At 40.9% G+C, this 69,031-nt stretch overlaps 1 protein-coding gene and 1 non-coding gene across 2 annotated transcripts; both read right to left on the reverse strand.

Moving 5' to 3' along the window:
* Positions 1 to 11,239: 11,239 nt before the first annotated feature.
* Positions 11,240 to 48,448, reverse strand: LOC129031764 (POTE ankyrin domain family member B3-like). The gene is given in 12 exon segments (XM_063647259.1): positions 11,240 to 16,527; positions 16,530 to 16,585; positions 16,587 to 16,867; positions 16,869 to 17,042; positions 20,991 to 21,021; positions 27,345 to 27,462; positions 35,764 to 35,834; positions 39,753 to 39,859; positions 42,633 to 42,722; positions 42,724 to 42,807; positions 42,968 to 43,082; positions 47,814 to 48,448. Coding segments are annotated over 12 exon segments (2,454 nt in total). The 5' UTR covers positions 48,335 to 48,448; the 3' UTR covers positions 11,240 to 15,721.
* LOC129032221 (U6 spliceosomal RNA) lies at positions 36,954 to 37,060 on the reverse strand. Its single transcript, XR_008501243.1, has one exon. It is a non-coding gene; the product is annotated as a U6 spliceosomal RNA (small nuclear RNA).
* Positions 48,449 to 69,031: the final 20,583 nt, after the last annotated feature.

Consider the following 69,031-nt stretch of genomic DNA (forward strand, 5'->3'; position numbering starts at 1 on the left):
AAGAAAAATTTGAAAAAGTTGACTAAGGAGACCAAATAACCTCAAAAAGATCCAAGAAAGATTAATACAAAATTTAAAGAACACTAGAATAATCACACTAGTCAAACTGCTGAAAACCAACGATTAGCAAAAATCTTGAATTCAGTCACAGAAAAATAGGAACACTGTGTAGAGAGATAAACAGAAACAGACATTACAGTGAACTGCTTGTCAGCAACTCTACAAATCAGAAACAAATGATACAAAATTTTTAAATAACTGAAAAAAAGTCAACCCCCCAATCTTAAATCCATTAACTATATAGCAAAAATAACAATTAAATGAAGACATTTTCAGATTAACACTGGAAGAGTCCCTTGCTAACAGGTCTGCACTAAAATAAATGTCAAAATCATTTCTTGAGGCAAAAGGAATAAGGAAGCAGATGAAAGTTGAAACTACACAAAGAAATAGAGAGTGCCAGAGAAGATATAAAGATATATAGCCCAATTATTTTACATTGCTCTAAAGATTATTGTCTTTTTTTAAAAAAAAAGAGTAACTTTATATTATGGAATTCACAATATTTGAAACTATAATGCATGACATAAATAGTATAAAGGAGAGAGGAAACAGAAATATACATTTTAAGGTTTTTATACCATAGTTGGTATAATACAAATTATAAGTTACTATAATAAGCTAGAATAGGTATTGAAATCTCTAGAGAAACCATAAACATTTTCAAAAGATGGTACGTGCATTAATATTTTCATAGGACTTCCAGCTTCTGCTTTTCTTCATTTAATTTTATTTATTTATTTATTTATTTTTGAGATGGGAGTCTCGCCCTGTTGCCCAGGCTGGAGTGCAATGGCCTGATCTCAGCTCACTGCAACCTCCACCTCCCAGGTTCCAATGATTCTCCTGCCTCAGCCTCCCAAGTAGCTGGGATTACAGGTGCCCACGACCATGCCTAGTTAATTTTTGTATTTTTAGTAGAGATGGGGTTTCACCATGTTGGCCAGGCTTGTCTCAAACTCCTGACCTCGTGATCGGCCCACCTCAGCTTCCCAAAGTGCTGGGATTACAGACTTCAGACACTGTGCTAGGCCCCAGCTTTTGTTTTTTAAGGTAGTTGTTGTGTTATTACATGTGAAGTAAGGTTATTCTTAAATATCCATGTTTTGAGAATAATGACAAATTAATTTATCTCAACCTAAATAACATTCTAATATTGAATATTTAAATATTTTTATTATTTTTACTTTTTAACAGAAGTCATTCTAACTGGTGTGAGATGGTATCTCATTGATGTTTTGTTTTGCATTCTCTAATGATTAGTGATCATATGCATGTGTTAATATGTTTGTTGGCCACGTATGTGTTCTTTTGAAAACTGTCTGTTCATGTTCTTTGCCTGTTTTTTAATGGGGTTATTTTTTGCTTGTTGATTTGTCTAAGTCTCCTTATAGATTCTGGATAATAGGCCTTTGCTGTATGCATAGTGTGTGAATATTTTCTTCCATTCTGTAGGCTGTCAGTTCAATCCCCCTTGAGAGTTTCTCATGCTGTGCAGAAGCAGCTCTTTAGTTTAATTAAATCACACTTGTCAATTTTCATTTTTCTGGCAATTGCTTTTGAGGACTTACCCATAAATTCATTGCCAAGTGCGATGTCCAGACGAATATTTCCTAGGTTTTCTTCCAGGATTTTTATAGTCAGAGGATGTAATCTTATGCCAACGGGTCTTAATAATCAAATGACTCCACAGTGAGAATCATTACTCTGAAAAATCGATTTTGTTATAATGATGGAAATTTAAATATTTGAAAGTAAAAACAGATGCCACCTTTTTGCTAGAACTCTACAAGGCAAATTGCTATAAGAGAGGCAGAGAAAACACGATATATACATATCCAAAATATAATTTGCAGTGAAATAAATGAAAGCACATTATAAATAAACTTACCTGATTTTACAAACTAACCTGTAAAGGGATTTCTACTAATTTTTCTGTTGCCTGCATTGCCCTTTCTTCTTGATCCAATTTATATTTTTGTACTTCACCAATGTGTCTTCACCAATGTGTACTTTCCATATATTTTTTAAGATTTAACATTACTTCTTCCAACATCTTTTTATCCTCTTCAAGTTTTTTATATTCCTGTTGTACTTTTTTCATAGATAATAACTCCTGTTGAATAACTTCTTTTTAGTCAAATAGACATATTTTGAAGATACAGCTTCCAGCTTTGCTGTAAGATCATCAAACTACATTAATAAAATAATATAGCTTGATAATGAAGTAGGCTGAGAATAATCTCATACAAAACCAAGAACAAATTTTGAAATACATTTACTTGCCATAAAATGTTATCTATAATGTAGATTCTTTAAATGTTAACCCGTACTCAGAAATTCAAGAACAAAGTAAAAGCCACCATGAGTCACAAACATATATTCTTTACTCTCATCATCTTTGCCACAGAACTTTTGCACTTGATCTTACTTTTATTTTTTTGATAATTTGTGTTTTTTCCTTCTTAAATGGCTCTAAGTTAACTCTTATTAGAAAGTTTCAAATCCCATTCTCTCATAATCATGCCCCAAAATTTGTCAAAAAAAGTTTCAGAGATATTATATTGACTTATTTAGGCCAAAGTCAATAAATGGCTCTCAGAATAAGACTTTGAAAATAATGTAATACTCTACAATAGGCATGGTGTATCATGCATGTAATCCTAGCACTTTAGGAGGCTGTGGCAGAAAGATCCCTTGAGGTCAGGAATTTGAGATCAGCCAGAGAAACACAGTGATACCATAATCTCAACAACAACAAAAAAAAAACATGTAAAAAAATTAGCCAGGCATGATGCCTTATGCTTGTAGATCCAACTAGTTGGGATATTAAGACAAAAGGATGGCTTGGACTCAGAGTTTAGGGCTGTGGTGAATTTTGATCAAACCACTGCACTTCTGCCTCGATGACAAAGGCCATATCTCAAAAAAACACACAAAATAATCCTATAAATAAGGATTCTAATGCCACAAGCCTTTTCCTAGGCTGTAAATGTTTTATGCTAATATGAATTGCATTTTAAAAAGTAATGATTCTTGGGGTAAAGGCCATAGAATACAGCACCGAGAAATAAATCCACATATTTACCTTACAAGAAATAAATCCACATTCTTGCATTACAAGAGCTCCTGAAGGAAGCACTAAACATGGAAAGGAACAACCAGTACCAGCCACTACAAAAACATATTGAATTGTAAAGACCATTGACACTATAAAGAAACTGCATTAACTAATGGGAAAAATAAAAAGCTAGCAACATCATGACACGAAAAATTTCACATGTAACAATACTAAACTTAAATGTAAATGGGCTAAATGCCCCAGTTAAAAGACACAGACTGGCAAGTTGGATAAAGAGTGAAGACCCATTGGTGTCCTGTATTCAGGAGACCCATCTCATGTGCAAAGACACACATAGGCTTAAAATAAAGGGATGGAGGAATATTTACCAAGCAAACGGAAAGCAAAAAAAATGCAGGGTTTGCAATCCTAGTCTCTGATAAAACAGACTTTAACTGAAAAAGATCAAGAGAGACAAAGAAGGGCACTACAAAGCAGTGCCATCTGCTTTTCCTCAGGCCTCTGCTCCATCAGCCATCAGGTGGCAGCCACTCAGGCTGTTGGAACCTGGCCATCCCTGCTTCTTTGAGTGGGTGAGGTTGGTGGCTGCTCCACCTGCTCCAGGCACATCCTTACAGAGGTGGCTGCTAGCTCTTTGAGCCAGCTTGGCCTTGCCTGGCATGCACAGGCCCTGGGGACTGACATGCTGCTCTGAGTGAGCTTGTCCTGACTTTGTCAAATTCTACGCCTGGCCTGGGCCACAGAAGCACAAGTCCCCTGGGTGGTAACACTGGCTGCTTTCTGGACTGGAACATAAAGTCCTCCTCAAGATGACCTGTGGTCTGCCTATTGGCAACCAAGAAGCCCACAGTGTCATATGACCCATGAGGCATGGACTGAAGGCCCAAAGGCAGCGCACACCCTGCTCTTGAGCCTGCTGCTCCTTTCCTCTATATGGCTCCATTTGCAGCACAGTTGTTGCACTGAGGCTTGTGCATGCCGGGCAAGGCCAAGCTGGCTCAAAGAGCAACCAGCTATCTTCGCACAGATGTGCCAGCAGCAGGTAGACCAGCCACCAACTTCACATGCTGCCGGTCAGGCTAAATCAGCTCTTCTACCATAAAGGTAGGGCCACAGTGCCATCTGGTTTTCCTAAGGCCTCTGCTTCATCAGCCATTAGGTGGCACCCACTCAGGCCGTGGGAACCTGGCTACCCCAGCTTCCTGGAGTGGGTGAGCTGGTGGCTGCTCCACCTGCTCTAGGCACACCCTTACAGAGGTGGCTGGTTGCTCTTTGAGCCAGCTTGGCCTTGCCTGGCATGCACAGACCCCAGCTACGGACACGCTACCCCAAGTGAGCTTGTCCTGTCTAGGGCCAAATTCTAAGTTTGGCCAGGGCCAAAGAAGGCAGAGTCCCGAGGGTGGTAATCCTGGCTGCTTTCTGCACTTGAACATCAAGTCCTTCTCAAGACGGCCTGTGGTCTGCCTCTTGGCAACCAAGAAGCCCGCAGTGACATATGACCCTTGAGGCATGGACTGGAGCCCCCAAAGGCAGCGTACACCTTGCTCCTGAGACTGCTGCTCGTTTCCCCTATATGGCTCCATTTGTAGCACAGTAGTTGCACTGAGGCTTGTGCATGCTGGGCAAGGCTAAGAAGGCTCAAAGAGCAACCAGCCACCTCTGCAAGGGTGTGCCAGGAGCCGGTGGAACAGCCACCAACCTCACTCGCTGCAGGACATGGAACATCAGTTCTTCTACCATAAAGGTAGGGCCACAGGGCCATATGCTTTTCCTAAGGCCTTTGCTCCATCAGCCATCGGGTGGCAGCCACTCGGGCTGTGGGAACCTGGCCATCCACTTCCTTGACTGGGTGAGGTTGGTGGCTGGTCCACCTCCTCCAGGCGCACCCCTGCAGAGGTGGCTGGTTGCTCTTTGAGCCAGTTTGGCCTTGCCTGCAATGCACAGGCCTGAGGTACTAACACGCTGCTCCGAGTGAGCTGCTCCTGCCTTGGCACAAATTCTAGGGCTGGCCAGGGCCACAGAAGGCCAAGTCCCCTGGATGGTAATCCTGGCTGCTTTCTGCAGTGGAACATAAAGTCCTTCTCAAGATGGCCTGTGGTTGGCCTCTTGGCAACCAAGAATCGTGCAGTGCCATAGGAACCCTGAGGCATGAATTGGAGCCCGGAAGGCAGCGCACACCCTGCTCCTGAGCCTGCTGCTCGTTTCCTCTCTGTGGCTCCGTTTGCAGCACAGTAGTTGCACTGAAATTGTGTATGACGAGCAAGGCAAAGCTGGCTCAAAGAACAACCAGCCACCTCTGCAAGGCTGGGCCAGGAGCAGGTGGACCAGCCACCAAACACCCTCGCTGCCGGACATGGTACATCCGTTCTTCTGCCCTAAAGGTAGGGCCAAGAGGGAGACCACAGGCCGTCTTGAGGAGGACTTTATGTTCAAGTGCAGAAAGCAGGCAGGATTGCCACCCACGGGACTCGGCCTTCTGTGGTCCACAGTGCCATATGAGCTCTGAGGCATGGACTGGTGCCATCTGCTTTATAGAAAAATTAACTTAAGATCCATTAAAGAGTTAAACGTGCCATCTGATTTTCCTCAGGCCTCTGCTACCTCAGCCATCAGGTGGCAGCCACTCAGGCTGTTGTAACCTGGCCATCCCTGCTTCCTTGAGTGGGTGAGGTTGGTGGCTGGTCCAACTGGTCCAGGCGCACCCTTGCAGAGGTGGCTGGTTGCTCTTTGAGCCAGCTTGACCTTGCCTGGCATGCACAGGCCCCAGGTAGTAACACGCTGCTACGAGTGAGCTTGTCCTGCATTGGCACAAATTCTAAGTCTGGCCAGGGCCACAGAACGCTGAGTGCCCTAGGTGGCAATCCTGGCTGCTTTCTGAACTTGAACATAAAGTCCTCCTCAAGACTGCCTGTGGTCTGCCTCGTGGCAACCAAGAAGCCCGCAGTGCCATATGACGCCTGAGGCATGGACTGGAGCCCCAAAGACAGTGCACACCCTGCTCCTGAGTCTGCTGCTTGTTTCCTCTATATGGCTCCATTTGTAGCACAGTTGTTGCACTGAAGCTTGTGCAAGCCAGGCAAGGCCAAGCTGGCTCAAAAAGCAACCAGCCACCTCTGCAACGGTGTGCCAGGAGCAGGTACACCAGTCACCAACTAGCAGCCGAATATGTATATCACTTCTTCCACCCTAAATGTAGGGCCACAGTGCCATCTGCTTTTCCTAAGTCCTCTGTTCCATTAGCAATTAGGTGGCAGCCATTCAGGCTGTGGGAACGTGGCCATCCCCACTTCCTTGAGTGGCTGAGGTGGTGGATGCTCTGCCTGCTCTAGGAGCACCCTTGCAGAGGTGGCTGGTTGCTCCTTGAGCCAGCTTGGCCTTGCCTGGCATGCATAGGCCCCAGCCACTGACACGCCGCTCCGAGTGAGCGTGTCCTGCCTTGGCACAAATTCTCAGTCTGGCCAGGGCCACAGAAGGCCGAGTCCCGTGGATGGTAATCCTAGCTGCTTTCTGCACTTGAATGTAAAGTCCTCCTCAAGAAGGCCTGTGGTCTGCCTCTTGGCAACCAAGAAGCCTGCAGTGCCATACAACCCCTGAGGCATGGATTGGAGCCCGAAAGGCAGTGCACACCCTGCTCCTGAGCCTGCTGCTTGTTTCCTCTCTGTGGCTCCATTTGTAGCACAGTTGTTGCACTGAGGCTTGTGCATGCCGGGCAAGGCCAAGCTGGCTCAAAGAGCAAGCAGTCACCTCTGCACGGGTGTGCCAGAAGCAGGTGCACCAGTCACCAACTAGCGGCCGGACATGGTACATCACTTCTTCTACCCAAAAGGTGGGCCCACAGTGCCATCTGCTTTTCCTAAGACCTCTGCTCCATTAGCAATTAGGTGGCAGCCAAAGCAGGACAAGCTCACTCGGAGCAGCGTGTTAGTACCTGGGGCTTGTGCATGCCAGGGAGGCCAAGCTGGCTCAAAGAGCAACCAGCCACCTCTGCAAGGTCTGGCCAGGGCTACAGAAGGCCCCCCTGGATGGTAATCCTGGCTGCTTTCTGCACTTGAACATAAAGTCCTCCTCAAGATGGCCTGTGGTTTGCCTCTACGCAACCAAGAAGCCCGCAGTGCTATACTACCCGAGGCATGGACTGGGGCCCCAAAGGCAGTGCACACCCTGCTGCTGAGCCTGCTGCTCCTTTCCTCTCTGTGGCTTCATTTGTAGCATAGCAGTTGCACTGAGGTTTGTGCATGATGGGCAAGGCCAAGCTGGCTCAAAGAGCAACCAGCCACCTCTACAAGGCTGGGCCAGGATCAGGCGGACCAGCCACCAACCTCACTTGCTGCCGGACATGGTACATCCGTTCTTCTACCCCAAACGCAGGGCCAAGCAGCAGACCACAGGCCATCTTGAGGAGGACTTTATGTTCAACTGCAAAAAGCAGGCAGGATTGCCACCCAGGGGACTCGGCCTTCTGTGGTCCGCAGTGCCATACGAGCTCTGAGGCATGGACTGGTGCCATCTGCTTTATAGAAAAATTAACTTAAGATCCATTAAAGAGTTAAATGTGCCATCTGATTTTCCTCAGGCCTCTGCTCCATCAGCCATCAGGTGGCAGCCACTCAGGCAGTTTTAACCTGGCCGTCCCTGCTTCCTTGAGTGGGTGAGGTTGGTGGCTGGTCCAACTGGTCCAGGTGCACCCTTGCAGAGGTGGCTGGTTGCTCTTTGAGCCAGCTTGGCCTTGCCTGGCATGCACAGGCCCCAGGTAGTAACACGCTGCTCCGAGTGAGCTTCTCCTGCCTTGACACAAATTCTAAGTCTGGCCAGGGCCACAGAATGCCGAGTGCCCTAGGGGGCAATCCTGGCTGCTTTCTGCACTTGAACATAAAGTCCTCCTCAAGATGGCCTGTGGTCTGCCTCTTGGCAAACAAGAAGCCCGCAGTGCCATATGATGCCTGAGGCATAGACTGGAGCCCCAAACGCAGTGCACACCCTGCTCCTGAGCCTGCTGCTCATTTCTATGTGGCTCCATTTGTAGCACAGTTGTTGCACTGAAGATTGTGCATGCCGGGCAAGGCCAAGCTGGCTCAAAGAGCAACCAGCCACCTCTGCAACGGTGTGCCAGGAGCAGGTACACCAGTCACCAACTAGCAGCCAGACAGGTACATCACTTCTTTCTCCCTAAAGGTAGGGCCACAGTGCCATCTGCTTTTCCTAAGGCCTCTGCTCCATCAGCAATTAGGTGTCGGCCACTCAGGTTGTGGGAATCTGGCCATCCCCACCTTCCTTGAGTGGGTGAGGTGGTGGATGCTCCGCCTGCTCTAGGCGCACCCTTGCAGAGGTGGCTGGTTGCTCTTTGAGCCAGCTTGGCCTTGCCTGGCATGCATAGGTCCCAGCTACTGACACGCTGCTCCGAGTGAGCTTGTCCTGCCTTGGCACAAATTCTCAGTCTGGCCAGGGCCACAGAAGTCCGAGTTCCCTAGATGGTAATCTTGGCTGCTTTCTGCACTTGAATGTGAAGTCCTCCTCAAGAAGGCCTGTGGTCTGCCTCTTGGCAATGAAGAAGCCCGCAGTGCCATATGACCTCTGAGGCATGGACTGGAGCCCCAAAGGCAGCGCACACCCTGCTCCTGAACCTGCTGCTTGTTTCCTCTCTGTGCCTCCATTTGTAGCACAGTTGTTGCACTGAGGCTTGTGCATGCCGGGCAAGGCCAAGCTGGCTCAAAGAGCAACCAGCCACTTCTGCAAGGGTATGCCAGGCGCCGGTGCACCAGCCACCAACTTCACTCGCTCCCGGAAATGGCACATCACTTCTTCTACCCTAAAGATAGGGCCACAGGGCCATTTGCTTTTCCTAAGGCCTCTGCTCTATCAGCCATCACGTGGCAGCCACTCGGGCTGTGGGAACCAGGCCATCTACTTCCTTGGTTGAGTGAGGTTTGTGGCTGGACCAACTGGTCCAGGCGCACCCTTGCAGAGGTGGCTGGTTGCTTTTTGAGCCAGCTTGGCCTTGCCTGGCACACACAGGCCCGAGGTACTGCCACACTGCTCCAAGTGAGCTTGTCCTGCATTGGCCCAAATTCTAAGTCTGGCCAGGGCCACAGAAGGCCAAGTACCCTAGATGATAATCCTGGCTGCTTTCTGCACTTGAGCATGAAGTCCTTCTCAAAACGGCCTGCGGTCTGCCTCTTGGTAACCAAGAAGCTCGCAGTGCCATACCATCCCTGAGGCACGGACTGGAGCCCCAAAGGCAGTGCACACCCTGGTCCTAAGCCTGCTGCTCATTTCCTCTATGTGGCTCCATTTATAGGACAGTTGTTGCACTGAAGCTTGTGCATGCCAGGCAAGGCCAAGCTGCCTCAAAGAGCAACCAGCCACCTCTGTAAGGGTCCGCCTGGAGCAGATGGACCAGCCACCAACCTCACCCACTCAAGGAAGCAGGGAATGCGTGTTTGTACCATGCATTTCACTACAAGTACATTTCCCCTGAGGTTGGTGGCCTATGTTTTCTTCTAGTTTTTTTGCTTTTAGGTCTTAGTTTAACTCTTTTATCCTTCTTAAGTTAATGTTTGTATAAAGTGTAAGGAAGTGGCCCAGTTTCGGTTTTCTGCATATGGCTAGCCAGTTTTCCTAACACCATTTATTAAATAGCGAATCCTTTCCCCAGTGCTTACTTTTGTCAGTTTTCTCAAAGATCTTGCGGTTTTACATGTGTGGTGTCATTTCTGAGACCTCCGTTCTGTTCCATTGGTCTGTATCCTGGTTTGGTACCAGCACCATGCTGTTTACATTACTGTGGCCTTGTAGAGTAGTTTGAAGTCAGGTACTGTGATGCCTCCAGCTTTGTTCTTTTTGCTTAGGATTGTCTTGGCTATGCGGACTCTTTTTTGGTTCCATATGAAATTTAAAGAACTTTTTTTAATTTTTTGAAAAAAGTCAGTGGTAGCTTGATGGGGATAGCACTGAATCTATAAATCACTTTGGGTGGTATGACACTCAGGCACAGAAATGTCCTTGTGTTAGGCAATACCATTCAGGACATAGGCATGGGCAGCGACCTCATCACTAGAACACCAAAAGCAAAGGCAACAAAAGCCAAAATTGACAAATGGGATCTAATTAAGCTAAGGAGTGTCTGCAGAGCAAAAGAAACTATCATCAGAGTGAACAGGCGATCCACAGAATGGGAGAAAATTTTTGCAATCTATCCATCTGACAAAGGGCTAATATGCAGCATCTACAAAGCACTTAAACAAATTTACAAGAAAATAAACAACCCCATGAAAAAGTGGGCAAATGATATGAACAGACACTTCCCAAAGAAGACATTTCTGCAGCCAAAGAACACATGAAGCAAAGCACATCATCACTGGTCATTAGAGAAATGGAAATCAAAACCACAATGAGATACAATCTCACGCCACTTAGAATGGCCATCATTAAAAGCTCAGGAAACAACAGATGCTGGAGAGGACGTGGAGAAATAGGAATGCTTTTACACTCTTGGTGGGAGTATAAATTAGTTCGACCATTGTGGAAGACAGTGTGATGATTCCTCAGGGATCTACAACTAGAAATACATTTGACCCAGCAATCCCATTACTGGGTATATACTGAAAAAATAATAAATCATTCTAATAGAAAGACACACGCACACATATGTTTACTGTGGCACAGTTCACAACTGCAAAGACTTGGAACCAACCCAAATTCCCATCAGTGATAGACTGGATAATGTGGTATATATACACTATGGAATACTATGAAGCTATAAAAAAGGATGAGTTCATGTCCTTTGCAGGGACATGGATGAAGCTGGAAACCATCATTCTCAGCAAACTAACACAAGAACAGAAAATGAAACACCTCATGTTCTCACTCGTAAGTGGGAGTTGAACAATGAGAACACATGGACACAGGAAGGGGAACATCACACACCGGGGCCTGTCAGGGTGGGGAGCTAGGAGAGGGATGGCATTAGGACAAATACCTAATGTGGATCATGGGTTGATGGGTGCAGCAAGCCACCATGGCATGTGTATACCTATGTAACAAACCTGCGTGTTCTGCACATGTACCCCAGAACTTAAAGTATAATTTTAAAAAAAGAAATTTTCTTTTAATTAAGCTTTTAATCATAGAACTTGTAAAGAAAATCGTTTTGAGTCTCTTACTACCACATCATAGCTGGAACAAACTGCTGATATTTTAAAAGTAACACAAATATCAAACAGAAAGAACTAGACTTAGGAACCAAACTCAGGTTTCTGTAGTGAACAGGGCAGAATCTTCACATTGGGTCGCCACCATTACTCCTTCAGTTTGGCCTTTGCTAGCAAAAGATGGCCTTGTTATGTAGATGAGACCACTTATATAAAAAAAAAAGTTTTAAAAAATTTCCAACTGGATTTTTTGTTTATTTGTTTTTTGGGGTTTTTTGTTGTTGTTGTTGGGGTTTTTTTTTTGTTTTTTGTTTTTTGTTTTTTTTGCAGCCACAGGAGTTTTAGCCATTTCAGATGCCTTGCTCCCCACAATTTGGAACATTCCTTTGGATTTGACCAAGTCAGGAAGAGATGGGAGAAAAGTGAAACAACAACAATAAAGCCCCAAACATAAACAAACAAAAAGAGTTAAGCAAAACAAAACAAATGCACAATTCATATGATTACTGAGTGTTCTAATGGTAAGGAGAAATTAAAAGCAGCTGGTGGGTAATCTTAAATTTTAAGCATTAAGGAAAAATTTTAAGACAAAACTCTAATTCAGCTACTTACCTGGAAATAAGGCTCAGGCTGGTGATTGTTGTCTGCCATCTTAGAAGCTGGAAAAAACTTACACTCACCTTCCCTGTCAGAAGCAAGCTGAAACTCAGGAAAGGAGGTGCCTGCTCTCCATCATCATGGAAGCAGGAAAACTTGCCTTCCTTGTTGGAAATGAGTAAAACTTCTGAAAAGGAGTTGTACAGCCAAATCAACCTTAGATCTCAACCAAATTTCGGGAGATCAGGGACTCTCTGCAGGGGAGAAGCTCCACAACCTCAGCAAACTATCCTACTGGTTTGGTCAATTAAAACATCCCAGGTTGGTATCAAGAAATAATGAGATTTATCAAAGGTCAGGACCACCTTTGTAATGTCCTTCTCTTTTTTTATCTTTATTGGTATAGTCTGTTTTGTCAGAAACTAGGAGTGCAACACCTGCTTTTTTCTGTTTTCCATTTGCTTGAAATATTTTTCTCCATTTCTTTATTTTGAGCCTACGTATGGCACTGCATGTGAGATGGGTTGCTTGAAGACGGCATACTCCAGTGGGTCTTGGTTCTTTATCCAGCTTGCCCCCTGTGTCTTTCAATGGGAGCATTTAGCCCATTTACATTTAAGGTTAGTAATGGTATGTGTGGATATGATCCTGTCGTCATGCTGTCAGCTGGTTATTTTGCAGACTTATGTATGTGGTTGGTTTTTAGCATCACTGGACTGTGTACTTCAGTGTGTTTTTGTAGTGGCTGGTGATGGTCTTTTCTTTCCATATTTAGTGCTTCCTTCAGGAGCTCTTGTAAGGTAGATCTGGTGATACTGAATTCCCTCAGCATTTGCTTGTCTGAAAAGGATCTTATTTCTCCTTCACTTATGATGCCTAATTTTGCTGGACATGAAATTCTGGGCTGAAATTTCTTTTCTTTAATGGCAGTTGATGTGGGTTGGGTGTGTGCTGCACTTCTGTGTGCTGTCAGGACAAGTAAAGCAAAATCCACCTGTATAAACACACACAGCAAAGTGATGTAGGAAGTTTCCATATAAAGGGCTGCAGTATGGAGAGGTAATGTGCAGGCTGGTGTGTGGCTGTAGGGGCCACCTTGCTGCAGCTCTCCACTGATATGGTACGGTCCACTAGCACAGAAACTATGGTGTGGGCATCCGAGAGTGCCCTGTAAGCAGGTGTGGCCAGGCTGGGGCCCTGGGATAGGCAAGCGGACTAAGGAGTGCTGAGATCAGACCAGCCCCATCTCAAGTGCAAGACTGCCCAGCCTCTAGAGATCAGGTTTCAGAGGAGAACTCTCTCAAAAGTGATCCCCCAGCACAGCACAGCTGCTCTACACAAACGTGGCTAGACTTCTTTTTTAAGCAAGTCCCCTTTTTTAAAAGGGGAACTCTTGGACCTGATGTCTGCTGGGCAATCTTGCACATGAGATGTGGCTGGTCTGACCTCAGCATTCCTAAAGTGCTGGGATACAGTGCCTCACAAGGGCAAGTGGACCCTAGAGAGATAGCTGTCCCTGCCTTCTGGGCTCCACATCACCTGACTTGCTGTGCCACCACTTTGCTTATCTCCTGGGTGCTTCATCCCAGAGACATGTGAGTTAGCAATCACTTAGTATAATCAGCCCAGGATGGAGGGTCTGTGCTGTGGGCCCAAGCCAGGGTTCCCTATCTGGTGATGAGTAGTGGAGGGTGTGTGGTACCCATGTGAGATGAATTGGCTTGTTCTTTGGGTCAACTGCAGCTTATTGAAGGTGTTGATATGGCACTTAGGGTCTTTGCTCCCTTGATATATCTTCTAGGGTAGCAAGGGCAGTTCACTGCAAAGGCAGTGGCAGAAAGGATTTCATTTGCTCCTGGAAGCTCTGTCCAAAGAACTGCCGAGTTGCTACTGGCTTGATAGCTCCAGTGGTGGGCTGGCTAGAGACCCAGCCCAGGAGTACCTGCCCATCAAGTACAGAGTCCGACCACTTTTCTGAAGGGCTGTTGTAGTATGCTGGGGGTCCCCTCAAGTCCCTAATTGCCTCGTATTTTCCAGGGAAGATGATAGCCTGCCCCTTCCTCTGGCAGCTCTGTACCACTGAGGTATGAACCTGTTGCCAATCTGAACAAACCTATAAGATGTGGCGGGAGGCAAGTTGAGAAGTCTTACCTAGTCAGGAGGAACAAGAACAGGGACTTGCTTAAAGAAAAAGTCTGGCCACGTTTTTATAGAGCAGCTGTGCTGTGCTGGGGGTTCATGTCAGCCCCTGGCCGCCTCAGACACTCTGAAGCCCTAAGGCTGAAATGGCTGGGTCGCCCAAACAGCAAAGATGACCATAAGGTCCTCCCCCTGGGAGCTCTGACTCAGGGAGGCCTGAGACCTCTGTCGGCCAGAGAACAGCAGTCAAGGTAGCCAGAGACCCTGGTTGAAAGACTTCACCCGCTGACTAGAAATGTGGTCAGGGACTGACTTAAACAAGAGTCTGGCCATGTTTTCATAGCGTGGCTGTGCTGTGCTGAGGTACCTCTTCTACTGCTTGTCAGCTTGGGCTCTCCAAAGCCTGCAGGCCAGAATGGCTAGTCACCCAAACAGCAAAGGTGGTGGCCTGCCCCTCTCTCCGGGAGCTCTGTCCCAGGAACATTTCACATTTCCATTGGCCAAGGAATGCTGGTGGGGATGGCTGGAGGCCCCAGTTGGGAGGTCCTGTCCAGTGAGATGGAACAGGATCAAGGGCCTGCTTACAGAAGCAGTCTGGCCATGATTTGGTAAATCAGCTATGCTGTGCTGTGGGATCTCTTCTTTCCCTGGTCGGTTTGTACTCTCCAAAGCCTGCAGGCTGGAATGACTAAGTTGCCTGAACGGGAAAGATGGCGGCCTGCCCCATCTTTTCTCTCAGAGTTTTATCTTGTTTCATGGAGCTTAACTTTTGGCCTGTTGATTTTACTGTCTACATTAGACTTGTTGAGAAAGAATCCGTAATCTTTTAGGTTAGATAAATGAGAATTCATTGTCTTCTGTAAATGAATCTGCTCATGTCTTGTTCTCTGGAAAGAAGTCTCTTTCAGCTCTCTGACTTTGGTCACAATCATGTAGAGCAGTAGCCAGTCTACAATGACGTAATTGAATTTCCATTTCCAGTGTTTCGTTGTTGTGTCTTACATTGTCCAGTTCGGAAATGAGCATTTTATTCTCAGTTGTCAACATGCTAAGCTGTCCACTGTACTGAAATACTGTTTTTGTTAATGCTTCCTCATTGAATTTTTTTTAAGGTGTGCACTTTTATCCAACTCTCCTTAAGTCAGAATACAGGTAAGCCCTGGCTGCCTCCAGCCACTCTCAGGGAGACCAAAAGCCTTCATACACCCCAAGTTGGGGTACAAAAAAGGGGGGCCACGAAGGCTGATCATTCAAAATAAAACAAAATTAAAAAGTATTAAGGCAAAGATTCAAAAAATTTTGCATTACGTAATTTGCATGAAAGCAATGCTATCACCTCCCCTGTGTGAACTCGGGAAAGGACTGGGCCATTCTCCTTAGAGAGAAGTGGGGTGGCTTTTAGAAGGGTAAGGGGCTTCCTGAAACAATACATCTCACAATATTTGGAATGACTATTGAAAAGAAGAACAATGTGCAATCAAAATCCTCGGCCACATTGTAGAACTTTGGGGGAAGCTCACTCCAACCAACTGCTCTTGCCTTTACCATTCCAGTTTTTAAATCCTGAGTCAAGCCAATAAAAAACAAAACAAAAAATGAAATAAGAAAACAATTAAAGCCATGCCAATCTCATGTTGTTTTCTGAGAAGTTTGGTTTTGTCAAGAAAGGGTGTAACGCAACTAAGTCAGAGTCCACCTAGAAGCATTTGCGGTGGACAATGGAGGGGCCTGACTCATCATACTCCTGCTTGCTGATCCACATCTGTTGAAAGGTGGACAGCGAGGCCAGGATGGAGCCACCGACCCACACGGAGTACTTGCGCTTGGGAGGAGCAACGATCTTCATCTTCATCGTGCTAGTTGCCAGGGCAGCTATCTCCTTCTGCATCCTGTGGGTGATGCCAGGGTACATGGTGGTGCCACCAGACAGCACTGTGTTGGTGTACAGGTCTTTGCGGATGTCCACATCAGACTTCATGATAGAGTTGAAGGTAGTTTCGTGGATGCCACAGGATTCCATGCCCAGGAAGCAAGGCTGGAAGAGCACCTCGGGGCAGCGGAACCGCTTGTTGCCTATGGTGATGACCTGGCCATCGGGCAGCTCGTAGCTCTTCTGTAGGGAGGAGCTGGAGGCCGCCATGGCCATCTCCTGCTCGAAGTTCAGGGCAACATAGCACAGCTTCTCTTTGATGTCACGCACGATCTCCCACTCGGCCGTGATGGTGAACCTATAGCCACGCTCGGTGAGGATCTTCATGAGGTAGTCAGTCAGTTCCCGGCCAGCCAGGTCTAGGTGCAGGGTGGCGTGGGGGAGGGCATTCCCCTCATAGATGGGCACAGTGTGGGTGGCCCCATCACCAGAGTCCATCACGATGCCAGTAGTACGGCCAGAGGTGTACAGGGACAGCACGGCCTGTATGGCCATGTACATGGCTGGGGTGTTGAAGGTCTCAGACATGATCTGGGTCATCTTCTCGTGGTTGGCCTTGGGGTTCAGGGTGCCTCGGTCAGCAGGATGGGGTGCTCCTCGGGAGCCACACGCAGCTCATTGTAGAAGGTGTATCTTCTCCATGTCGTCCCAGTTGGTGATGATGCCGTGCTCCACGGAGTACTTCAGGGTCAGGATGCCTCTCTTGCTCTGGGCCTCATTGCCCACATAGGACTCCTTCTGATGCATGCCCCCCATCATGCCCTGGTGCTTGGGGTGCCCCACGATGGAAAGGAAGACAGCCCGGGGGGCATCGTCGCCCGCAATGCCAGCCTTGCACATGCCAGAGCCATTGTCAATGACGAGTACGGCGGTGTCATCATCCATGGTGAGCTCATTCAATTGTAGAGATTTTTAAAAGACTATCATTCTTTTTTTTCACACTTTCAATTTCCTCCAAATATTTCTTTTCTCTTAGCTGGCTCTGATGTTTCATTATGTCTAGTTCCAGTCTTAGCGTGGCAATTTCTTCCTGCAACGTACTATTTTCATGCAAGAGGTCTTTTTCTTTCTTATAACTAAGAGAAAGCTAAGTAAACAAAGGGAACTTTTAGTTAGCACTCAATAGATTGATATATCATGATTTCTTCTGAAATTAAAAAATAACATCTGTATTTGTATAATGAAAGAATCCCCATAGTGGATATTTAACTGGAAAAAACTGGACAAAACTTCAAACCTAATAGAGTGTAAATTCCTCTAGTGACTTATTTTTCATAGTCTTTAAATAAAGATTTAAACTTTTGGAATCTGCTCCTGAATTCCTAAAAGTTTAAATCTTTATTTAAAGACTATGAAAAATAAATCACCAGAGGATTTTTAAGAATCTCAGAATTAAAAAAGCCTTTCTCTGAATTACAAAAAAACCCAGAGGCATAAAATATAAGATTAATACATTTGACTATATTTTTAAGATTAGGTTTATATTCTGATATCTAACCTATCAACCACACCAACCTAAGAGCCTTCGCTATGCATATATTTGGACAGAAGCAATTTCTCAAAGTTCTTCAAGTTTCTTTTACTGAAGAACATTTTACCGATATTCTACATTTCTAATATTTTTATACTCAGTTATAAGAATTATATTTATTTATAACCTAAATCTAAGCACTGTACCCTTCTACACTGTACACATCTGTATCTAAGCATTGCACTTCTACATACAATACTGAACTCATTTAAGATGGTGATTCTTAAAAGGAGAGGTCAAAAAATATATACAAGATGCAGGATTTTCCCCAGGTCTGCTGATGCTACCTATAGTGATCCTCCACAAAACCACAGTTACTTCTGTGGTAAATATATAAATACAAAAGAAGCCTTTTGTTTCAAAATATGAATGGTAAGTAAGATACAACTGATAGAGATTTTCTTAGAAATCATGAGATTATTTGCCATTGTGATAACTTTTATTTCCTCTTTATAATGTTTGAAAGAGTAGTAACTATGAAATAGGGGAAATATATGGAACTATTTCTCTAGGAACAAAATACTTATCAATAAATTATCACTAATTGTGTATCATGGCATGTCATTGTTTTCAAACCTCTTTACATTGAAATGAGAAACTGCTTGGAGCAAAGTGTTCTTCTCCACAAAAGTAAGGATGATGACATCCACAATGTGGCCTCTGACCCAGCTATACATTTCGTACTTTCCTATCAGTGAAAACAATAATTGACTTCTCTATTAACATTTTTTTAAAAAACTAATGTCCAAAAACTAGAAAATTTGTTTTTAGTAGCAAAACTTATTTTTGATATGGAAAAATCAGCAATTCTTCTGAAAAATATCAAATGCTTCTCCTTTGGATTGAGGCTATTGTGAAGGTCACTACTCGACTGTTGCAGGCAAATGGAGTTGAATTAAGAACATGGCTTTATCCTATATGTACATATATAGATATATGACAAAGGATATATAGAATATATACACACATATATATGACTTAAAAATCCTTTACATTTCCAAAATACATAGTTTTTTAAAAATATATACTCATGTAAAAACATTTGAAAATAACTAAATATCTCAGAACTCATTTTCTTTTCAGCCACTTCTGCTTTTCTTCATGAATCAGAATCTCATCTTGTAATATTCCAGTGTTCTGTTCTTCAGAAAGTTGCTTCTGAATATCATTTTGTTCGTCACTAGAAGAAATTTTAATTTTCATGAAATACTGGAGGTGTCCCTAAAATGATCTACAGGGCAAGATGGTGTCATCAGATGTCATTCACACAATTTATATCTGCACATTATTCCAAGACAAGGCAAAGGGCTCTCACATCTGTTAACCGGGTATCCCCAACCATGCTGGCACCAGGGACTGGTTTTGTGGAAGACAATTTTTCCAGGAACCTGAGGTTTGGGATGGTTCCAGGATGATTCAAGTACACTACATTCATTGTGCACTTTATTTCTATTATTATTAATATATAATGAAATAATTATATAACTCACCAAAATGTAGAATCAGTGGGAGCCCTGAACTTGCTTTCCTGTGACTAGATGGTCCCATCTGGGGGTGACGGGAGATGGTGACAGATCATAAAGGCATTTGATTCACATAAGGAGTGAACAACCTATATCCCCTGCATGAGCAACTTACAATAGAGTTCAGGTCACACTCTTAGGACGATCTAATGCCACCGCTGATCTGACAGGAGGAGGAGCTTGGGCAGTAATGCGAGCGTCAGAGAGTGGCTGGAAACAGATGAAGCTTTGCTTGCTCACCTGCCTCTAACCTCCTGCTGTGTGGCCCAGGTCCTAACAGGCCAGGGACTGGTACTGGTCTGTGGCTTGTAACTCATACTTTTTATGTTTATTTTTTGGAAACACTTTCCACTTATATTCTTGATTCCTATGTATTTTATAAACAACTTAGAAATTCCTTTTAGAACAAGACAGGGTCTAATATTATGTTTTTAACATAGGATTTTGAATTAATTTTATCTGTGTATGAGAGAGAGATGTGAAATAAACTAATCGTTAAGCACTTTCCATTTTACTCTTATTTCATGCATATTAAGAATAAAACTGGGAAGTCCTAGGCAGAGCAATTGGGCAAGAGAAATAAAGGGCATCCAAATTGGAAAAGAGGAAGTCAAACTATCTCTTCACCAATGATATGATCTTATACCTAGAAAACCCTAAAGACTCCTACAAAACACTCCTAGATTTGATAAATGAATTCAGTAAAGTCTCAGAGGTTACAAAATAAATGAATACCAATCAGTAGCACCACTATACACCAACTACAACCAAGCTGAGAGTTCATATCAACAATCCAATCCCTTTTACAGTGGCTGCAAAAAAGTGTGAAATACCTAGGAAAATACTTAATGAAAAAGGTGAGTGATCTATATAAAGATAACTGGAAAACACCACTAAAGAAAATAACAGATGACACAAACAAGTGAAAATACATCCTATGTTCATGGACTGAAAGAACTGATATAGTGAAAATGACCACAGTGCCTAAAGCAGTCTACACATTCGATACAATTCCTTCCAAAGTACCAATGTCATTCTTCACAGAATTATTTTAAATGCTGACATTCATGTAAGACCACAAAAGAGCCTGAATAGCAACAGATATACCAAGCAAAAGGAACAAATATGTTGGCATCACATTACCTGACTTCAAATTATACTCTACGGCCACAGTAACAAAAACAGTGTGGTACTGGTATAAAAATAGCTACATAGATCAATGGAACAGAATAGACAACTCAGAAATAAAGCCACTACAACCAAATGATCTCTGAGCAAGGATACAAAAACATACACTGGAGAAAGTACAGGTTATTCAGTATATAGTGCTGGGAAAAAAAGATAGCCACATGTTGAAGAATGAAACCAGATCTCTATCTCTCACCATATCAAAAATTAATTCAAGATGGATTAAAGGCCTAAACCTAAGACCTGAAAACATTGGCCTAGGCAAAGAATTTATGATGAAGACCCTAAAAACAAATGCAACAAAAATGAAAATAAATAAATACGACCTAATTAAAATAAAAAGCCTCAGCACAGCAAAAGAAATAATCATCGGAGTAAACCAACAACCTATACAATGGGAAAAAAAATTGAAAATTATGAATCTAACAAAGTACTAATATCTATAACCTACAAGAAACTCAAACAAATCAACAGGAAAAACACAAATAATTCCATTAGAAAGTGGCCACATTACATGAATAGTCATTTCTCAAGAGAAGATGTACAAATGGTAAACAAGCATATAAAAACATGCTAAATCTCTCTAATCATCAGGGAAATGCACAATAAAACAACAGTGAGATATCACCTTGCTGCAGCCAGAATGGCCACTATTAGAAATCAAAACACAACAGATGTTGGTGTGGATGTGGTGAAAAGAGAACAGTGATACACTGCTGGTGGGAATACAAATTCATACAAATCTATGGAAAACAGTATGGAGAGTCCTCAAAGAACTAAAAGTAGATCTTACCATTTTACCCAGCATGCTCATTTCTGGATATCTATCCAAAATAAAAGAAATCGTACTCTCAAAAAGACACCTGCACACATATGTTTACTGCAGCACAATTCACAATATGCAAAGATATGGAATCAACCAGTGTCCATCAACTGATGAGTGGAATAAAGAAAATGGAGATATATACATATATATATTATCTCACATCACATATATGTATCACATATATGCATGTGTGTATATACACGCACACATATACATATGTACATACCGGAGACTGGGTAATTCATACACATGCACACCTGAGACTGGGTAATTCATAAAGGAAAGAGGATGAATTGATTCACAGTTATGCACGGCTGGAGAGGCCTCAGGAAACTTAACCACCATGGTAGAAGGTGAAGGGGAACCAGGCACCTTCTTCATAAGGCGGCAGGAGAGAGAGAATGGAAGGGGAAAGAGCCCCTTATGAAACCATCAGCTCTTGTGAGAACTCACTCACTATCACAAGAACAGCATGGAGGAAACCGACCCCATGATCCAATCACCTCCCAGCTGGTCTTTCCTCAACACCTGGGAATTACAATTTGACATGAGATTTGCATAGAAACACAAAGCCAAACTATTGGGGGGGGGCATTCTTATTTTTAAAATATCTAAATGTCATTATTTATAATTCAAAATAGTAATTTTTATTAGTTATGATTTTGTTTGTAAGTAAAATGATCTGGTAAATTTTATTCACTTTTAACCTATTCAGTCAAAATATATAAAAAGCTAGATTTGCCAGCAGAATATTGTAACTATTTTTTAATGAGATAAAAATGTATAACAATATCATTATTACTGTACAGGGAAAAAAGTGAACATGAAAAGGAGTTTAAAAAGACAGAATATGACTATCATATACATACCTGAACTGATAGACTAAAATCTCCTACTGGAGATTATGTTAGGACTTGAGCAAAAGCTTCCAAAAATACCAAAAAACAAAAACAAAACAATTATTTTTAAGAAATAAATTATACAAAGAACTCTTCTTGTTAAGACGATGTATAAAAAAAAAAACTTCATGAGAGCTATTATTAACCAAGTCATCATAACCAAAACTTTAAATCCATAATTCTGAAATATTAAAAAGTTTCATTTTGAACATAGTTAATGGAAGGCAAATTTTGAACAGAAAACTTCTGGTTGAAGTTGACTCAAACTTAGGAAAGAATTGACCTGTAGCCATGGTAACAAGAAGCCACCCAGAGCCAGTTCAAAATCTAGTCAATCGATCAATGACCACTGGTCTTGCTCACCAACCAATATCAATGTGAGCAGCTTGCTTCTGAAAGACAGCCAAGCAGCCACAGCTGCTCCAACAGAATAGACAGTGCCTGACCAGTATAGTCTTACTAAAGGAAGCAAAAAATTCCAACTCTGTCTTTTTATGTCAAATACTGAAGGTCCATAATCCCTTGGAAAGAATTTGTGAGTCCATTACATTTACCACCCTAAAAAAAATAAAATACTAGTGGCCGGATGTGGTGGCTTACGCCTGTAATCCACCCAGCACTTTGTGAGGACAAGGCGGTGGATTGCCTGAGGTCAGGAGTTCGAGACCAGCCTGACAAACAGGGTGAAATCCCATCTCTACTAAAAATATGAAAATTAGCCGGGCGTCATGGCACGCACCTGTAATCCCATCTCCTCAGGTGCCTGAGGCAGGAGGATCGCTTGAACCCAGGAGGCAGAGGTTGCAGTGAGCCGAGGTCACGCCACTGCACTGCAGCCTGGGTGACAGAGCGAGACTCTATCTCTAAATAAATAAAATACCAGTAAAGTTTGCAAAATTCCTCTGACTCATTTTACCATAATTGCAATTATCATGATTACCAATAAAAGAATAGTGAATAACCACAATATTGGGCTTTTCTCCCTAAGTGAAAAAATATTAATATAAAGAATGTAGCTTATTATAAAAAGCCAAAAGAATTTTAAAAATACATATAATTACCAGGCAAAATTGTTAAAATGAACCTTCTCAAATATTTTTTAAGTGAGAATCAATCAAACAATATACCCAGGATAAACTCCATTCATTCATTTAATACTTATTTATTAGGTAGCTATGTCTGATAGGCTATGCCTTTTTCTAGGAAGTCAGGATATGGTAATGCACAATAAAAACCCTATTCATGAGAGTGAGATAAACACACAATAACAACAGACAGATAAGGCAAAATATACAGTACATTAGAGGAGAAAAAACTAAAGCAGGAAAATGAAATGTTTATGTGTTTGATGGGAAGGGTGGTGGGTAAGCTGGGATGGCCAGAAAAGTCCCTGCTGAGAAAGAGGATTTTTCTAATACAAAGAAACTTTTATTTGTACATCAAAGACTCTAAAAACTGATGATGTTAACAGAGTTGATGTCAAGACACAATAGGTTTGAAGTTAGAGATGATAAATCACTGTTTCATTGAACCTTCCCTCAATTACGTTAGAGAGCATCCCTGGTATGCTCTCAATTGAATCTTAAACCTGATGCATCCTGGTGATACAATCGTAATTCCTTTCTGTTAGTCCTCATTATCTCTTTTTCTTTTTCTTTTTCTTCATTTTTCTCTGGACTAGGAATTGCGCTGGTACATGGTTCTTCCTCAGAAAGTGGTTATTCCTAAATGTGTTTCTTTTTACCCTTTTTCTTCTTCTTAGAAAAGGGATTTTAAGTAAAGAACTGAAGTAATGGAAACAGTAAGCTAGAAGAATATCTGAGGAAAAAGCATTCCAGACACAGGGAACTGCTAAGTGCAGAGGTGTGCCTGGAGTCATTAAGCACTAGGGATAGGTAAGGAATAGCAAGAAGTTCAGTGTGGCTGAAACAGAGCAAAAGAGATAAGAAACAGAAGTTTAAGCAGGAGAGAGAACATGCCAGATGGTTGACGGCCTTTTAGTTATTAGGAGGAACTCTGACACATACTCAGAGTGAAATGGGAGGCAATCAGAAGGGCTGGGGCAGGGGAATGACACAATTTGACTTATGTTTTAAATACATCCACTGAGTTAAGAATTGATGAAAGAGGAAGTTTTTAAAAACGAGGACTATCAATTCCCAGTCTATGACACTCATCTAGACTGCAGATGATGGTGGTTCAGATGTACAAGATATGACTGGCTTCTGGACATATTCTTCAGGTAGACCTGATGAGATTTACTGAGAGATTAGATGTGAAGTGTGAAGAGAGAGAGAAAGATGAGTCTAGAATGATACCGAGGTTTTTGGCAGAGCAATTGGAAAAGTTTGCCATTAACCAAAGTAGGAAAGACTACATGAGGTGTAGATTTCAGGAAGGTCATCAGTAGCCCAATTTTGGGTCTGACAAGTGTGTGATACCCAACAGCTAATCAAATACCTATTTATTAGGTAGCTACGTCTGATAGGCTAGGCCTGTCAAGCAGCCAGGCTGATATAGAGATCCGGAATTAAGGAGCCAGATCTGAGTTGGAGACATGCATTTGGAAATCACTAGCATATACACAGTAGAAAAAGTCACAAGGGGCCAGGCACGGTGGCTCACGCCTGTAATCCCAACACTTCGTGAGGCCAAGGCGGGCAGATCACCTGACATCAGGAGTTTGAGACCAACCTGGCCAACATGGGGAAACCCTGTCACTACTAAAAATACAAAAATTAGCCAGGCATGGTGTCGCACACCTGTAATCCCAGCTACTCAGGAGGCAGGAGAAGTGCTGGAACCCAGGAGGCAGAGGGTGCAATGAGCCAAGGTCGTGCCACTGAACTCCAGCCTGGGGGACAAAGCCAGACTTCATCTTTAAAAAAAAAAAAAAAAAAGTCATGAGAAAGAAGATTGAGGACTGAGCCATGAGAAACAACAATGTCCAAAAGGAGAAAGATGAGGAGGAGCAAGCAAAACAGACCATGATGAATGGACTAGAAATGCAGGAGGAAAAGCCTGAGAGAGTGAGGTCCTGAAAGCCAAGTGAAGACGCCATTAGAGAGGAGATGCCCTCCATTGGCTCAAATATTGCTGACAGATTAAATAAAATGAGGTGTAAGAAAAATGCCTAGATTTATGACAGAAAAAAATTAGTGATAATCTTGAGGAAAAACAACGTTGGAGGACTGCTGAAACTGAAGACTCTGGTGTGAGATCAAGAGTGAATGAAAAGAAAATTTGAGTTCGTGAGTGTAGACAGTTCTTTTAAGGACATCATACTTAGGAGTCATGACTGAGAATGCTGTAATTTTCTTCCACAGTCATGGAAAAGTAATAGACAAATAGTTTCAAACTTTATATAACAGGTGTAGTTTTCAAATTTTATATAACAATTATATATTTTAAAGGTTATAAAAATTATACACATGTGGCATTACAAATGCCAGACCGAGGTGTTAAATTCTTAAAACTATAGAATAAAAGTTGCCTTGAACATTTCTAGATTCCATAAGCTGATTATCATTTTGTTCATGCTTATACATAAAGACCAAGAAATACTAAAAGTTTCAAGGAGAGTATTTCTTGCTTGATAAAAATCAGCCAATTCTAGGACAGTTGACACTCATCAAATATACAAAGTAATTGATCACAGTAAAATACTGAGTTCTATTAACAGGAATAAAGTGGGAGAAATGCAGAAAATAATCTTATTTTATAAATGAAGTTTTTAAAATTATATGAAGTCACTGTGGAAAGATATGGTAAGGTGAATACTGAAATATATCCTTTTCTCAAAGGAAGGATAATGTCACGCATGCAGAGCACTTTTACAAATAAGAGTCAATGCATTATTTGACTCTTATTTGACCCTTCCTTTTAGCACAAGGGTCAGCAAATAAGCACCTGTGGGCCAAATCCAGCCCACAGCCTGTTTTTGTAAGTCAAGTATCTTGGAACACAGCCATGCTTATTCACTTTACAGTCCATAGTGTCAATTAGCTGGGTGTGATGTTGCACACCTGTGGTCCCAGCTAGTAGAGAGGCTGAGGTGGAAGGATCACTAGAGCCCAGAAAGTCGAGGCTGCAGTGAGCCATGATCACACAACTGCACTCCAGCCTGGGAAACAGAGACTCTGTCTCAAAATAATAAATATATATAGTCCACAAAGCCTAAAATATTTACTAACTGGCTCTTTGCAGAAAAAGCTGGCTAACTCCTGGTTTAGCAGATGAAAGATCCTTTGATGCATTTTAATGAAAGTTTTACCCAATATACTGAAATGTTTATATTAAATATAGATCCCCATGTACAATGCCTTGGCAATATTCGACTGAGGGTCCAATATTTCAGCACTCAGGCACTGACAACAAAAATTTAATAACTAGCAATCTTGTTGCTAACAAGGTACAGTGTCAATGTAGCATGTAGCTTCCATTTGCAACACAGCAAATATTATAACAATTCTAACAAAATTATCTTAAGATGTGTTATCACTAACATTTTAAATACATTTTAATTGTGAAAATAATCAGTATACTCTAGATCTAACCTCACTTGTAAAAAATGGCTGCATACTACATTAATTTCTGGGTATGAAAATTGAGCTATTTCCTATTGTTAAGGATTTAGTTTTAATAAGGGTAATTTCTTATTGATAAGGATCCATCTTTTTGATATAATAATGCTGTAATAAATGTCCTTATACATAAGTATGTATGTAACAAATCTTATACAAATATCCTTTACATATATTACATATCTGTAATGTTATACATGTGTTTGTGAATATGCTACTGAATTAATGTTCAAATGTATTTACCAACAGTGTATGAAATGTCTTTTACAAGGAAACCATTTCCCTTCCAACAACACAGATGGAGCTGGAGGCCATTAAACTAAGCAAGTTAATGCAGGAACAGAAAATCAAATGCCACATATTCTTACTCATTAGTGGGAACTAAACAATGAGAACCCATGGACACAAAGAGGAGAATAACAGACACCAGGGTCTACTTGAAGGTGGAGCATAGCAGGAGGGGGACGACCAAAAAACTACCTTTCAGGTGTTTTGCTTATTATTTGGCTGATGAAATAATCTGTAGTCCAAATCTCCATGATACAGTTTACCTATATAACAAATCTGCACATGTACCCTTGAAGCTAAAAGAAAAGTTCACTAAAAAGAAAAGAAAATGCCTTTTCCCTCACATTTGCCAATACTGGTTATTTTTCAAATAAATTAATGACTGGAAAAAATGGTAACTCATTGTTTGCTGATTTTCATTTTTCTGATTAACAGGCAAGGCTGAATATCCTAGTAAAACTATAAAATTTGTTCATCATGAATATTAGCCGAAATTAGGGTTAGTTTGACAGCACATAGTTATCTCCTGTTCAATGTTGCCATAGGCTTACCTGTGATACTCTTCACTTTCAGTGTCAGGAAATTGCTGATTTTCAGGTGTTCTGCTCTTCCTTTGAGGAATTAATCCATCATCACCATTGCCAGCAGTGGCACCGTTAGTCAGGTTTTCTGGGAATCCCACAGGATTACACTTCTGTGCTTCTTCATTTCTTCTTCAACCTTGAGTGGAAGTTTGATATTAAGGACGGTTATCACTTTATTGAATAAAAAGAACCTTTTTAATTGATTTTATCAATTGACTCAGTTTGTCATTATTTTAGTCATTAAAAATATTTCACTCTTAAATTTGATCATATATACAGAACTATTATCATATAATTCTAAGATGTAATTATCCTATCATTAGTATATCATTGAAATTTTTGTAAAGTTTGCTTGATTTCTGTTTGAGTAGATAAAACAGAACTTTCCAAAATTCAAAAAGGGACCTCCTTCATTTTGTGCTTTTATTCTCAATCACTCTTCAGAATCTTATATATGTATTTACCCCATTTGACTCGTGGGAACACACAAATAAAAAGAAAAAGACGCAAAATGTGTCTTCTTCTGTCTTTACCACCTAGATTTTACATTAAACAGTCATTTTAGAGGATGAGACACTGTGGGGCTTCAGGAATAGAAAGGAAGTTTGCCCTTTTCTGCACTAAGATATTCTTCTCCCCCACTGCCTTTGAGCATTCTTTTTTCATTTGGTTCCTGGGATATCAAAAACATGATGGTGCTCACTGAAACATGGGAACCAAAGTTTGCCACAACACAAGGAGCAGAGTGAAACTGCTGAGGTGCAAATGTGGAATTCCAGAAAATGAGATGCTCCCCAAATTTCACATTCAATAGCCATACAATTTTCTAGCTGGAAGATACACAGAATAAGAAACTATCTTCTTTAGCCACATAATCTATTGATAATCAGACTAAAACCAAGAAAGATCAAATGATTGGTCCAAAGCTCCTAAAGTGGCATTACCTAGCATTTTATGGCACCATTCAGAATTGTTCCCTAATAATCAAAGTATATCTCTAGGGTTTGTATCTCTTGAAAACTCAATGTACAGAATTCTTTCTGAGACTTTTTCACTGATTATTTATGCTACTTACATGATAGGATCATGTATGCCTACACTTACTACGCTTTGTTAAACAACATAATGTAAAAATCTAATTCAACACAAACATTTGAATATGAAGGTATACCTCTCTATCACCATCCTTATTTATTTCTGGTTCTTGAGACATTTTCTGCAGATGCAAAAACAGAAGGTTAATTTGCTTGTTGTATTTCTGTGATGTCTCCTCTTTTGGAATGCATGTTTTAAAAAAATTTTATTCTTAAGTAATCAAGTATGGACATGAAAAATTAGAAAATAATTAAAATTAAAATTTAAATATTAAAATAAATAAATAATAATTAAAATTAAGAATTAACTTTTTAATCTATGTTTAGCTACTGCCACATCACTGGCTTCTGACTAACATGTGAAAAATAATTCACCTTAGACAAAGGGAGAAAAAAAGCATGAACCAGCAAACTTAACTTGGTCACTATTTGTTCGGACTAAACTTAATTTGTTATGTGTTAAATCTACCAAATATGAATCAGCAGATCATTTGTAGTGTTCCAAAGTCTTCCTCACTTGAAAAGAGTTTACCTCATGAAACCCTAACTAGTGAGCTCCTACAGTGCACTGAAGTGCTTTTTCAAAAGATTCCTAACTGGATTGTAGGCACCCTTTAAACTATTAGGAGCAGAAATCAACACCAAACAGAAGGAGATGCAAATTCTTAAATTTTAATTGAAATTATATACTATAATATGATAGTGTTATGTATCTATACTATCTGCTTAAGTCCAGTTCTAATATATTCTAATGTGTACTAATTACAGCAGATAAAAAATTTTTAATAATATGTACTGATTTTCTGCAACTGAAATAAGTTAGAATGTTATTGTGTTTGTGCACTAACACCAAAGGTCCCATTCTGCAAGATATGATTCTTGTAATGGCAGTTGGGTTGCTTTTATGACCTGGTTCCCTCCCTGAACAGAAATGCTGAGGTCAATGAGAGGCTACAAGGCAGAATATATCTTTAACCTTGGTATCAGTGACTGACAATATAAAACTGCAGATTTTCAATCACTGGCTATGATTACTCCTTAACCATGAATCCAGCTCAGGGACCATCAGAGTTACATTGTTCATAATTCTATTGCTTAATAATATAATCCAATAATTAATGTTACCTTCTTCATCATGTTAGGGTGTTGTAAAAATAAAAGAATAAAGTTCTGTAATTGTTTTTGCCTCTATTCCAAAAGGAAAGATTAGTTATAATCTAATCAAAAAGGCAGATGAAAATATTTTAAATAAGAATATTGTAAAATAAGAATATTTTAAATTTTATAGTGGTTATGTTTTTTAAGTTAAATATCAAATGTTAAATTAGCATCTATTCATTCTTCTGTTAATGAGATTGCTGAATTTATTAAAATAAATTTTAAGAATCTATTAAAAAATTCTTTAAAAAAAGAATCTATTGATTCTCAAAACCTAGTCTGAAAGGTAATTTCATTTGGACTATCTAATATTATTAAAGCAAAGAAAACAACATTAAATCAAAAATTTAAATTTAAAATTTTCCATGCCTCTGGCTGGCTATTTTCACTGCCTTTAATTTAAGCCTTTGTGACTCTTCCTCTGATGTCAGCTTTAAGTCTTGTTCTGTTGAGAAATCCATATATTCAGTTAAAATGAACCACTTAGAACAGTTAAAAACTATTGCCTTTATAAAAATAGATTTAAGACAACATTTTATTTCATAAATTGAGTGTTTAGTTTTTCGTGAAATAGTTACTTAAGAAATAATTCTCCAAAACTTCAACAAACCACTTGGGGAGACACCTGATGTCATTCACTCACAAATTCATCCACCCAACATAAATGAACAAAACCACCAGAAACACAACTTTAAAATACAATAGAAGCATATAAGGTAACACAGTATGTTGTTCTCTACTTCCTAATAGTGAAGCAGTAAATGTAAAGAAAAGGAAATTCAGTTTTAAAGAGAAACAAGTTTTCCTGCACTTAGCTACTCTGACTCTAAGGATAGTAAAAAGCAGGGCCCAGGAAAGGTCGTGGTGACCCTGCCTGAGAAGCCAGAACCCACAGGTGTGGGCTCCAGACATCCCAGAGCAAGGTTAAGAAAAGAAATTCCTTTACCATCTCCCCTTCCCCTCAGCATTTACTCATAGCTATTTTTACAAATGCATATTATTTGCAAGTTCCTGTTTTCCTTCATTGCAGCTGCAAGGTCACAAGCTATGCTGAGGTTGCAAAACTGTCACTAGATGATTAACTGCCTTTGTTCTGCTTCTGTAAGCTTGCCTACATAAGCCAAGCCTTGTCTTTGTTCAGGGCTCAGCTTTTGGCTGCAAATCCACTGAGCTGGTGCGCACCTAAGTGAAATCCTCCTGTTTCATCCACTGGGTCTCTCCTGCCTCCTGTTTTCTGCAACAATAGTACCTTATAAATGATTTCCAAAATTACTACTAACACCTTTATTAGTGTACAATGTCTTCCTAATATCTAAACATGTTTCCCTCCACTATTCTGACATATTTATTTTCATTTTTCTTTTTTTTTGTTTTTGAGCCAGGGTCTTGCTGTCACCAGGCTGGAGTGCAGTGGTGCAATCTCAGCTCACTGCAACCTCCAACTCCCTGGTTCAAAGGATTCTCCTGTCTCAGTCTCCCAAGAAGCTGGGATTACAGGCATGTACCATTATGCCCAGCTAATTTTCGTGTTTTTAGTGGAGATGGGGTTTCACCATTGGCCAGGATGGTCCTGATATTTTGACCTTGTGATCTGCCTGCTCCAGCCTCCCAAAATGCTGGGATTACAGGTGTGAGCCATCACACCCAGCCTTATTTTCATCTTTTAAAACAATGCTATGAGAAGTCTTCCTTGATTCTGCATGTCTTTCCCCAGATAAACAGGTACCTCCTTACTTGAGGCTGCCTTAGTACTTCACTGATTTTTCTACTGCACCTTTACCACCTGAACTGTACATTATTCCTCCACATGTCTGTCCCCTCTGCTCCAAAACTGCAGAGGACAGTCTTGCACATAATCTTACTCACATTTTACTCAGAAATTTCTTATTGAGTCCTGCTAAATACATGCTAGGCATTAGCGTTTAAAAAGAATGAAAATAAAGCATGCCAGGGACGGCTTTTCTAGAACACCTGCCCAAGCAGAGACTTAAATATTGAGGCTAGCCAGATTAAAAGGGGTAGAAGGCAGGAAAGGGTGACAGCATGCCACGCAGCAGCAAGAGCGGGAGCGAGGCCTGAAAGAGTGAAAGTATTTGCCTACAATAGAAGGATGAGTGAGTAGGGCATTACCAGCAGCTCAGTAATGCCAGAGAAAGGGCACACAGGGAAAAGGGCTAAAGATGGAGAGTGGGGAAGAAGTCAGATAATGAAAGCCTTATGTGTAATTTTAAGATGCTTGGACGTTAATGTTCAAGAGTGGTCCCTGGTCCTATCTGCATTTAGATATAGGTCACTTTAAATGCCAAAACCAATATTCTTAGTGAACTATTATTCATTAAGACAAGGTGACAGCTCATGTGGACAAAGCTAAGGTGATACTATGTAGCAAATTCTCAATTCTCATGAACACATGGAAAGTCAGTTCTATAATAAGTCAGAGAAATTATAATAAATCACTTAATACTTGGTTTGGGCAGGTGCTTTCTAAAGTTATAGTGCATATGAATTTAACTAATAGTTGTGAAGTCACAGCTGTGACAATAAAGCAAAGAAACCACATTGTGTTTGAGTCAGCTATCTTTAGATTTCTATCTAGTCTTCCTACCCACTCCGTAAATTCTAACTATAATCCTGGTACTCACTCTCAAGTTTATGTTAAACACTAGCCTATACAAAAAACACTCTCTTTCTTCATTTTGTTATTTATATATTGCTTTGTTTAAAGGAAGAACACAAAAATGCCCTGATAAAGGGATTCTGTTTGGCTACAGGCTGCAAGAGGGAAAAACACAAAGCACATTTTGCAGAAAATGATTTTGTAGAAGTCAGAACTATGACATGAAGCCAAGCAGGGCACTCTAGGACTGAATTTGCTGTGCTGCCTTAATACGCTCCTTGCTCTTTCTTTTCTGGCAGCTGTGACTCACACAGGTCATGGAGAGTATCATTCCCTAAGAGGAACAACTCCGATATTCATCTTTATCTATTAAGTTCATCTGTCCCAATTCTGTGTTCTGTGGATGCTGACTTTCGGTCAAGGATGCTGATACACATGGACATTTATCATCCACTTTCAGATTCTTGGATCTTTGACAAGTCTTATTACTGAGAGTCAAATTAGTAGGATGCAAGTTATAAATGCTGATTATCCAATTACCTACTCAAAATATCCTACATGAATATTCCATTAAACATGCATAGAAAAACATTAGTCATTCCTGCTGACCTGCTGCTCTTTGCCCTTCTGTATTCACCAGAAAATTTCCTACTCCTTCCTCACGTCCAGGTTAAATACTAGTGTACAACCCGGAAACCTGTAAATTATCTGACATTTCTCTCTGTCCCCCAAGCCTTTCTCATTCAATTATCACTAAATCATATTGACGATACCTCTCTTCTGCCTCCGTTTTGTATTCCCATTGCCACTGGGAACATAAACACTTACAAAATGGGTTTTATTTAAAAGAAAACTGCCAACTATTAATGTTATTTCTTACATGAAAAAAAAATTAAGCAAAACAAATGAAAAAGGCATAACACCAAAAAAAAAAACAAAGGCCAACATATTAAAATGAGTAATAGAGATTCTTAACTTTATGTATTTCACTATGGACGGGTGAAAACCTTGTAATACATTGATGCTACTCCAAGGATGTCTGACAAGGAAACTATAGCTGACTACTGCAAAAGCTTCCTTTGTCTCCTGGTTTCTTTACATGGTAAAGAACCTTCCAACAATCCCAGCAAACTACAGGTTACAGACCAAATCCAATCTGCCTTACGGCTTTGTAAATAAAGTTTTGTAGGAGCTCAGTCATGCCTGTTTGCTCACATATACTCATGGTGGCTTTCACACTACAGCAGCAGACAACAGCAGGGTTAAGTAGACACGACAGAGACCACATAGTCTAAAATATTTCCCACCTGCTCCTTTACAGAAAAAACTTGCTAACCCATTTTACACCATAACCAGAATGCCTTAATACCCAAATTTAATCTTGTGACTCCCCTGCTCAAATTTCTCCAATGAGCCCCTGCAGCACACAATGTTGGCTCCCTACCAATAGCCATTCCTTATTCTTTCTTGCAGAAGAAACACAAGTCTATTGGGATATTTATTATCCCAATCCCCCTCCTCAGCCTCAGAAAGAGAAATGTTTATTCTAAGCTAATCATGTATTTGCCTTCCCAGTGCCTGGTTTGGGAATGAGCAGGTACCGTGACCCAGCCAATGAAATGTTACAGGAAGCCTCTTGCATGCTTCAAAGTTTTCTCCCAGTTACGTGAATAAAACACTGCCAACAGCACAGCTGAAAGAGGGACAGGTGGGATCCTAGGATATCACTCAACAAAAAAACAACTCTGGTTCCTGTTTTAGCCACTGCTCATCTAGTATTTGCAGTCCGAAGCATTCTACCTGGTAAACTTCCCATGGCCCACAGGATAAGACCTACTCATTTCTATAGTATTAAAAAGTCTATCATAAACTTGCCTTAGCTAAGTATTCACCTCATTCCCAACCTCTGGTATCTCACACTTTTGGTACTAGCAAAAGTGAATTGCTCAGAAACCCTGCAAAGTTCATTCAAGCATCTTGTCTTTTGCACTTGCTGCTCTTCCTGCCAAACAGGGGCAAACACACAACCTCGTTGCGTGTTCCTTCTGCCAAACATTATTCTTCTGCTTCTTTACCTAGAAAAATTCTTCTCTCTTTGCATGCTTATCTTAAATCATACCTACTTTTTCCAAAAATTTTCATTCCTCATTACATATGTCTGGCACATAATCAATATATAATAAATCATAATTATAAGCTTCCAGTGGGCATCTAGCACACAGTAAGCACTGAATAAAGTAGTAAAATAATGAAAATGACAATGATAATAACAAGCTCCTGTCTTTATTTTTAATTGTTTGTGCTCTGTAGCATTAGAAAAAATGGCTAGTATCTAAAAGACATTTGATAGTTATTTGTTAAGTGGACAAGTGAAAATATAAATAGAAATGTTTTCTTTGTAAATTCTGTTGAAAAAGCACAGAAATGAAATAGAGACAGTTCTATTATGAGCACCTTAAAGATTAAAACTATATCTATTCCATCTTTGTCTCCTGCAACTTATAAAACCTAACTTACAGAAGCTCTTTGATAAATAGATGGCTAAATTAAAGGTGTCCTCATACAGTTTGGACTATACAATGTATTAGGTGTCCACAACCAGGTAGCATACTAGCATTTTTGTTAGTGTGAAACATTTTTCTATTTTTATGATAATCTGCTGAGCCTAGAGCTGGGCAATTTGTATATTTATTATGACCATCTTTTGGCAAATGGTAGCAGAGCATCTTGTTCTAACAAAATTACTGTTATCATGACAATTAACCAGCAGGTAGAAGAACACATCTTGTTCCAACAAAGTAAATATATCTCTTTCCAACTTCGAATGAGGAGAAATGAAGTCAGTAATAATGAGACCTTATTGGGACAAGCATATGTAACATGACTTGTGCTTCAGTGTTCTTTTGTGATCAAAAATTCCTTACTTTTACTTTTTTATCTATGGTAGGACCATGCAGAGCAGCGGTCCTCAACTCCCAGGCCACAGACTTGTACCAGTCCATGGACTATTATGAACCACACCACACAGGAGGAGGTGAGCAGCAGACAAGCCAGGGAAGCTTCACCTGTACTTACAGCCACACCCCATGGCTCATATTACCGCCTGAAGTCTGCCTCCAGTCAGATCAGTGATAACATTAGATACTCATTGGAGCATGAACCCTGTTGTGAACTGCCCATCCGAAGGATCTAGGTTGTGTGCTTCGTATGAGAATCTAATGCCTGATTATTTGCAATTGTCTCACTTTGCCCCCAGATGAGACCATCTAGTTGCAGAAAAATAAGCTCAGAGCTTCCACGGATTCCACATTATGGTAAGCTGTATAATTATTTCATTATATATTACAATGTAATAATAATATAAAGTAGCTCAATAAATGTAACATGATTGAATAATCCTGAAACCATCCCCACCTTTCCCCAGCCCATGGAAAGATTGTCCTCCACAAAACCGGTCCCTGGTGCCAAAAAGGTTGGGGACAACTGACCTAAAGTAATTCACTGTCATAAGTCTTACCTGGGTTGCTGTTTTCAGAAAAGACTTTCAGCATCTGTTTTTCTTTGTAGTCAGAAAGTAACTGGCAAATTCTATGTATAAAATTGTAATAAACCAAATTACTATTTTAATACTGATATAAAAAATACTTACCAAATGTAAAATTCTTAAGAGTATTTCAAACAATATCAGAATATCAGAACTTAACAGTATTATCCCGTCCACTTATGAGTACATTCTGCAAACTTCTCTTTAAGCTTCTAGTTAAGGAAGAAAAAAATGTAGGGTGAAATACTCATAAATCGAGGGCATGTGACCCAGTAAATTAAGTTGCATTAACCTGACACAATAGAAAGTGTCCCAACTCTGCATAAGTCCTAGCTCCATAATGAACAGCTATTTGTTCTTGGACGACTTGCTTCTCTTAGGCTCAATGTCTTCTTCAACAAGTGAGGACTTTGCTGCCTTATTTCCCTAGGTTGTTATAAAAATTTAACAAGATAACATTTTTTAAATGCTGAGAGAAATAGTAAAGCAATGGAATAATCTGTTCCTAAACTTTATGACTAAAATTATCTTGGAATCCCAAATAAAACCCAATGCGTATTTTGTTCATAGGTTCCAATATGCAAATGTTGTAGTTTTCAGAAAATGTTATTAAGTCCTAATTTTGCCTCTTAGTTGTCCTACTCTTTGTGGCTTATAATTCAGGGCATCTCAACTATGTCATAGTTTGTAACTAAATTTATTTACAAATATCCCATAAAAGTAGATAATGTGATTGTCCACTATTACGGAGTTGATCAATCACACCAAGGGCAGAAAAACCAATGGATGTTAAGACCTGGCTTGGACCAATGATCCTTCTCTACAGACTCAAACTCTCAGCCAGCAGATGTTTGTTAGGATAATGCTTTATATTGATGTTCAATTCCAGCTGACGTGGGAGACCAAAAGTCTACTTTTATTTTTTTTAGTTTCCATGAAGAAGTTGCAAGTTGACATTCTGTAATTTTTGACATACATACTAACAATATATTTTGCACCAAACATGTTATTCAGCTCTAAGTCATCTCATAGACCATCTTACATGACTATTTTTGCAGCGCAAATCACAATTTCAATATTTTGGTGGCACCTATTTCGCTTTAATTCACACTGTTTCCTTAGAGCTAGTCAGCAAATAGTCAAATGACCTTCCAGTGACTGCACAAAATATGGAATGCTTCAAAGATTTGTGCTGCCTCCTTATGCAGAAGCCATGCTAACTTTCCCCATATTGTTCTAATTTTAGGATATGTGCCACCCAAGCAAGAACAAAGCCCTACTTTTACATGATTAGTGATGAGTCATGGACAAGGCTTGGCTCTGTGAAGTCCAACTAACCTACTTGAGATTCTGAGAATTCTCTTCAATGGCTTCCTGTGAGCTGGAATTTGAAAATACTTTAAAATCTTGAGCTAGAGATGGAAGTAGCTTGGACGATTTTCATTATCATGTAAATCAGATCACTCAAGGGGCCAAGCACAGCTGGGGGCCACTGCTCAGGGGAAGGTTCATATGGGACTTTCTACTGCCCAAGGTTCTATACAGGATATAAAGGTGCCTCACAGTATAGGTCTGGTAGCAAAGAAGAAGAAACAAACACTGATCTCTTTCTGCCACCCCTCTGACCCTTTAGAACCCCTCTGACCCTTTAGAACAAGCCTACCTAATATCTGCTAGAGAAAAGACCAACAACGGCCTCAAAGGATCTGTTACCATGAAGGTCTCAACTAATTCTTGGCTAAGATGTGGGTTCCACATTAGGTTCTGAATATGGGGGGAAGGGTCAATTTGCTCATTTTGTGTGTGGATAAAGTCAGGATGCCCAGGGGCCAGAGCAGGGGGCTGGTGCTTTGGGAACAATGGCTGAGCATATAACCATAGGTATGGGAACAAAAAACATCAAAGTCACTGTATGAATTGCCACAAAGACTTGAGGGACCTGAATCTACCGATTCATCTTAAGGCAGCAGGACCAGTTTGAGTGGCAACAATGCGGCAGCAGAATCAGCGGAAACAACAGAATGATTGCAATGTCCTTTTTTTTTCTCCTCCTTCTGACTTGATAAAAAGGACTGTCTTCCTTGGATTTAGTGAACCCCTTCGGTTCCTGAAAAATTCAAGGAGTATGTAGGACATGGTCCCCAGAAGACAGTACAAGACTTTCTGATAACTGGACATTTCAAGACCCAAATAACTAATCAGAAAAATCAAAGATGTGACACTATTTTTTATCCCATGCATAGGTGCTACACTTGGATCAAATGAACAATGTTGGGATCTCTATGGATAAAGGTCTTAAAAGTCCTGAGATAAAGAATCCTGCACCCACTCGTACTTCTAACTTGTCTTGCTTTTTGTCTGATTTCTGGCTGATGCAGGGGACTAACTCACTGCCACTCGAAAACTACCTGAATGAAACTATGACATCTCACCTGATATGTAAGATGCAACTGTTACAATTATTTTAAACCTGAATTTAGCATTAACTAGCCTTTTAATATAAATGATTACACATTATGATGACTAGAAACAGCATAGTCTCTGGCCGCCTGTCCAGATAGGTCTTGAGAAGATACATCAATATTCTGCTCAAGTAGAAGGCTGACTATACTTGCTGATCCACCACACACAGCAAGTATGAGGGCAGTTCTAAAATGACAGAGATAGGAACTGTAATAAAGTTATTTCAAAAGCTAATTTGATATACTTTACCAATTTCACATCTTGCCTGTCCATGCAGAATCAAACATTTACATGCACTAAAAGACATAAGCATCTTCAGTGCTCAAGTGTTCATCTTTGTAAAATACTACCAAGGTTAAAAGGAAAGAGAAAAAAAAAACCCCCTCTTATCTCAGTGGGGTATTGCATAGCAGAAGCTACTAATTTAAAGTCCTTTGATGGGCAAGAAATAATGTTAGGGCCACTTATCTGAAGTGGACAAAGATTTAAGTGAAGATTTCATCACAGCTTCCCTAGACTGATATGCTGTAACAGAAAATCAGCTAGGGTGTCAGATAAATAAGAGCTCTCTGCATGCTGAAAGCAGTAAGATTAATAATAATGGTAAGAATAGTAGTCACAGCAGTTTCAGTTAATGATGCCAAAAAGCATGTGCTAGGCACTGAATTAAATGCCACATATATCTTTCTTATGCACAGCCAACTTTGAAGGATATATTCTCCTACTTTTCATATATGACAACATATTTGGTGGTAAATAACGTCCCCAAGGTCACACACCTAGCAAGTAAGAAAGTTAGGAATTAACCCAGTCTTGTGTGAATCCAAAGCCTAGCTCTTTTCTCTTTATCACCCATCTATGGCTTGTCTTCATTAAAGGAAAAGTGTATCCACTTAAAACTATCTTCACTCCGTCTCTCCATACCAATTAAAAATAAAAACATCAAAATACGCTGGAAATAAAAAAGGAAAAAAGCTTTTAAAGCCACAGTATGTGGGAACAGCAATTCATTGTCATGTAGGGATAAGCTAACATTAATATTCTTCAAAGAAAGCAACTTAAGGCAGAGTCATTGAAAAGACAAAAGGCTTTTCAACCCCTATTTATGTTTAATACAGCATATTTAGTGGAAACGCATGTAAGACACAGAGGTTAAAAACTATTAGAAAGGGTTAAGAAGTTCAATACTGAGTCATAAAGTAAACTAAAAGTTAAAGTTCAAACTTCATAAAATTAAAATGAAATTCCTTTAGCTAACATGAGATCATGTAACCAAAAACATCACATAGCAAATATCAGTCAATATAATAAAAGATGAATCCTACTAAAACTTTTCTTTATGTTGCCCAGTCCAAATAATTGTTTTTCTACCTAACTGATTTGTGTTGATACTGATCACTATATCCCAATAAGTATACATTAATCTTATTAATTTAATATTTATGACTTGAGTGACTGCTATCCATCTAGAACACACAGATTAAAAGAAAGAATTATACCTTCCATATCTATCAAGTGCATTTAAATTAGCATTTTTCTTGATTAAAAATTTCACCACTTGCTGTTTTTGTTCATGTACACCAAGTAACAGCGGTGTGAGGCCATGCTACAAAACAATATAAAGCAAAAACGTATGTACTTCAGAAAAGTACATATTCCTCAACTGAAGTGGAAACTTTATATAAGAGCTTATGGACTTACATGCATAGAAAGTAAATAAAATGTAGTCACTTCCTTCTCACTCTTCTGTGCCTTCTCACACACTGCTCCTTCCCTTGGAAACACCCCTTCTCTGCCTCACCACATTAACTCTAATCATCTCAAAAACTCACTTTAAACATTTATTGCTTCCAAGACTCTTTGCTTCTAACCCAGCATTTGGCATGGTATTACTGGATGATAATATTTTTTCACATCTAAACAAAGAGCTTCTTGAGGGCAGGGGCTGTATCTTTTGTCTCTATATCCTCAACCCTAAGACAAATTATGTATAAAGCAAGAATTTGCGTGTAAAATATTTCTTTAGTTTCATGTTTTACCGAAAGTTCAACCTCCAACATGCAACAAAAATTGCTATTAAAACTCACACTGCCCATTTGAAAAAAATTTCCAACATTTATTTATTTAAAATCTATTTATATTTAATTTTCCCAGATTGTTACTAAATAATCAGTTCATAGGACTACTGAAACTAAATTAACAGAATTCCTATCTGTATTCTTAATAACTCCATGGTTTTAAGTGTTTAAAACTGCCATGCTGATTATGCCAAAGCTCTACATACTTAAGAGACACACTGGATAGTCCATAATACAGCTTCAATTGACAAAAAACGGTTTAGAATTTACTATAATTCTAATTGAGAAAACTCTGCTCTTAACGACTTACTGACCTTCAGCACTTGAATGATTGAACAAAGGGACACAAAATCCTGAGAGGGCCATCATCTACTTATTGAAAGACTACTCACAGCAAATTACTAAAGACCTTCAGAATGGCAGTGAATAACTGATGATAGAAATGAAAATGTATTATTCTGTAATCTGATGGATACTACCAACAATGTTCATTTTAATGTCTCAACCACAAAGATAAAAGTCAGACTAGGACAGGAATGGTGGCTCACACCTGTAATCCTAGCATTTTGGGAGGCTGAGGCGGGTGAATCACTTGATCCCAGGAGTTCAAGACCAGCCTGAGAAACATGGCAAAAACCTCATCTCTACTAAAAAAAAAAAGAAAAGAAAAAAAACAACTGAGGTTGGAGGACCATCTGAGCTTGGGGAGGTCGAGGCTGCAGTGAGCTGTGATCGCACCACTGCACCCCAGCCTGGGAAACAGAGTGAGACCCCATCTCAAAAAAAAAAAGAAGAAAAAGTCAGATTAACGTTATTGGAAAGGAAAGATTTAAAGAAATCAGCACATATCCAACCCCAACTCTTCTAGAGATACCTTAAGTTTCTGAGACATAAGAATTTACATATTACATTTATGTATTGAGTGGTTCTTAAGCAGGAGCGTATCCAGATTTTGAGAAAATTGTTGTTGTTGTTATTGTTGCTGTTGTTGTTAGAGACAGGGTCGCATTATGTTGACCAGGCTAGACTCGAACTCCAGAGCTCAAGCAATCCTCCCACCTCAGCCTCCCTAGCAACTGGGACTACAGCCATGCACCACCATGCCTGGCTTCAAGGAAACATTTTTAAATATACATATCCAAGCTTTATTAGACTTACTGTATCAAAATCTTCAGGAAAAAGCCTAAACTTCTTGATGATTTAAAAATTTTCCTCAGGTTACTGGGATGCACAATTCTAGCTGAAACCTAGTGCAATAGACAATTACTTCAGTCTCATTTCTCACCCACATGACCAATTCGTTTTCTCATTTGAAGATTTGGCCAAAAAGAGTAAAGAGTAGGAGAGAGACCCATTTGCTGAAAACACCACATACTTTTTCCCGGTAAGAGAACAGGGTCTAGTCAACTCAAAATCCAACTTGATCTTGTTACTTATTTATCTTCCACCTTCCCATCCAGACACTCTAGATTTGAAAGCAGAGTTGAGACTCTAATTGGCCATTTCTACCACAATAGGATACTAAGTCAGTTAATTACTTGATATTCCCCCTGCTCAAGGGTTTCCCCTTACATTACCACCTATTCACTGCCAATCTGGTTCCTCAGAGGCCTCCTAAAATTAATCTCTAGGCAGTTTACAACCCAGTAACTCCCTCTCCCAAACTGAAAACTGTCATTCTCTAAAATTGAAGAGAACTTTGTCTCACCATACAAAGGAAACAAATAAATGAACAACAACAACAACAACAACACACACACACAACCTCTTCGTGGTCTTTTCCCTCTATTACCTAATTTCCAAATTGGCCCTGATATTTCTCATTGCTCTCTTTTTCCCTTTCCACTTCTGCCTCGTGAGCAATCAGAAATATCTTAAGCTTTGCCACTGAGAGGTGCATCACCTTATATCTATCACTGTTTTTTAGGAACTTGTCAAAGGAGCAGGATCTCTATTCACTGAAACATGTCTAAGTTTTCTTGGAGTTTTCATGTAAAATCTATTTCAGGGCAAATTTTGCCATTTTACATTCATTAGGGGAAAAAAAGTATTACCTTTTACAAATTCAGCGTTTTCAAAAAAAGTATTTACCACAAGTGCATTAAAAAAAAACTGTACCCTATAATGCTTCTTTGAAAGTAACAATATTTAAAATAAAATCTTAGATAATTAGGTCACTTCAAAATATTTTCATTCAGGTTATGCTTGAGCTTCCAAATATGGAAGACTGAGCCCTTACACAGGTCAATGATAAAATGAATGCATTTCAGTATTTTGAAGATAAAATTGGTAGATCTATACCTTGTTTTTTGATTCAATATCAGCACCGTATAAGAGTAGTGCTTTGGCCATTAATTTATCTTCATTGTAGATAGCGTAGTGTAGAGCGGTTATTTCCATACTCATCTGGAATATTTGGATCAGTGCCATGTTCCAGCAACATTAAGGCACATTTATCTTCCTGGCATTGTACGGCCTGTCAGTATTAGACCAAAAACAAATTACAAATCCTAGGAATTCAAAATAAACATTCCACAGCTTTCACCAACTAGTTATATTTAAAGGAGAAAACTCATTTTTATGCTATGTATTGAAATCAAACCCACCTCACACTGACATAGTTGGCTACTGCATACCTTTGTCAGAGCTGTCCTCTTTTTGTTGTCAAGGATATTAAGTTGACATCGTCTGTCCAGCAGGAGCTTTACTACTTCTGAATTCCCATTGGCAGAGGCCAGATGTACAGCAGTCCTATGAGAGTGAGAAGACTTTTTAGGAAATTGTAGTGCACTAGCTACAGCCATATCAATGATTCACATAATTGCAAACACTGAACAGCCTGCTATTAGTCTGCCTTCAAAACAAACATCTAACTTTCCCATGAAAAAAGCACACAATTTATTATCTCTCATTACTCGCTGTATTAATGAAAGAGCAGCCTATATGAATACAAAGAGCATAGCCCTTGGATGACATTCAACTTGGGCTGGAATCCTACTTGAAGCTCTGTCACTTTCTGGCTGTTGCTTATCCTTTTGGGGACTCAGTTTCCTCATCAATAAAATAGGAATGAAAATAGTAGCTTTCTCACAGGAAACCACTGTAATGCTTAAATGAGACTCTGCACAAAAGATACAGAATAGTTCCTAACACAAATAACAGCTCAGTAATTGTTAGATATTATAATTTTTACTAATACCACTAAAGACAACATTTGAATTAAGTGAGATGATACAATTATACCTACACTTTCAGGTATGTTTTAAATATTACAGGTAACATTGTATTTTAGTGATTCTAAGATGATCATTGTCTCCATGTTGTCTCCACTGAAATACCACTTACAATTCATGATTTACTATAATTGGTGGCATTTAAATAATTCTCTTAGTGAGACATAAAATAATGGGGCATCATACAATCCCTGGTGCCTTACATTAAGTAGAATATGTTATAATATAACAGGTCTGGGGCGGTTCCAGTCAGATGACCAGCATTTAGATAAATTTTAGTTCTTAAAAGTACTATGGAATAAGAGAGCTGAAGTGAAAACAAAAACAAATTTCCAAAATAAACCAATTCTTACTTTGGTTTTTAATAAACTTTAAGCCAAAGAAAACTTGGAATTGAAATGAATAGCATGGGCTCATTTTTTTCAATACTTAGATTTATACAATGTATGTACATCAGATATTTCCAATCATTCATATTAGGATTTAAGACTGTTATAAATTTTCTCTTTTTAAAACCGATTTATGAAACTATTTGTGAAGCTTTTTTCAACTTTTACATTCAGGGGTACATGTGCCGGATGTGCAGGTTTGTTACATAGGTAAACGTGCGTCAAGGGTGTTGGTTGAACAGATTATTTCATTATCCAGGTGTTAAGCCCAGTACCCATTCGTTCTATTTCCTGCTTCTTTCCCTCCTCCCACCCTCCACCCTCTGATAGGCCCCAGTGTGTGTTGCTTCCCTCTAGTATCTGTGTGTTCTCATCATTTAGCTCCCACCTATAAGTGAGAACATGCAGTATTTGGTTTTCTCTTCCTATGTTAGTTTGCTAAGGATAATGGCTTTCAACACCATCCATCTTCCTGCAAAGGACATGCTCTTGTTCCTTCTTTTATGGCTGTATAATATTCCATGCTGTTTATGTACCACATTTTAGTTCTTAAAACAACTAAAACAGTCTTTATCCCAGACTTATACATTTTCAAAAGGGCAGTTAAGGGTTGTCTTTTACTATTTTCTACCTTCAGAAATGCTTCTGTTTGAAAGGAGGGAGGAAAAGCTTCAATTGAGATTAAGTCCTAATGCCCCAATTTTAAATCTCTCAGCTTGCTCAAGCCCAGCAGGTAAACATGAAGTTTTCAAAGGTGGAAGGATCCTGAGAGACAGTAGAATATGCCTGCCACATAATAGGTGTCTGGCTTATGTCTGATGACTAAATGGATTGAAAGAATGGATGAACACAGCCTGGGAGTTCAATATTTTTAAAGAAAACTCCTGTAGAGTAAGGCAATACATTTGCAATAGTAATAATCATTTATATTTATTAAATTTTCATAAATATATAACAACTAAAATGATTAATTCATACTTTTTACATGTTTATATATAATGAAAAGGTAATTATGTAATAAAATGTATATACAATAAAATCTACAGGAACGAGTAAACACAATGCCTCTACTTCTGAAGAGGGTAAAAGTTCACAGAAGATAGCCAACCACAGAAATAAAAATAAATAATAGAATGTGAGAAATTATTTGCATCCATGCAAGAAGCATATTCCTTCCTTCAAGAAGCATATTCCTTCTCTTCCCAAGGATTATTTCATTACTAATGAACCTAAACTAAAAGTTCAGATGTTCATTGCAGAAATCACAGATAAGAAAAAAGGAAAAACTTCATTTACAAATCCCCAGAAACAAGTTTGATTATATTTTCTACATATTTTCAGCTAACACAAGAGCAGATTCTGTTCGTGTATATGTGTAACAAACTGATTTTTTTCTCACTTGATATAGCAAAGTACATCTTTGCATATCGACATATCTCTGTATCTACTGACACCCTCAATAGTTACATATTATTCCATCCTACGGATGCACTGAAATTTGTTCATGAAATCTTTATATGGGCTCTTCTAAATACACTGCTATTTTAAGCAATACTAAGAAAAACAGACATCTGTTTGGTAAAGATATTTCAGTATAATGGAATTGATGAGTAAAAAGCATAACATTTTTAAAATGTGGTTCTTACCACTAAAGTGCCTGTTTGAAAAGCTGCAGCAACTTAAACTTTAAACAACTATATAAGTACCACTGTTCTTCATCCTCACAAACTTTGTGGATAGAAAACAGTATTTTATTCCTTTTTTTTTTTTTTTTTTTTTTTTGAAATGGGGTCTCACTCTGTCACCCATGCCAGAATGTAGTGGCAGGATCTCGGCTCACTGCAACCTCCACCTCCCTGGTTCAAGCAATTCTCTTGCTTCAGCCTCCTGAGTAGCTGGGATTACAGGTGCATGCCACCATGCCCAGCTACCTTTTTGTATTTTTAGTAGAGATGGGATTTCACCACACTGGCCAGGCTGGTCTCAAACTCCTGACTTCATGATCCACCTGCCTCAGCCTCCTCAAGTGCTGGGATAACAGGCGTAAGCCACTGCACCCGGCCTTTCATTCCTCCTCTAACTTAAATAGAAAACAGTATTTCATTCCTCTTCTAACTTAAATTCCTTCTTCTACCAGGAACGCTATCTTTTCCTATGCGCATAGGTCACTGGTAGATATGCAAAAAAGTACTTTGCCCAATTTTAAAATGTGCTTATTTTATTATGTCTGCATATATAGGCCAGGCACGGTGGCTCACGCCTGTAACCCCAGCACTTTGGGAGGCCAAAGTGGGTGGATCACGAGGACAGGAGTTCAAGACCAGCCTGGCCAAGATGGTGAAACCCCATCTCTACTAAAAATACAAACCAATTAGCCAGGTGTGGTGGCAGGCGCCTGTAATCCCAGCTACTCAGTAGGCTAAAGCAGAGAATTGCTTGAACCTAGGAGGCAGAGGTTGCAGTGAGCCAAGATCGCACCACTGCACTCCAGCCTGGGCAACAGAGTGAGACTCCATCAAAAAAAAAAGAAATATATATATATATATATATATATATATATATATATATATATATATCTGAATATATAAATAGGCACTTGTGTTTTCTTCTGGTATGTTTCCCTTTTTGTATGTTTAAAATTTTTAATCTATACTCTGATTTTTGTGATATAAACATCTAGCTAGTTTTCTCCAAAAATGAATTATGAACAACCCATCTTTTTTAAATAATACAAAACATCACCATTAGCAAGCACTAAATTCCTACATATATTTGGGTATTTCTAAATTTCCTATTCTGTTTTATTCATTGATGTCTTTCCAGCTGCTAGTAAACAATTTGTGGAAATAAATAACATGCACATTTTGACATCTGGAAAAGCAAGCCTTTTTCCATTCTGCTACAAAAAAATTAATTTATCACAATAATAAAAGACAGCATGTGTATAATTTAAAAACTCTAAAACTGCTAATTTTATTTGGCTTAGGTAAAAGTCATAAATAGAAAAAGCTCACTTTTTTTTTTTTTTTTTTTTTTTTTTTTTGAGAAGGAGTCTTGCTCTGTCTCCCAGACTGGAGTATAGTGGCGCGATCTCGGCTCACTGCAAGCTCCGCCTCCTGGGTTCACGCCATTCTCCTGCCTCAGCCTCCTGAGCAGCTGGGACTACATGCACCTGCCACCGTGCCTGGCTAACTTTTTTTATATTTTTTAGTAGAGACAGGGTTTCACCGTGTTAGCCAGGATGGTCTCGATCTCCTGACCCCATGATCTGCCCGCCTCGGGCTCCCAAAGTGCTGGGATTACAGGCGTAAGCCACCGCGCCCAGCCAAAAAGCTCACATCTTAAGAAAATTCAATCTTCCTATTCAAGCACAGGAACCATCTTCCCATTTCAGTTTCCTTCTAAGGTTCCTCAGTAAAGAACATATTTACATAGTGTACATTGATATAAAATCCATACTGGATTTTATTTGAAGAATATTTAGCCCTGAAAGTTGATGTGTTATGGGGCTTCATTCTTAGTTCTCAATATACACTTTTCTAATGTATAGAACATTGTTTTAAAATCTGTAGATTAAAAGTAATCTGCTGCATCAACAATTTTACGAGTTAAATCACTTTAAAACAGTCTATTAGTGTTCTACGAGGGAAATTATAATTCGATTGGAAATCAGCTAAAGTTTTGTTTTTGTGTTGCTGCTCATAAAGGGGCCTGTGCCCTGACCTCTCTGAGGTTTCCACATCCAGGGTGGTGTGAGGCCTGCGGAGGCGAGAAAACCAGGCTCCCCTCCTCCCCTGCCAGGAGGGTATGTCCCCATCATCCTCCCACATCCCACCTCCTCCCAGCCCAGGCCTGGTTACCTCTTTTGCTTGTCCTTCTTGTTCACGTCAGTGTCCCTGAGCATGACGATCAGATCCTTTCTGGGGACTTTACCCCACCAGGCAGCTCTGTGGAGCTTGTCCAGATCTTCTCGACGGATGTGGTACCTCGGCTCCATGAAGGCGCTGTCATCGTAGTCTCCCCAAGTGCCCACGTTGCTCTTGCCGCTCCCCCTGCAGCAGGGGAAGCACTGGCGGCACCACTTGCCCATCTTGCTCCTGAGCGTCTTCACAGCAGAGTCGTCCTGGTCTCCAGAAGTGCTCACGTTGCTCTTGCCGCTCCCCCTGCAGCAGGGGAAGCAGTGGTGGCACCACTTGCCCATCTTGCTTCTGAGTGTCTTCATAGAGGAGTCGTCGTGGTCTCCAGAAGTGCTCACGTTGCTCTTGCCGCTCCCCCTGCAGCAGGGGAAGGAGTGGCAGCACCACTTGCCCATCTTGCTTCGGAGACCAAATGGCTTCTTCACAAAGGAGGCAGCTGGCATTGAACCAACCTCAGCCACCATCTGCTTTTAACAGCCAGGGGAGGCCGGTAACAGTGAGCAGATCACCTCTACCAACCAATTTCACCAACTAGCAGATAACTCCAGGTTTCCAATCTGTTTGAAGAGAAAAGTCAATCCCAGCCAAAACCTGCCAACCCCAGCAGGGGAGCCCAGCCCACCCCACCCAGGGAAAACCCACACCCACCCGGGGAAAGCCCACACCCACCCGGGGCGACCTCACGCCCACCCCAGGAAGGGCCAACCCCATCCCCCAAGAAAACACCCGGCCCACCCAAGGGAATGCCAAACCCAGCAGAGAAAAGGTCAAGCCCAGCAAAGGAACGTGACAGAAGAAACGTCAATCCAAGGAAGAAATGTCAATCCAAGCGACAAACGCCAAGCCAAGCAAAGAACGCAAAGCCAAACCAAGCGCTACAGGCCAGCCAAGCCGTTAACGCGCGTGCAGCATGCGCGTGCAAGCAGTTACAGGCCAGCCAAACCGTTATGCGCGTCCGGTGTGCGCGTGCAGCGTACGTGCGCGGCATGCACGTGCAAGCCGTTACGAGACAGCCAAGCCGCTGCCGCGCGTGCGGCATGCGCATCTCAGGTGGCGTCAGTGCACGTGACACAGACAGTGGCCGATGCGCGCAACCCACGTAAGTCTTGGCGCCACGAATGTCACTGACAGCCTGGTGTTCCCGGCAAACTTCCTGGGAGTCAGCCGAGCTTTCAAAGCCATTGAGAATCCTCTGGTGAAAAAAAAAAGCTTCCTGAAGCAGGACTGGGGCTAAGCGGCTGGAACTTGAGGATGCTGACAGCCTCCTCCAAAGAAAGCCCCCAGGACACTCCTGGCGGTGCTGTTGTGCATGGCAGCTGCTGCAGCTCGGAGCACTGGCTGGCGGAGCTGGCTGCAAATGGCCTCAAAATCACGGAGCATGTTCTCACTCATAGGTGGGAATGGAACAATGAGAACACACGGACACAGGAAGGGGAACATCACACACCATGGACTGTTGTGGGGTAGGGGGAGCGGGGAGGGATAGCATTAGGAGATATACCTAATGCTAAATGACGAGTTAATGGGTGCAGCACACCAACATGGCACATGTATACATATGTAACAAACCTGCACGTTGTGCACATGTACCCTAAAACTTAAAGTATAATAATAAAATTTTTAAAAAATCATGGAGCACAAGACGCCCACGGAGCCAAGCGCCTGCCTGAGGTGCCTTCGACACCTGCTCCTCTTTGCTCCACACCCAGAACACGAGGCCATCAGCAAGGGGGCATTTGGGACCACAGGATCGCAGCCAGCTCCTGCCCTGGTGCCCCCTGCCTGTCCAAGCCAGGGCCAACAGCTGTGGGGCTTCTGGCCTGGGGAGCTCTGCTCCACTGGCATGCAATAGGGTCAAGGTGCAGGCCGCTGTGTCCAGGCCGGCAAAAGGGGGCTTGGAGGAGCACCTACCACTGATGGGGAGATGCAGAAAGGCAACCCCATGTGCAGATCCTGGGAACAGGACACTGAGCCTCCCTGGTGCTGGCCTCTGAGCTGCACCAGGGCAGTGGCACCTCAACCCTCCTGCCAGGACCCTCCTGCTGCAAAGCTTTATGCAGCCAGGCTCCAGGCTGCTTCACCCAAACCACAGGTGCTTTGGTGTGGGTGGAAAAATGGATTCTGAGCCTGGACACCAACCTGCTCTTACCAAAAGAAGGAGAGGGGAAGCCAATCACAAGTGCAGAAAAAAAAAAAAAGTACTATTTTGTAACTGAAGTCTTGCCTGATATGCAGGGTTAAGCTAAAGCTCCTCTTGCTTGATACTAAATTAAATTTTGAATGAAACAAAAAGAAGACACCACACTAAATTTCCTTGTTCCTCTGTGATCCCCTGAGCCAGAAAGCAAGAGGAAGCCTGGCCTCCTGGACTCTCTCCCCAGCTGGGGGCTGAGCAATTTCCTCCAGGGTCACAGGGAGCAGCTGGGCTCAGTGGGGCCAGGCTGCCCTTCCTTCCTACATGGGCATCCTCAAACCTTCCACTGCCCCATACAGACTGCCATGATCCGGGTTCAAATCCCAGCTCCGGCACTCGCCACCTGTGTTACCTGGCAAATGCCTTACCCCAGGCACTTGCTGTCTGTGTCCTTCCTGACAGGAGGGATGGGAGCTGGTGGCCCTGGCATGAAGTGCTATAACAGTCAAACACAAGCAGGAGCAGGCAGACACCTGGGTGGGGGACTGCCCTGCTGGGGGTGCTCACCAAAGAGCACCTACCCATCTGGCCATGTGGCCTTGCACGTCTCAACACTTATCAGGCACCTGACTATGGGAAATCCCTGAACAAAGTCCTGAGCTGCCCTGGGGAATGTGACCAGGGCGATGCACCAGGAAGGACAGTCTGGGGTGCTTGGCATGAGTGAGGATAGGCTGGGGAATGCCAATCTCTTCCCACCAGCCTTGCGTCCCAGGGCACCCTCAGTGGACAGAGAACCCAGAGATGCCACAAGGCTTAAGCGGCATCCTAACCATCCTGAGTTCCAGCCCAGCCACAGCCCAGGCCCGAAGGTACTTTGGGTGCTAAGTTGGGATGACGAGGGGCCAGGTGACACTCCTGTGTTCTAGGATCTGGTCAAGAAGGTGATACCCTGTCACTGCCTGGCTCCATCTGGTCCCAGTGGAACAAGAAGGGCAGCAAGCCTCTAGCACCCACCCTCTGGGCCACCAACACCCAGGTCCACAGTGTGGCCACCTGAGTCAGCACCACCTGCCTTGGGGAGCAGAGCATGAAGGCCCAGATACGAGGAGCATAGTGCAGCAGTGGATGCAGGTGGACAGGACGTGCTGTGCGGATCCAAGGAGCCCCCCTCTGGAGGCTTGGGCATAATCTCTCCATCTTACTGACACATAATGTTTTACCTCTTTGTAGGGTACATGCAAATACTTGTTACATGCATAAAATGTGTATTCTGGTTACTTTGAATATTTACACATAGTAATGCTACTTAGTCACCACAGCATGCTGTCAAACATTACAGCTTATTTCTTCTAACTGTAGGTTTGTACCCAATATAGCCAACTTCTCTTCATTCTCCCTTCCACATACCCAGTCTTCCCGGCCTCTGGTACTGCCATTGTATTCTCTTTGTGCATGGGATCAAGTTTTTTTAGCTCCCACGTGAGTGAGAACCTACACAACTCCAGAATAGTTATTAAAACTGGGAATTATTGTTATTATTTTTTGAGACAGGCTGTCACCCAGGCTGGAATGCAGTGGTGTAATCTTGTCTAACTGCAGCCTCTACCTCCCAAGCTCAAGCAATCCTCCCACCTCAGCCTTCTGAGTAGCTGGGACTACAGGGGTGTGCTACCATGACTGGCCAAGTTCTGTATTTTGGGTAGAGATGAGGGGTCTCACCATGTTGCCCATGCTGGTCTCCCACTCCTGGCCTCAAGCGATCCTCCTGCCTCAGGCTCCCAAAGTGCTAGGATTACAGGCCTGAGCCACCATACCTGGCCTGATCCCAGTTTTAGAAAAACTCTGTAACTAAAATTTAGATGAAAATATATGAATCTGTCCTGTGATTGCTTTCACATTTTCTAAACTGTGCTTTTTTATATCATCGAGAATCTTCCATAAATGTACTTTGGTTTGAAATATTTTCTTGAAGTCAGACATATTTAGCTGTGACCTGGAACAGTTCTTCTCACAGCATCCCCTCCCTGCAAACTGCAGGTCCTGAGGTCAGTGGCACTTGACTCTATGGACTCTATGTTCTTCCTTGGATCCAGACCCTAACTCAGGGGATAGCAGCACCGCCTCCTCCCCAAGCTCTCGGCTGCCTACACTGCTGGTCACGGTGAGAGGATGGCCTGCCCCAGATGAGTGTCAGTGTGTGTGTCAGTGTGCTTTTGCTGCATTTCTTGTGTCTTGCTTTTGTCATCTCTCTTTCTCCCTTTCCTCCCTGAGGCCTGCACAGGGCAGCTGTGATATCCACTTCTGAACGTGGGGTGAGCTGTGGCCCAGGCCTGGGCGCCTGCTGGGACCTCCCAGGAGATGTGTGGGAGCAGACACCAGGTGGGCTCAGACAGTCTAAATGGCACACTTGTGCCTTGTTCTGTCCCTGTCATTTGAGGCCATTTTGGCCAATGGAAAAGCAGATCCCTCTGGCAGAAAAAGGTCCACTTTACCTCAGGCTGGGGTGGCAACTCTGCCTGCAGGTTGGACCCGTGGGTCTCATCGTGAACCCCCACGGGCAAGTGGCACTGGGAAAAGTAGAGGACGTGTGGGTTCTGCCTGCTGTCTTCGCGTGTGGAGACAGGGTCCTGCCAACCGGTCTCCTGGAGGGGGCGCTGCCTCCTATGGGTGCCATGTGTGCCAGAATCCAAGCATGGGTGTGCACAGGGGCTGAGCCCACTCACAACTCAGGACAGAGTTGCTTGGCTGTTTTGGGGCTGGGAGATCTCGAAAAGCCTACCAGACCCAGCATGATCAGTGGCTCTGCCTCTCTCAATGCCTTGGTCTTCCTGCTTTTTTGGCTGTCACATTGGCACATTTCTTGGTGCCACCAAAACAACTCAAAATTATCTCTTTTCAGTCATGCCTGAATAACATAACTGGCTTCAGGTTTCCTGAAAACAGAGAAGGTGAAAATCCAGAAAAAAGGGCTATTTGTTTTCTTCCGCTGATGGTCCAGCCTGTCTTCAACCACAGGACTCCATGCTGGCCTGGGGTCTGAGCCTCCTGGTTCAGTCACTGTCTAGCTTTGATCAAAACCATGAGCAACTGAAGCAGAATATGAAAGTGGAAAATGCTCTGGGTTGTCCCCATGTTGGGAAATTATTGTCCAACAAATGAGTAGCTGTCCAAAGCAGTGCAAGACAACCAGTGTGCCTCGGAGCTTGTCAGAGGAAGCGTTCAAGAGTGCTTTCTGTCTCATTCAGCAAGTCTCACTTCTTTTTTATGTTCTAAATCAGAACATAGAATCACGGGCCAGGCTTGCAAGAAGCAAACATTAACTTCTATCCACATGTACTTAGCCAGGGCTCATTTGAATGGCCATATGTAGCAGCAAAGAGGCTGGAAAGGAGTATAATAGTGTGACTAGTGGAAAGAGGAGACATGTTTGTTGTTCTTCACCCCATGTATACTAAGGATGTTTTTAGAAAAAAAAGAAAACTTTTTATTTGCTCAAGCCCAGTTTATGCAACAAAATGTGATTCAGAATCTAATTTCACAAAATAAATCCAGAGGAGAGACTTGAGGGAAAAAGGCAAAGATGTAACTAATAAAGCCCATAACATCACAGAATAGGGTGAAGGTGATGGTTTCTAACCTTGAGAATGTAAGTGGGTTCTTCAGTTTCTAAAATTTATTTATCAGTTCTTGAACCCAAAAAATCAGAATAGATCATAACAGAAAAAAATGGCCCAGCTTTCACCTAGACAAGTTAGAAAATGCAGAAGTAGCCTGGCAGAACTACAACCATCTGACCTTTGACAAAACCACAGAAATAAGAAATAAAGAAAAGGCTCACTATGCGACGAATGGCGCTGGGATACATGACTAGCCATGTGCAGGAGAATTAACACTGCAGCCCTGCTTCTCATCATATGGAAAATTAACTCAAGATCAACCAAAGATTGAAATAGAAGACTTCAAATATAAAAGTCCTAGGAGACAACCTATCAAACACCTTTTTCAACATAGGCTTTTGCAAACCACTTAGACAATTTAGTACCCAAAAGAAATGCAAGAAAAAACAAAAAGTACAAGTCTGGCCTAAGAAACTACAGACCTGCTGCACAGCAAAGCAATTGCCAACACAGTAAACACATAGCCTATATGATGGGAGAAAATGTTCCCAAACCAAGCATCTGACAAAGTTCTAAAGCCAGAATCTAGAGGACCTTATCTAAATCAAGAAGCAGAAAAATAACACAAGTAAAAAATGGGCAAATGACACAAACACACTAGTCAAAACAAGACCTAAAAAAGACCAACAGACAGGAGAAAATGCTCAACATCACTAACCATCAGAGATGAGGTGATGAGGTATCAGTGCCATCACTCACCAGTCAGAATGGCCATTTGTCCAAACACAAAACATATTTGTGTAGCAGTAGATAAAAGCGAACACAGCTACACTCTTGGGGTAATGCAAACTAGGTTTCAAACTGCGGAGAGTAGTTTCAAGATTTCTCAACAACAACAACAAAGAGGGAAAGGAAGCAGAGATACCCTTCGACCCAGCAATCCAACCCTGTGTATCTACCCAAGGGAAAAATACATGTGTCTATCAAAAAGACACACAGACATTTGCATGTTCATGGGAGTGCTACTCACAGGAATAAAGATGTGGACCTGACCTAGATGCCCACCAACAGAAAATCAGATGTTTTTAAATGTGATACCTACACCACAGAATACTAAGAAGCCACCAAGGAAAATCAAACACAGAAACAAAATCATGCCCGCAGCAGCAACACAGATAGAACTGCAGGCCACTCTGCTAAGCGAACTCAGGCAAGAACAGAAGACCAAACACCGCAGGTTTTCACTTATAGGCAGAATCTCAACACTGAATACACACGAACATAAAGATGAAATCAACAGATGCTGGGTACTACCAGACAGAAAAAGGAGGGAAACAGGTAGCCTTGGAGGAAGAATGATCCAACTGGTGCTGTGTTCACTGCCTGGGTGACGGGTATGCTAGGACCTCAAGCATCAAAAGTCTGCTGTATAGCCATGTAGTGAAATGAACCTGCAGGCGTACACCCCTCGATCACAATAAAAGTAGCTATCATTTTAGAAAACCCAGCTTTGGAAATAGAAATAGAAAAAAAGGAAGAAAATACAAAAAAAAACCACACAAAACAAAAGAAAAAGCCTACAGTGGCCCAATACACCCATTAGTGGCATGAACATAGAAAGATAACCAAATGGACACAACGAAGGAGCCAAATAATCAACCCACAATTATACACACTGAACCCATGGGATTCTTGCTTTTCCCCCAAAAGCACACCAAAGGCACAATGGTTGAAGAAACTGGGGGGTCACATGCAAAGGACTGAAATAAACCCTTCCCTTACACAAGACACAAAAAGCAACACAAAATCCACCGAACACCAAAGGGCAATTGTGAAACCAAAACCTCCAAGGAAAACACATAGGGTGCATGTCTACTGTGGGAAAACTTGAACCTGTGCACCTAAGCCACAAACAGAAAACACATAGGAATCAAATACCCGTAGACCACACAATGGCTTCGCCATCTCGCTTTTCTTCTCAAAGGGACACAGAAATCACCGCTAACAAAAGCTAATGTAACCATGTGAGACTAAGGACAACTTCAGAGCTTCACACAGCTTCAACACTGGAAAGAAAACAGTGAACCCAACAGAAGACATCCCACAGCCTGGGAGAAAATTATGGAAAACTGTGGATCTGGAAGGGCTTCTTATCTAACATATTCAAGAAACTAATGGTCCTAAGTGGACAAAAACCAATACACATGCTAAAAATGCCCAAAAGACTGGCATAGGCATTTCTGAAAAAACGTGAAACAGACTCTCAGGGAATAGAAAAGTTTCTCCACATCGGTAATCATCCCCTAAATGCAAATCCCAACCACACTCAGATACTGCCAAACTCCCCAGAGAACGAGTATGACCAGGAACAGCAATAAAACTTTTTGAAGATAAGGGCAGTGTAAATTTGCAGACAGAGAAACTCTCACACACTATTGGTAGGAATGCAAATTTGTATACCCACTGGGAGAGACAGCAGGAGGTTTCTGAAACAACAATACAACTACCAGTTCCTCTAGCCAACATTGGGTATACCGGCAAAGCCAAGGAAACTTGAAACTTAAGGAGATATTTGCCTTCCCATGTTTGATGAAGTACTCTGGACAATAACCAGGGTATGGAAGTAACCTACCTGTCCATCCACGGAGGAAGAAATGCAGGAAATGAAAGAGGCAGGCACGATGGTATACTCCTCGGCCATCAAACTTCTGGACAGCAGGTCACTTCCAGCAAGGTGGAGAAACCTGAAGGACATTAAGTTAAAGGAAATGAGCCAGGCAGAGGAAGACAAACACAAACACAGCACAATCTCATGCGCGCGGAATCTAATGAAATGCATCTCATAGAGGAGCAACGTCAATAGTGCATACCAGAGGCTGAGGGGAGGCTTGGAAACAGCTACGAAGTGACGCTCAGATGAATGGCAAGAATTCTGGTGTTCTACAGCTTAGCAGGGTGACTAGGCTTAACAATATCCTAGCAAGACATTCAATATAGCGGGAAGGGGTGATTGGGATACTCTCTCCACCAAGAAATCCTCACTATAGCCTGAAACAGAGACGCGAGGTCCTGTAATTGGATCACAACAGCACTGATCCATATGTCAAATGGTCCCTTGTGCCCTTAAAGTAAAAGCATAGACCATGTGAAATTTTTGTTTTCAAATAGGATCACACCACATTTCTGAAAGTCCTGTGGGACAATGAAGTGCCCCCACACTCCCAAAGCAGTTCCTACACACACAAAGTCGGTGGAGCGCCATCACGCTCTTCTACTTTAAAGTACTTCCCAAAGCTTTAGTCACCCAGATTCCTACACATACAAAGTCGGTGGAGCCATCACACTCTTCCACTTTAAACTACTTCCCAAAACTTTAGTCACCCAGATTCCTACACACACAAAGTCGGTGAAGCCATCACACTCTTCCACTTTAAACTACTTCCCAAAGCTTTAGTTACCTAGATGATCTGTGATAGGCATTAGCAGAGACACACAGGCCAGTGGACACAATGAGGGTGCCCAGGAGTAAATTCAAATTGATATAGCGTAAGCACATGTTTAGAAAGAACTGCAAAAGTCACCACAGGAAGGGAGAGTCTGTCCAATACAGTTTTCTGAGAACTGGATATCCCTAGACAAAATAACAACATAGGGTCCTTATCGTGTGAAATTCACAATCATCTATTCAACATGAATGAAAGACCTATACCCAAAACTTGAAACTATCACTCTCTGAGAAGAAAGTATATGGTGTGCAGATACCTGGGTCAACCTGGATCTATGCTTACAGTTTGCAAAAAGGAAAATGAAAAAAATATGGGGGAAAGAAAAGAATACAAACAACAAACAAGCAAAACTCACAATAGATTCGTATGCTAGTGAATTTCCTTTATTTCATCAGTAACCAACGTAGTGGAAAACCACAACACTGCACACCCCTGAATCTGCATCAGACTCATCAGACTATATGGCTTGGGGGCAAGAAAGAATGAAAACAATGAATGAAAAGAAGCGAACACCCAAAGGATGATAAGAAAGGTATAGGGGAAAACACAGCTAAGGAGACGTTTTTTTGGAAAAGGTGTAAGTAACTATAACACTACTAACTAGCAGAAAAGAGAAGGTAATTAGCAAACCAAAATCGGGCAAAGAAACCAAAGAGTCTTTTCTGCAAAGAACACCTAAAACTGAAAACAAATGTACTTAACACCTAGTAGTTAATATCACTTATCATAAGAAAAATGAAAATCAGAACAAGACTCAGATATCGTGTCCCTCTCAAAGGAAAGAGTATTACAAAGAACTTCATATATCTTAAAAGAAGGGAAACCACAAATGTTGCTGTGAATTTCCAGAGCGGAGAGCTCTCTTATCCACAACTGTTGACAAGGTAAATTAGTACACATACTACAGAGGCCACCTGGAGGTTCCTCTGAAAACTAAAAATACAATGACCATTTCACTGAGCTGTGCTACCACTGGGTGTGCATTGGCAGCATATGTCATCAGTACACAGAAGACACATCTGCCTTCCCATGCTGACTGTGGAACCAGTCACAATAGCCAAGATAAGGAATCAACCTACCTGTCCACCCGCAGAAGTTGAGATCCAGAAACCACAATATCCATTCACAAACAAACACTTTTCAGCCAGACACAGGTACTGAAATCACGTCATCTGCGGCAACACGGTGGAACCTGGTAAATGAAACACACTAGGTAATGAAACACACATTATGGTAAATGAAACACACTAGGCAGAGAAAGACAAACCTCACATTACCTCACTCATGAGGAATCTAAGGCCCTTTATCTCACATAGACCTACAAAGCACCATAGTGCTTGCCAGGGTTGGAACAGAAGGCTGGGCATGGGTGGGGATAGGAAACAGGTACAAAGTGACATGCTGCATAAGAGGAATGAAACCTGCTGTTCTATTCCTCAGCAGGGTGCCTAGAGAAAACTTTACCAGAGGATAGTTGTTAAGACAGCCAGGAAGAAGGGTTCTGGCTCTCCTCAACTCAAAGACAGGAACACTCTACAAGGCAAAAAACGGCACTATATACCCTGATTTCATCACTATGTGATGCATGCATGGATCCAAATATTCCACTCTACCCTCTACCTGTACACCTTTAGGATGGGTCGATTTTGTTTTTTGAAAGCAATGTGAAGAAACAATGAATGCTAAAATTCCCATGGGACCACAAAATGCTCTGAAACTCCAAAGCCATGCTGGGAGATCCAGATGATGTTAGATGGACCACTCTCTCCAATTTCAAATTTCACAGAAAAGCTACAGACCCACCTCCACCTAGACAGAATAGGAAACCCAGAAGCAACCCCACATACCTTCAACTATCTGACCTTTGAAACACCAAAATTCAGATGTGGAAAGGGCTCACTGTGCAATGAATGGCACTGGGACAGTGTCTAGCCACTTGCAGATGAATAACACTGGAGCCTGACCTCTCAAAAGATGCAAAAACTAACTCAAGGTGAATGAAAGATTTCAGTAGAAGACTACAAACTATACAAGTCCTACAAGAAAACCTAGGAAATACCTTTCTCAACACGGGCTTTGGTAAAGAATTTAGATGACTTAGTCCCTAAAAGCAACAGCCAGAAAAACCAAAATGGACAAGTTGGGCCTAAGAAATTAAAACACTGCCAGACAGCAAAATAAATCACCAGCACAGTAAAAACACAGCCTACAGGATGGTAGAAAATGTTCCCAAACGATGCTTCTGATGAAGGTCGAATAGCCAGACTGTAACATGACCTTAAAAAAATCAAGAGGCAGAAAAACAAATAATCAAAGTATGGGCAAAAAGACATGAAGACATACTTGTAACAAAAAAAAAAAAAAGATGTACAAATGACCAATAGACAAGGAAAAAACCTCAACATCACTCATCATCAGAGAAATGCAACTCACACGCACAATGAGATACCATCTCACAACGGTCAGAATGGCGATTTGTCCAAAGTCCAAACATTTACATGCTGGCAAGGCAGCAGAGGAAAGCAAACACTGCTACACTCTTGGTGGGAATAAAAACTAGTTCTCCCATTATGAGAAGTAGCTTGGAGGTTCCTCAAAGAACTTAGAACTACCATCCAAATGAGCAATCACATAACTGGGTATCTACACAAAGGAAAATAAATCATAAATCCATCTTTCAAAATGACACAGGCATGGGTATGTTCTTGGAAGTGCTATTCACATGAAAAAATAAAATAAAATCGACCTATGTCCCCCCTTAACAGTTGATTAGATGTTTTAAAGTGTTGTACATAGATACTGCAAAATCCTACACAGCTTAAAAAAAAAATTCATGCTCTCAGCAGCAAGAAGGATGAACCTGCAGGCCACTATGCTAAGCAAACTAAGGAAAGAACAGAAAACCAAATACCACATGTTCTCACTTATGGGGGAAATACCCATAGAAAATACAATGACCTTGCCATCTTTTTTTTTCTCTCTGTCTCTCTCATGAGACACAGAAATCCATACTGACAAAAGCAAATATAAACCTGTGAGACCAACGCTTTAGAACTTCTGCATGGGGGAGAAAACATGATCCCAAAGAGAAAGTATTCTACCTTGACGGAAAGGATGACTGGGGGAAAACTGTGGAAAATCATAATTTTGGAAGGGGTCGTCATCTAACATATTCAAACGCTAAAGCTACTAAGTGGGGAAAGGATTTTTAAAAAATACACAAGCTAAAAATATGCAAAGGACCTGCACAACCACTTCTGCAAAGGACATGAAACTCATTCACAGGTGAAATTAAAGATACTCCACATCACTAATCATTCCAAACATGTAAGTCAGAATCACACTCCAATATCAGATGCCATCAAACTCCACTGAGAATGAGTATTACCAAAACAGCAATAAAAACTTTTGGACGGCAGCAACCAGTGTAGACTTACGGAAAGGGAAACTCGTATATGCTACTGATGTCAATGCAAATTGGTGTATATACTGTGAAAAAAAGTTGGGAGATTCCTCACACTGGGTATGCATTTAAAGCAAAGGAAACTGGTTCCGTAAAAAATTATCTGCCTTCCCATGCTTCATGAAGCACTATTCACAATATAGAAGATATGGCATCAACCTACCTACCCAACCACACATGAACAGATGAAGACTTTGCAGTATATCTTGCACAACGCAATACTCTTCGTCCATAACAAAATAATACAATTTTCATTTGGAGCCATATGGATGAACCTGGAAAATATAATGTTAAATAAAATAAGCCTGGCATAGAAAAACAAGCAGATTCATCTCACTTATATGGAATCCAAAAAACTTTGCCTTCAATAAGTAAAAGGTACAGTAGTGGTTTTCTGAGGAGAGGGGAAGGAGGAGATGGAAGGATTGGTTATGGAAACAAAGTTGCAGTTAGCTGGGACAAATACATTCTTGTGTTCCATACCACAGCTGGGGTGACTCTGGTTAACAAAATAGTACATTTTTCAAAAAAGCTAGAAGGGAGCAATTTGAATGTTATCACAACAGAGAAATAATACCGTATGAGAGAACAGATAGAGCAAGTACCCTGATTTGATCATTACTAAAAATATACATGTACCAAAATGTCCCAGAGGAAAAACAGTCCCAGCATACTCTCTAATTACATACTTTATTATGCACAGAAATTTAAGAAATGTGAATACACAATGCTAATGATCACATGGAAATGGTCCTGAATGTCTAAGGAACTCTGAGAAACAGAAACTAAGTTGGAGGACTCACAATCCCTGATATGCCGCTGTGCTCCAGCCTGGGTGAGAGAATGAAACTCTGTCTCAAAAAAAAATTGTTAGGAAACTTGAGGGAATCGTAGAAGTGACAAATTGCTGTTACCAAACATGTACACAGAAAAAAGAGCAATACCAAGTAGCATAAAATACATATCCAAACTCATATTGAGCACAAAACTTGAATAGAGATATCTGCAAAGATGACATAGAAAACTAACAGGTCAGAGAAAATGTCCTCAACATCACTATTCATCAAAAAAAAGTACTTCAAAACCAAACTCAGATGTCATTTCACTCTTATTGAAATGAATGTTACTAAAGAGATTAAAAAAATTTTTTTGAGACAGGGACTCTGTCACTCAGGCTGGAGTGCAGTGGCATGATCATGGCTCACTGCAGCCTTGACCTCTCCAGCACAAGTGATCCTCCCACCTCTGCCTCCTGAATAGCTGGAACTACAGGCACACACCACCACGCCTGGCTAATTTTTCATATTTTTTGTAGAGAAGAAGTTTTGCCATGTTGCCTAGGCTGGTCTCAAATTCTTTGGCTCAAGTGATCTGCCCACCTTGGCCTCGCAAAGTGCTTGGATTACAGGCATGAACCATCATGCCTGGCCATAAAAAATCATGCATGGCTACATCAAAGTGAAAAGTTTTTGCAAGGAAAAGGAAACAATGAGCCCAAAGAGAAATGCTGGGAGAACGTTTTGAGGAATCACATATCAGCTAAGGGGTTGTTACGGAAAATATGCAACACACTAACAGTACTAAATTGATCCATCCAAAACTGAGCAGGGAACCTGAATAGACACTTCTGCAAAGAAGACATTAAACCACACAGAAGGGAGCTTCCCCCAGTCAGGTGGCCCTGACTAGAGGGACAGAATTAGGCAGACACTGCCGGGGCGGGGGTGGGGGGGCGGGAGGGTGTTGAGAAAAGTGGCCCCTATGTCCAGATGGCTGGGAAAAAATGTAAAAATTCAGTAGACCACGTGCAGTAGTTCATGCCTGTAATCCCGGCACTTTGGGAAGCCAAGGCGAGAGGATTGCTTTGAGCTCAGAAGTTTGAGACCAGCCTGGGCACCATGGTGAAACCCTGTCTGTATCAAAAATACATGAAAAACAAAATTCAGCAGACTGGGAACAGTAGTTCACGCCTGTAATCCCAGCACTTAGGGAAGCCAAAGCAGGATTGCTTTGAGCTCAGAAGTTCGAGAGCTCAAAATGGGCAACATGGCAAAACTCTGTGGCTACCAAAAATACAAAAAAAAAAAAAAAAAATTGCTGGGCATGGTGGCACAGGCCCAGCTACTGGGGAGGCTGAGGCTGGAGAATCCCTTGAGCCCAGAAAGTGGAGGTTGCAGTGAGCTGAATCTGACACTGCACTCCAGCATGGGCAACAGGGCCAGACCCTATCTCCAAAAAAATAAAAACAATTAAAAAATCAGCAAACCCTAGAGGTGGCTGGGATCCTTTCCTTCCACCTGAGGCCTGGATGCAAGGCAGCCTAACTGGAGCCTGGCCCCAAAACCCCACCTGGGCCGGGCTTCCCCTTCCTCCCACAGCCAGAGCTTTCCTCTCTCTCCATCTACATGGGGAGTCTCCCTCAGAAACAGCCCTAAAGCCCCCTACTCTTTCCAACCTCGAAAGCCCTCAGGGAATGAGTACTACTGTAAAAATAATACTAAGATGGCAAGAGAGAAAAAAGAAAAGGAGAACCCAGCAGGACTACGTAGAACATTCCAGAAAACGAAAGCTTCTGTACTCACCACGACAGAAGAACTCCCCGAAGAAGCCAGCCGCAGAGAAGCCACACCGAAGCTCTGTCCTCAGCCATCAACGCCACGGACAGGAGGTGTTTCTTCTCCAGGACGCAGCCTCAAGTTATCCCGAAGCTGCCACAGCACACGGTGGCTCCTGAGAACACCCTAGCTCTTCCGGTTTAACACAGGCAAGTCAATAAATGTGATATATCACATAAACAGAATTAAAAGCAAAGTCACATAATCATCTCATAGACACAGAAAAGGCATTTGACAAAATCCAGCATCTGTTTATAACTAAAACCCTCAGCAAAACATGTATAGAAGGGACATACCTTAAGGTAATAAAAACCATCTATGACAAGCCCACAGCCAACATAATACTAAATGGGGAAAAGTTAGAAGCATTTCCTCTGAGAACTGGAACAATAAATACAAGGATGCCCACTCTCACCACTTCTATACAACATAGCACTGACAATCCCAGCCAGAGCAATCGAATGAGAGAAAGAAATAAAGGGCATCCAGATCGGTAAAGAGGAAGTCAAATTGTCGCTGTTTGCTAATGATATGATTGTATACCTAGAAAACCCTAAAGACTCCTCCAAAAATCTCCTAAAACTGATAAATAATTTCAGAAAAATTCAGGACACAAAATTAATGTACCCAAATCAAAAGATCTGCTATACACCAACAATGTGCAAGCTGAGAATCAGATCAAGAATTCAACCCCTTTTACAATAGCTGCAAAAAAATAAAATAAAATACTTAGGAATATACCTACCAAGGAAGTAAAAGACCTCTACAAGGAAAACTACAAAACACTGCTGAAAGAAATCACAGATGACATAAACAACTGGAAACACCTCTCATGCTCATGGATGGGTAAAATCAATATTGTAAAAATGACCTCAATGCCAAAAGCAATTTACAAATTCAAAGCAATTTCCATCAAAATATCACCATCATTCTTCACAGAACTAAAAAAGATAATTTGAAAATTCATATAGAACCAAAAAAGAGACCACATAGCCAAAGCAAGACTAAGCAGAAAGAACAAATCTGGAGGCATTACATTACCTGGCTTCAATCTATACTACAAGGCCATAGTCAGCAAAACAGCATGCTACTGGTATAAAAATAGGCACATAAACCAATGAAACAGAATAGAGAACCCAGAAATAAACACAAATACTTAGAGTCAACTGATCTTTGACAAAGCAAACAAAAACATAAAGTGGGGAAAGAACACCCTACTCAACATATGGTGCTTGGATAACTGGCAAGCTACACGTCAAAAAATGAAACTGGATCCCCATCTCTTACCTTATAAAAAAGTCAACTTAAATCTGAGACCTGAAACCATAAAAATTCTAGAAAATAACATTGGAAAAATCCTTCTACACATTGGCTAAGGCAAAGACTTCATGACCAAGAACCCCAAAGCAAGTGCGACAACAAAATGAAGATAAACAGGTGAGACTTAATTAAACCAAAAAGTTTCTGCACAGCAAAAGAAACAATTAGCAGAGTAAACAGACAACACACAGAATGGGAGAAAATCTTCACAATCTATACATCTGACAAAGGACTAATATCCGGAATCTACAAAGAACTCAGCAGAAAAAAACCCAATCCCTTCAAATAATGGGCTAAGGACTTAAATAGACAATTCTCAAAAGAAGACATAAAAATGGCCAACAAACATGAAAAAATGCTCATCATCACTAATGAGCAGGGAAGTGCAATCAAAACCACAATGCCATGCCACCTTCCTCCTGGCAAGAATGGCCATAATCAAAACATCAAAAAATAATAAATGTGGGTGGGGATATGGTGAAAAAAGAACACTTTTACACCACTGGTGGGAATGTAAACTACTACAACCACTATGGTAAACTGTGTGGAAATTTCTTAAAGAACTAAAAGTAGAACTACCATTTAATCCAGCAATTCCATTACTGGCTATCTACCCGGAGGAAAAGAAGTCATTATATGAAAAAGATACTTGTACATGCATGTTTATAGCAGCAGAATTCACAACTGCAAAAATATGTAACCAACCCAAATGCCCATCAATCAATGAGATTAAGATATTATGATATATATTATAGATATAATATACACACACACCCCCCCACCCACCATGGAATACTATTCAGCCATAAAAAGGAAAAAAATAATGGCATTCACAGCAAGATGAGATCGGAGACTACTATTCTAAGTGAAGTAACTTAAGAATGGAAAACCAAACACAGTATGCTCTCACCCGCAAGTGGGAGCTAAGCTATGAGGATGCAAAGGCATTAGAATACTACAATGGACTTTGGGAACTTGGGGGAAAGGGTGGGAAGTGGGTGAGGAACAAAAGACTACAAATTGGATACGGCATATTCTGCTCAGGTGTTGGGTGCACCAAAATCTCACTAACCACTTCTAAAGAACTTATTCATATAATCAAACACCGCCTGTTCCCCAAAAACCTATGGAAATAAAAAAAATACAATAAAAAGAAGTTTTTGTGTATCTGTGTGTATGCATATCACATTTCTTTTACTTTTTTCACAGGTTCATTGAAATATAATTTATATATTATTTAATTCACTCTTTTAAAGTGTAAACTCTAATTTTTTAGAGCATTAACTAGGTGGATAAACAATCACCACGATATAATTTTAGAACATTTTTATGCTCCTTAAAAGAAACCTTGCACCCATTAGCAATCTTTCCCCATTTTCCCCACTCTTCCTTTAAACCCCTCCCAGCACTAGGCAACCATCCATCTACTTCCTAAGGATTTGCCTATTCTGGACATCTCATGTAAATGGAATCATAATAATATATAGTTATGTGTGACTCACTGCTTTCACTTATGTTTTTCAATGTTCATCCTTTTTGGAGCATGTATTAATACCTTTCTCCTTTTTTATTGCCAAATACTATCATATTTTATGGACAGACAACATTTTATTAATCCACTCCGCAATTCATGGACATTTCTGTTTTTTCCTACTTCTTGTTGCTACAAATACTTGTATGCTACTTTTTGTGTAGGCATTTGTTTTAATTTCTTTTTGGTGTATACATAGGAGTTAAATTACTGAGTCATGTGGTAATTCTGTATTTATCCTTTTGAAGAACTGCCAGACTGTTTTAAAGTCTCATCAGCCGTGTATAAGGATTTCAATTTTTCACATATTTTTTATCCATTCTTCAGTTGATAAACACTTAGGTTGTTTCTAAATCACAGCTATTATGAATAACTCTGCAATGAACATTAAATTACAGATGTCTCTTTGACATACTGATTTTAAGTTCTTTAGACATATATCCAGAAGAGGCATTGATGAATCATAATGTAAATATATTTATAATTTCTTGAGAAAGCTTCATACTATTTTCCAAGATGGTGGTAATAATTTCAATTCTGACCAACAGTGTGCAACCGTTTTCTCCACATTCTAATCAACAGTTATCTTCCATCATTTTTTAATTTTTTTTTTATTTATTTACTGAGATGAAGTCTTGCTCTGTCACCCAGGCTGGAGTGCAGTGGCATGATCTTGGCTCACTGCAACCTCTACCTCCCAGGTTCAAGCGATTCTTCTGCCTCACCCTCCTGAGTAGCTGGAATTACAGGTGCGTGCCACCACGCCCAGCTAATTTTTTGTATTTTTAGTAGAGACGGGGATTCACCATGTTGGTCAGGCTGGTCTCGAACTCCTGACCTCAGGTGATCTACCTGCCTTGGACTCCCAAAGTGCTGGGATTTCAGGTGTGAGCCACCATGCCCAGCCACATCTTTTTTATAATAACCTCAGTAACATCTGTGAGGTTATATCTTCGTGGTTTTGACTTCTATTTCTCTGATAATTAGGAATGTTGATGTTTTTTATCAACATTTTTGATAAAACTCTGACATTTGTATGTCTGTTTTTAGAAAATGTCTATTCAAGTCCTTTACTTATTTTTTAGTAAGCTTGTATTCTCATTTCTGGGTTGAGTTCCTTACATATTATTGGTATAAACCCCTTACCTGAAGTATGGTTTAAAAATATTCTCTTCCCATTTGTGGGTTATCTCTTCACTCTATTACTGTTTCTTTCGCTGTGCAGAGAAGCTTCTTAGTTTTATGGAATCTTGTTTGTGTATTTTTGCTTTTGTTGCCTGTACTTTTGGGGTCATCTGCAGAAAATCGCCATTGTCATATGGTTTTCTCCTATCTTTGCTTGTAGTGGTTTTACGGTTTCAGGTTTATATTTAAGTCTTTCATCCATTGCTATTTGATGTTGGTATAAAGAGTGAAATAATGATCCAATTTTATTCTTCTGTATGTGAATAGTCACTTTTCCTCTACATTATTTATTGAAGAGCATTTTCTTTCCCCATTGTGTATTCTGTCTTTTTATCAAAAATCAATTGACCACAGACACATGGATTTATTTATAGGTTCTACATTCCTTCACACTGGTCTAGGTGTCTGTTTTTATGCCAGTGCCATGCTGTTTTAAGTACTATAACTTTTTAATATCGTTTGAAATCAAGTACTCTGATGCCTCTGGCTTTGTTCTTTTTGCTCAAGATTGCTTTGGTTTTTCAGCATCTTTTGTGGTTCCACTCAGATTTTAGGACTAATTTTTCTATTTCTGTGAAGAATGGCATTGGATTTTGATAGTGATTACATTTAATCTGTAGATTGCTTTCAGGAGCATTGAAATTTTGACAATATTAATTTTTCAAATCCATAAATATGGGATGTTTTTCTACTTATTTATGTCACTTTCAATTTCTTTCAACAATGCTATAAATTTTCAGTATACAAATATTTCATATCCTTCGTTAAAATTACTCCTGTCTTTTATTTACTTATATATTTGTTATGATGCTATTATAAAATGAATTACTTTATTAATTTGTTTTTCAGTTAATAGTTTGTCATTCAAAGCTCTCAACTTTGAATGTGTTTATCAGCTTTAACACATTTTTTCTTTTTTATGGAGTCTTTAAGATTATCTCTATGTTGGCTGGGCACGGTGGCTCATGCCTGTAATCCCAGCACTTTGGGAGGCTGAAGCGGGTGGATCATGAGATCAGGAGTTCGAGACCAGCCTGGCCAGTATGGTGAAACCCCGTCTCTACTTAAAAAATACAAAAATTAGCCGGGCGTGGTGGCACGCGCCTGTAGTCCCAGCTACTTGGGAGGCTGAGGCAGAAGAATGGTTTGAACCCGGGAGGCAAAGGTTGCAGTGAGCTGAAATGGTGCCACTGCACTCCAGCCTCTTTCCTATTTGGATGCCTTTCAGTTCTTTGCCTTGTATAATTACTCTGGCTACATGATTACATATAACATTTTCAGCATTTGTAATTTGACATCACATCCATCTGTTGTAATACACTGATTTTTAATTTTCAACTTGATAACCTGGACATTTATCACTACTTTCCCTTTCTCTTCATCTAGTTCTTATCCAAGAAAACAACCTATCAATGTAAACCAAGTTAGATAATTATTTTTCAACAAAACCACTTCAAATGCATTAAAAAATTTTTAATCTAACAATTTTTAAACTTTCTATGTCAATGGCTTTAAACTGTGGTCTCTCAAAACAAATCCAATACTTTTAGTAGGAAAAATTATGTTAATTCCTATACTACCACTGGGGCTACCCAAGAGTTGACCAAAGGTGATATTAATACATATGCTTATTTATTACCCTGTTCTCACAATTCTAGTCTAAGTCTTGAAAATCAAGTAAATTTGGAAACATAGTTGCACAAACTCTCTCATGAGTCACACAGTTAATCCAGAATATTATTTCTAAGTTATCATAAAGCCAACAAGGAAATATGATGTACTGTTTA

Source organism: Pongo pygmaeus, chromosome 11, assembly GCF_028885625.2.
Source record: "Pongo pygmaeus isolate AG05252 chromosome 11, NHGRI_mPonPyg2-v2.0_pri, whole genome shotgun sequence".
Taxonomy (NCBI): Eukaryota; Metazoa; Chordata; class Mammalia; order Primates; family Hominidae; genus Pongo; species Pongo pygmaeus.